This window comes from Rhincodon typus, chromosome 4, assembly GCF_021869965.1.
Source record: "Rhincodon typus isolate 14 chromosome 4, sRhiTyp1.1, whole genome shotgun sequence".
Classification (NCBI taxonomy): Eukaryota; Metazoa; Chordata; class Chondrichthyes; order Orectolobiformes; family Rhincodontidae; genus Rhincodon; species Rhincodon typus.
The window spans coordinates 50,172,128-50,244,216 of NC_063335.1; the positions used below are offsets into that span (position 1 = coordinate 50,172,128).

A 72,089-nucleotide genomic window follows, 5' to 3' on the forward strand; every position below is an offset into this window, starting at 1 on the left:
GAATGCCTTACTGAAGTCCATATAGACAACATCCACCACTTTGCCTTCATCAATCTTCATCGTCACTTCTTCAAAAAAACTATTAAGTTAGGGAGACATGTTTGTCACGCACAAGGCCAAGTTGACCATCCCTAATCAGTCCTTGCCTTTACAAATACATGTAAATCCTGTCCCTCAGAATCCTCTCCCAAAATTACCCACCACTGACGTCAGGCTCACCAGTCTATAGTTCCCTGGCTTTTCCTTATCACCTTTCTTAAATAATGGCACCACGTTAGCCAACCTCCAGTCCTCTGGCATCTCACCTGTGGCTATCGATGAAAGAAATATCTCAGCAAGGGGCCCAGTAATCACTTCCCTAGCTTCCCACAAAGTTCTAGGTTACATCAGATTAGGTGCAGGGCGTTGATAACATTCACTGCTTCTGCCATAATGGATGCGAGACCATCCTTCCCCAGCCCTTGCTGTTAGCTTCAGTTCTCAGCATTGAGGAGATTAAGCCAGCGTGGCAACGAGAGAGCTCCCTCAGCATCTGTGGCAACGTTGAATGTGGGAGATCTAGCCCTTGAGGATTATGAGACCAGCATGGCTAAGCACTTAAGGAGGACTAGAATCTTACCCAGTATCTGTATGGAGACCACAAGTCTGGCTGTGAAAATCTGTGACATGCATCTGCATGTCAGACAGCGCCAGCCAGAGGAGCAGAGAGGGTGAAGTCTACAGAGAGTGAAAGATGAACTTTTGAACCTGTTTCAGTTTTAGTAATGTCAATTCAATACTAATTTATTCTGTATTATTCTGTACAATTTATTTAGTAATTTATTTTGTAATCCAAAATGATGCCAGAATGTGGCGACATTATGTACTTTTCACAGTACCTAGGTGACAATGTAATAAATGATTCAATAGTTAATCAGATGAACCTAGGTTTTCTTTTTTATTTTAGAGTCATTTAAACTTTCTTCGTTTCTGTCTTTCACCCCGATTTTGCTGTCATCTGAAAACTTATTAACCATGCTACCTATATTTTCATCCATATTTATATATAAATGACACACAACAGTGGACCCAGCACCAATCCTTTTGGCACATCACTGGTTACATGCCTCCAGTCTGAACAGCAACTCTCTGTCTCCTACCATCAAACCAATTTTGTATTCAATTGGCTAGCTGTCCCTGGATCCCATGTGATTTAACCTTACTAACCAGTCTGCCATGCGGAACCTCGTCAAAGGCCTTGCTAAAGTCCATACAGACAACATCGACTGCTCTGCCTTCATCTATCTTCTTGGTTACCTCTTGAAAAAACTCAACTAAGTTTGTGAAACATGATTTCCCACACACAATCCCTAAGCAGTTCTTGCCTTTCCAAATGCATGTAGATCCTGTCTCTCACAAACCCTTCCAACAACTTACCCATCATTGATGTTAAGCTCACCGGTCTGTAGTTCCCTGGATTTTTCTTCCAGCCTTTCTTAAATAATGACACAATATTAGCCATCCTCCAGTCTTTTGCCACCTCACCCATGGCTGTCAATGAAACAAATATCTCAGCTAGGGGCCCCACAATTTCTTCCCTAGCTTCCCACAATGTCTTGGGATACACTTGATCAGGTCCTGGGGATATACCTGCTTTTATGCATTTTAAAACTTCCAGCACCTTCTCTTCTGTAATGTGGACTCTTCAAGATATCACTCTATATTTCCTCAAGTTCCATACCTTACATGTCTTTCTCCACAGTGAATACTGACGTGAAATATTCATCCCACAGGGATTGGTGCTGGGACCCCAACTATTCATAATATATATTAATGATTTGGATGAGAGAACAAAATGTCACATCTCAAAATTTGAAGATGATAACAAGTTGGGTGAGAGGTGAACTGTGACAAGAATGCAGAGATCCTTCAGCATGACCTGGACAGGTTGGGGTGAGTGGGCAAATCAATGGCAGATGCAGTATAACAAATGTGAGGTTATTTGGAAGCAAAAACAAGAAGGCAGATTACGAGCTAAGTGGCTGTAAATTGGGAGAGGGAGTGTGCAGCGGGATCTGGGTGTCCTTGTGCACCAGTTGTTGAAGGTAAGCATGCAGGTACAGCAGGCGGTAAAGAAGGCAAATGGTATGTTGGATTTCATTGCGAAAGGTTTCGAGTACAGGAGCAGTGATATATTGTTGCAGTTACACAGGGCCTTGGACCTGGAATAATGCGCGCAGTTTTCACCACTCTTTGGTGAGCCTGTGGAATTCATTACCACAGGAAGTAGTTGATGCCAAAACATTGAATGTATTCAAGAGGCAGCTAGATATAGCACTTGAGGTGAATGGGATCAAAGGTTACGGGGAGAAAACAAGATTAGGCTATTGAGTGGACGATCAGCCACTGGAATCTACTATGTTATGAATCCTTTTTGCCCTCCTCATTTTCCTCTTTACTGTACTCCTACATCCCTATATTCCTCAAGGGATTCACTTAATCCCGGCTGCCTATGCCTCCTTTATTTTCTTGACCCGAGCCCCAATAGCTCTAGTCATCCAATGTTTCCTATTACTCTAGCCTTGCCCTTCATACTAACAGGAACGTGCTGTCCCTGAGCTCTCGTTATTTGTTTTTGAAAGCCTCCCACTTGCCAAATGTCCCTTTACCTGCGAACAGCCTCCTCTAACCAACTTCTGGAAGATGGTCTTGCTCCAGTTTAGAACTTTAACTTGTTGCCCAGGCCTATGCTTTTCTATAACTATTTTAAAACTAACAGAATTATGGTCACTGATCCAAAGTGCTCCCCCACTAACACCTCAGTCACTTGCACTGCCTTAGTTCCAAGAGAAGATCAAGTTTGACCCCTTCTCTAGAAATGCCATTTACATTTTGATTCAGAAAATTTTCTCAAACACACTTAAATTCCTTCCCATCCAGGCCTTTAATACTATGGCAGTTCCAGTCTATGTTTGAAAAGGTAAAATCCCTTTCCAAACATATTGTTTAGAACCCTATTGTATTTACAGTCATCTGTGATCTCCCTACATTTTTTGATCCTCAATAACCTGCTGACCACTGGGGGGGGAGCCTACAGTACAATCCCATCAAAATGATCATCCCATTCTTATTTCACAGTTCTACCCATAGAGCTTCACTGGACAATCCCACAAGAATATCTTCTCTAAGTACTGCTGTGATATTTTCCCTACTCAAAAACATTACTTCGCCCTCCTCTGTCACCTCCCCTTCTATCTTTCCTATAGCATCTGTACTCCTGAACTTTGAGCTGCCAGTCATTTCCCTCCCTCACCTATGTTTTTGTAATAGCAATGATATCCCAGTCCCATGTTTCCATCCATGCCCTGAGTTTATATGCCTTATCTGTCAGGCCTCTTGCATTGAAATAAACACAGTTCAATTCATCAGTCTTCCATTGTTCTCTCCCATACACTTACCTGCCTTGTCTATTTAACTTGGTCTCTTTAACTTCTGTACCAGTCTCAACCTTCCCTCTTGTCTCAGTACTGCTTAAGGTCCCACCCCTCCACAGACTGGTTTAAACCCTCCTCAGTAACTCTAGCAAAATCTCCCTTCCAGGATATTGGTCCCCCTCCAGTTCAGGTGGAACCTCTCCCTCTTGTACAGGTCAACTTCTCCTCCAGAAGAAATCCCAATGATCCAAAAATCTGAATTCCGGCCCCCTGCACCAACTCTATCGCCACACATTCATCCACCCTATCCTCCTATTCCTACTCTCACTAGCACGTGGCCCCAGGTGCAATTGACAAATTAATTCCCTTAAGATCCTGCTTTTTAACCTCCTGTCTAACTCCCTATATTCACTCTGCAGGACCTCATTCCTTTTCCTACCTATGTCACTGGTACCAACGTGGACGACAGCCACTGGCTGCTCATGCTCCCTGTTTCAAGAAGCATCATTGCACAGCTCAAATAACATGCAGCAGTTGATCATTAAGTTGCAAAGCTCTTTTTCTTTTTATATAGTTACAGCAGTCCAACTTCCATTTCAGTTTATAATTCCAATAAGGAAAATATGGTCTCTTACAACTCACATCCCTGCCTTCATTCAACCCCACCTTCCCCTTCCCTCCCACTGCAAAGAATAATTAGTTAAATTTGACCTGTTTTAACTCAATGGGCCAAAGGACCTTCTTTTGTACTGTAGACATCTATGACACATCCATGTCCCCCCCTCCCCTTACACTGCCCTCATCTCTGCCCTCCCACTGTCCGTCATCTCTCCATCCAACCCTCACAACCTCTTTCCCAAAGTCTGACAGTTGTCAAGCATATAAAAGAATGAAATAGTATGGGAATCAAGGTTTATGGGGATATAGCAATAAAGTGCAGTTGAGATCTAATTGAATGGTGGAGCAAACTTGAGGGGTTGAATAACAGACTTATGGTCTAATCATCTCATCCCAGATTTGTGCAGGCGTTCTTCAGGGTAATGTCCTAGGCCCGACCATCAACTATTCAATTATAGATTTCCCTCCATCATAAGAATGAAATGGAAAGTCTGTTGACAATTAGTCTACAGGTGTTAATCTGCAACTCATCAGAAAATGAAACAGTCTACTCCCATATTTAGTGGTGATAAATAATATTCAAGTTTGAGTGATAAGAGGGAAGTTCTATTTGTGCCAGAAAGGGCAACTACCATCTCCAATGAGAGAATATCACTACATGCAAAGGTAATACTAACTGTTTGATTGATTGTACCAAGATACAGTGAAAAGTGTTGTTCTGCATGCTATACAGGCAGATCGTACCATACAAAGTGCATCAGGGTAGCAGAACAGAGTGCAGAATACAGTGTTACAGTCACAAAGAAGGTGCGGAAAGAGAAATATTGTAGCAACAAAAGTAGGGTATTCTGCAGTAAATAATTCACTAGCTACACACCAAAACCATCTACAAGAAACAATGTGATACTGCCTTCTCTTTTTAAAAGTTGTGGGATGTGGACATCAATAACTTTGCCAGCACTTACTGACCATCCTTTATTACCTAGTGGTGGTGAGCTGTCTTCTTAAACCACCGCAGTACATGTGGTGTAGGCACATCCACATTGCTGTCAGGAAAGGAGTTACAAGACTTTGATCCAGCAACAGTGAAGGAACAGTGAGATAATTCCAAGTCAGGATGGTGTCTTGGACAGGAATTTGCAGGTAGTATCTTTCCATGCATCTGACACCTTGTCCAATGTAGTGGTAGGAGTCATTGGTTTGGAAGATGATGTTGGGGAGCCTTGGTGACTAACTATAGTGCATGTAATAGATTGTACACATTGCTGACAGAGTGTCAGCAAAACGAGTAGCACAACTTCAACAACACATGAAACTCAACACCATATAATAAGCACTGTTAGTAGATACCCATCTAAAACCTTGAATGTCACCAGCAACCTCACACTTCACTACCCCCAGAGGCGCACTAGATGCAGTAAATATTGTCTAAACATTGCACACAAGTTCTCAACAGCACCACACAACTGCTCTGGTACCTAAAAGAACAAGAACAACAGACACAAGATCATGAGCTCCTCTCCTTTCTGAATTGGCAATATATTGCTACTTCTGCCTCATTACTGGATTATAATTCTGGAACTACCTAAATAACAGCAATGTGGGGAGACCTACACCACATGGACTGCAGTGCTCCAAAGAGGATCTCACCGTTATCTTAAGGGCAATTAGAATGGACATTAAATGCTGGCCTTGCTCATGACATACATAGAAGATAAAATGAAAGAGAACCACCAGGCCATCAGTAGTAATTTCCCTTCTTTTGTTATCAAGTTATCCAATTTAGGAGAGATGGTAGTATAGTGGTAATGTCACTGGATTAGTAATCCAGAATTCCATTCTAATGTTCTGGACACAGGAGTTCGAATTCCACTATGGTAAACCAATCTGCCAATTGGCAGATCTTGTAACTGCTGAATTATTGTAAAATCCCATCCAGTTCAGAAATGTCGGTTAGGAATGGAAATCTATCAATCTTATCTGGTTTGGCTTACATGTGACTCCAGGCCCACAACAATGTACTTGACTTTTAACTGCCATGTAGGCAATTAGAGATTGGGGAAATGCTGGCTTAGTCAGCAAAACCTACAAGTAATAAAAATAAAACTTCTATGCTGGAAAAAAAGACAAATCAATCTTGCTTCATCTGGTCTTGAACAACTCGTCCTCTGGTGGTGCCACATCATACTTGGCATTTGCAGGTTTGTCATACCTGAATACTGTTATGATAAAATATTTTCTTTTATGCAGTTAATCCTCAGTGCAGTGAGAGGATTATTTTTATATTTTATATTGCGAGCAATCAGAAAGAAAATGTAACAAAGTGGTGTAACAAGCTTGAAAGGTATCAATTTTATGAAGCAATTTATTTCCATCAAATAAGACAAAACAAGTCTTGTAAATACTTCGTTTTGAAGAATGCAAGAAATATTCTAACTAAAATAGTTACAAAAAATATTAGTCTTCCAATCTGAGGAAATTTACATGTGAGACAAGACTAAACAGAAACACTTGCAATTCTTTTCAGTGCAAGTTTAAGAAAAATGTTGAATTTCATCGGGCATCAAAAACAACCACTGTGAAGATTCAAGTTAAGGAAGAAAATATGGATTGTAAAACTAGAGCTACTTAAAATCAAGCACAAAACCCTCCATTGTTACAGACATTAACGGTGGTAAATTCATCAAGCAGTACATAAACTACAATGTAATACATTTAAGTCCCCACTCAGAGTTAACTCTCATAACATTACTTAATCAGTGGAATTAAAGCAATGTCAATATATTCACCTAACACTGAGTTTTGCTTTAACATCATTCATGACCTTTAAAGTTTTGGTAAAGATCTGTAGCGCGGGTTGTGGGTGAGGTTGTTGACTTGCTTACTGAGCTGGCTTGTTTTTTGTCCAGATGTTTCATCACCATGCTAGATGACATCATCAGTGAAGCCTCTGATGAAGGCAATGATGAGATTATGGTATCCTTTGATGTCGCAGCTTTATTCACATCAATTGACATCCCACTAGCCAAAGAAACAGTGGCCACATTACTAGAGGAAGCAGCAACGCAGACCAGTAGCTCCATCAGCAATGACAACATACTTAAACTCCTAAACCTGTGCCTCACCTCGCACTTTGTCTTTAATGGTCAAGTATACAAACAGACCAACAGTACACCAATAGAGTCACCCATCTCAGGACTCATTGCAGAAGCCTCCCCTGCATTAAACCTAAACTGCGGATCTGGTATGTAGACGACACATTTGTCATTATTAAACGCAACAAATTAGAAGAGGCCCACCACCTCATCAACAACGAATTCACAAGGATTAAATTCACAAGGGAAGAAGAAAACAATAATCAACTTCCATTTCTGGATGTTAAAAGTTGAGCATATGACCAACAGGGAGTTCCAAACCTCAGTATACAGAAAAGCAACCCACACTGATCAAATCCTCAACTTCCACAGCATCCACCCCAACGTCCACAAACAAAGCTGCATTAGGACACTATTTAAATGGGCCAGAACACACTGCAACACTCCGGAACTAGGAAGGCAAGAGAAAAAGCACCTACACAAAATCTTTGCTGCGAACGGATATTCCCGCAACTTCATTTGTAGATGCCTATTAAACAGACAACAACAGGAGGACACAGTATGCCCTAACACACTGGCCACACTGCCCTACATCAAGAACATAGCAGAACTGACAGCAAGACTCCTAATATCACTAGGAATCATGGTGGCACACAAGCCCACAGCCACTCTACGACAAACACTCAAGGATTAAAGACCCCATTAAAGACAACATGCAGAACCACGTGGTTTACAAAATATCACGCAATGACTGACACAAACATTACATTGGACAGACGGAAAGGAAACTAACCATCAGAATATGTGAACATCAGCTAGCAGCAAAACGGCACGACAAGCTCTCCTTAATATCAGTACACTCAGACTATGAAGGCCATCAGTTTAACTGCGACAAAGTAACCATAGTAGCCCAAGCCAAACATAGACATGCATGAGAATTCCTACAGGCATGGTTCTCTACCCGTAATTCAATCAACAAACACATAGAATTGGACCCCATATACAAACCCATACAGATCAAAACCGGAAATGCCACTAGTCACCATAACGGACCAAACAGTATAAATTCCAAACTGAGGAGAATAACACTGATTCATTGGAGACTCCACTGATGATGTCACCTAGCATGGTGGCGAAAAGTCTGAATGAGAACAAGCCAGCTCGGTGAGCAAGTCAACAACCTGTTCATTCATGACCTCCGCAGTGCTCATGGTCCTTCCCTCAGGTCTTCAAGACCCTCTTCCCAGCTCCTGACACCACCCTCAACTCTTAAGTTCCGAGTGTCCGTTGTAAGCACTGGGCACTTCAGCTGCTCCTCCCACTCTGCTTGGTTTTCTGCCTGAGTTCCTTCCATTACTCTCTTTCTGACATTGGCCCTGGGTTTGTTCGACAGTTGTTCTCTGCTTGTGGCCGCTACCTCCCATTCAGCTCATAAGTCCTGTGTTCTATCTACTGACAAAAGTTGTTTGATGCAGGTAGTTAGGCCTGGCCAGCAGATACCTGAACTGACTAACTCTGCCACTCATTGAAACCTGGCCAGTCTAAAAGTACAATACTTCAGAAAGTTGTTTTAAAACACTATAATGTATTCCACTCAATATTTGATATTTAGTGACTTATTTTAGATTGCAAATAATTTTGACTACAAATATTCTTACAGTTTAGTATTTCAACCTGGACATTGTCTTTTCCTGAGCAAAAATTATTCCACAGAAACACAACTCTGGCATTAACATTGACTTGGGAAATCATGCCTCACTTAAAGCAAGTAGTATGGATGCTGGAGATCTGAAACGAAAATAGTATGTGGAGAAACTCAGCAGGCTGGCAGCATCTGCAGACAGAGACACAGAATTAATGACTTGAATCCAGTATGACTTTTCTTCTGACCAGAAACCAGACCACTGTGTTTCTGCACTTTGTTTTTATGTTTCACTTAGAGACGTGATTTCAAGAATGCAACTAAGTGAGGACTTGCTGTAGTTTTCAACAGTTAATAGCATTACTACACTCAATTCAGCAATCCAAGAAGCCCAAACTTGGATATTATTAATAAAAATCAGCATAACGAAAAGTGTTTAATAATGGTCACATTTCAGCTTAGATCCCCACATACACTGTATATGTTACAGGCAAAACATCAAGGCATTAAACCATTGTAATGCTATATTGCTTAAGGATACATCTCTTTGTTCTCTTCTTGTACATTATTCTGTAACCACATTCTCGGCATCGGATTGGATCTCTCGCTTTAATTTCATTTTCGGTATGACATTCTGCAACAAATAAATAATTAAACAGCCCAGTGTTCAACATCTGTCATAATTATATTCATGTCAGATTCATTTTTAAAAAGGGTGCATAAATATATGTCTGTTGAATGTTGCTTGTATACAGACCTGTGTGCACATAGGGAAAAAAAACTAGTTTTCTGAGCAGTTTCTCAGCAAGAGGAATGAGTTCTGCATATGTCAGTGAGACCAGTTGCCAATTTATAGTGACAAATCAATTCACTGCCACTGGTATCAATTAAAAACTCAGATGTTAAGAAAGATTACTAGACACAAGTATAGGTCTTTAATGCACAATGATGAAGCTTCATTAGAAAATGGCATGAGACTCATGCAGCAAATGTAGCTTTAAAAAAAGGGAAAAGTTCTGATTGCAAACAATTTACCAAACAAAGCATCAACTTGGCCACCATAACTAGCTAAATGAGAACTCAACAATTTATTGACCTCAAATTGGGAGACACCTTTGAAGGTGGTACATTCAAGGTGATCTCTTGTAATTTAGATCATACAGAAAATTTACACAGTGCAAAATCATCAAGAACTCATGAGTAGTCAGAAGCTCCGGAACAAATGAAACACTGGCACAATGATTGAATTAATAAAAATAGAATCAATAAAATATTTTCTTGCGTGAAACATGTATGACAAGTTTTATTTAAGATAATATATTTTATATGATATCTAACTTTAAATTTTCATAACTGGTTATATTGTGGGTGTGTGGCAGAATCAACTCAGATGGTGTTAAATCTTCTTTGAAGAAACATCAAGAAAATTAACAAATATGTTAATTATTGTGATGTTAAAAGTGATATTTATCCTTTATCATACATTTGTGTTTGAGTTATTAATTTGAGGGTCTTCTGTGTGTCTGAGGTTAATTATTAACTTTTAAGTACTTCTGTAGCCATGGTGATTTCTTTACTGAAATTGAATTGAATTAGCTCTATTGTCATATTTAGGCAAATGAGTACAATGAAAAGTTGCTACTTTAAGGCCTGGCTTTAGAGTGAATAGGTTTTCGTGCACCATTAATGAACTTCTGTTCATTTTAGTTTGTTTAGAGTTCTAGCAACGTATATAATGGGATCTTAAGGTTTGATAGATATTTCGGGAACTTGGTTTTGTTTAAGCTTAAGGAAGATACTGATAACTTAGACAGAGACTTTTGGTTTTAGTTTTACTTTGAGTGGGGCAGTCCTGTGAAGGCCCTGGATGAAGATTGTTGTTTGGATCAGTGTTCCCAGGAACAGAACAATATAAAGTGAACTAAGCTGCATTACTGTGAAAAGTTAGTATTATCCCCAGGCCAGAAATGAAACCCTGAAGAAATTAGTTAAAGTGAAGTACATTTAAGCTCAAGTATGTAACAGCTCCAGGAAGAGGCTATCTGCAACTCCAGTCTATATGCAACCTACTGAGGTGCCAGATACAGGGTCACTGGTGTGAGTTTTATACAAGTGGTAGGTTTTGGGTACTGTACAGAAGTTTGTTTTTTATTTTTTTAATTTTAGAAGAATGTTTCAGGATTAGTGAGATCATATTTTTATTGTGCTTGAAAATATGTATGTTGTTTAGTTTCTGTCTAATTTATCTTTTCTAAAATAAAGAACTTATGTTTTATGAGTTTTATATACTTATATTTTAGTAAAAGACCACTTTGTTAAAACCAGAACAGATCAAAATATGATCCATCAAGCCAGGTTTCAGTCTAGAAAATATGGTTTGTCCAGTAATAACATCAGCTGAGGTAAGAAGACTGTTGCAAATACTGAAGCTTTTTCTTTTCGATGTCAAAACTAAATGTTTGAAAAACAAGAATTCACTCTCATACAACATTGTAAAGTAGTTTTAAATATCTGAGGCAGCACATGCTTACGATTCCAAGGTGGATTACACAGCTCTGGAAGCATTCTACAGCTCCTGCCACCATACCCACCCCAACGGATGAACAAGGTTGTACAAGGCAGTGATCAGGAAATAGACAGTGGTTTACTTTGTTGAGTTTCAATTGCACTGGAACGACTGCATTTTTCTTTGTCACTTCTTCATCAAAAATCAGGGTTGTCTTCAGCAACAACACAACAAAATAAATCCAACTTCAATTTATACAAAGTTTGATCACTGAAAGTTAAGGCAACTGGCTTCTCCTACTCCACCCAATTTTACTAACCTCTGAAATCACAATGTAAATCAATCTTTTCCTATCTTTATAGCAAGCATATGAACTATAACAATCCATTCTCCAGCTGATGTGTATGGTGTTATGTTAATTGCTAAAAAGTGCAACAGACCAACATGACAGCAAGTTTCCTCCTCTTTCTGTACCATTAATCCCCTTCTAAAAGGAAACAAGGGAAAGAAGTGAGGATGTTTTGGACTGTACACACATGACCAGAGGGCAGGTCTATGCAGCCTTAGATCGCATTAAGGTGCATGAATCCCCTGGGCCTGATTAAGTCCATCCTCGGATATTGTGGGAGGCTAGGGAAGAAACTGCAGTGATTTTTGCTTCATCTTTAGCGACTGGTGAAGTTCTGGAAGACTGGAGGGTGGCTAATGTTGTTCCATTGTTTAAGAAAGGTAACAAAGACCAGCCAGTGAGCCTGACATCAGTGGTAGGCAAGTTATCAGAGAGTATGCTGAGGGACAGGGTCAACCAACATTTGGATGGTCAAGGTCTGATTTGGGATAGTCAGCATTGATTTGTGTGCAGGAAGTCATGTCTAACAAGTCTTTTAGAGTTTTTCAAAGAGGCAACCAAGAGGATTGATGAGGGTAAGAGCAGTGGATGTTGTCTGTATGGACTTTAGTAAGGCCTTTGACAATGTCCCACACGGCAGGCTAATCATGAAGGTTAGGTCGCATGGGATTCAGGGAGAGCTAGCTAATTGGATTCAAAACTGGTTCGATGGTAGGAAGCTGGGGGTGATGGCTGAACGTTGCTTCTCGGACTGGAGTGGTGTGCCACAGGGGTCAGTGTTGGGACCTTTGTTATTTGCATAAATGTAAATGTAAATGATCTGATGGGAATGTACAAGGGCATGATTAGTAGGTTTGCGGATGATGTAAAATTAGAAAGTGTAGTTGATAGTGAAGAAGTTTATCAAAAATTATACAGGGATCTTGATCAGATGGGGAAATGAGCTGAGGATTCGCAAATGCAATTCAATACAGATAACTGTGAGGAGTTGCACTTTGGAAAGTCAAACCAAGGTAGGTCTTATATAGTAAATGGTAAGGTCCTGAGGAGTGTTGTAGAACAGAGGGACCTAGGAGTACATATACATAGTTTGCTGAAAGTGGCATTATAAGTTGACAGGGTTGTGAAGAAGGCATTTGGTATGCTGGCCTTCATCAGTCGAGGCAATAAGTATTGGAGTTGGGATGTCATGTTAGTTGTATAAGTTGTTGGTGAGGCTGCATTTGGAGTATTGTGTACAGTTTTGGTCACAGGAAAGAGATAGTTAAACTGTAAAGTGTGCAAAGAAGATTTATGAGGTTGTTGCCAGGGCTAGTAGGCCTGAGTTATAGGGAGAGGTTGGCCAAGATAGGATTTTATTCCTTGGAATGTAGGAAATTGAGGGGTGACCTTATTGAGGTGTATAAAATCATGAGGGGCGTACAGAGGATGAATGCATTTAATCTTTTTCTCTAGGGATGGGGAATTGAAAACTAGAGGGCATAGGTTTAAGGTGAGAAGGGGAAGATTTAAGAAGGAACTAAGAGGCAACTTCTTCACGCAGAGAGTGGTGCATATATGGAATGTGCTGCCAGAGAAAGTGGTTGAAGCAGGTACAATAGAAACATTTTTTAAAAATTTGCATAGGTATATGGATAGGAAGAGTTTAGAGGGATAGGGACCAAATGCAGGCAATTGGAACTAGCTGAGTGGGCACAATTGTCAGCATGGACCAGTTTGGGCCAAAGGGCCTGCTTCCATGCTGCACTCTACTATTACTCTACTCTATGAAGATACTCTGTGACTCAATGAAGATAAAAACAGCAGAGTCAGTATTAAGGATGAAATATCCTTATATTAAATACATGTTGCTTTGAAGTGGAGAGTTTCACATAATGTACATGACAGGTTTTCAAAGCTTCTGGATTTTGTAAGAACTCAACTGGTGACTAAATTAACTAAAAAATTTCACCACGTTATCCTGATCATAAAATTGACTAAATATCTGGATCCGCAAGCCTCGAAGAAACCTATTGGCTTCCCGCAGGCCCGACCTCCCTGACTGCAAGGAAACCCAGAACCGACGCCCAACCAGCCCAGGAACAATAACTAACCCGGCAGCGACCCAACTATGAGGAAGCCTGCCCTACCCTGCACTGCCTTGCCCAGGAATGACAACCAGACAAGTTCCCCCCTCCCCAGCGTACTTCTGGCAAACATCCAAGCCATTGAGAATAAAATGGATGAACTTAAAGCTAGACCTACATTCCAGAGGGAACTGAGAGGCTGTTGTGTGCTCTGTTTTACAGAGAAATGGCTCACTCCTGCTACACCCGACAGTGCCTTACAGCCTGCAGGTTTCTCTATACATCGCATGGACTGCACGACGTCCTTGAGTAAGGCAAGGGCAGTAGGGTCTGCCTCCTAATCAACATCTCCTGGAGTTCAGATGTAGTGACCCTGGTGAGTTACTGCTCCCTGACCTAGAATATCTAACACTGAAGTGCCATCCCTCCTACATGCCGCACGAATTCACCTCAGCTATCCTGACAGCAGTCTACACACCACCCCATGCAAAAGTGAAGAGTGCTGTTGATGAAATATACACTGCTACAAATGGACTTGGGACAGATTACCAAGGCGTTATTCATCATAAGTGGTGACTTCAACCACGCCAACCTTAAGAGTGTGCTACCAAAATACCATCAACACGTCTCCTGTGCCATCAAAGGGCCGAATATCCTTGACCGTTGCTACATCAAAGATGCCTAATGCTCCACACCCCGTACACACTTTGGAAAATTAAATCACAATGCTATGTTCCTCCTCCTGGCTTACGAGCAGAACTTGAAAAGTGCGGACCAAGTACAGAAAGTAGTACAGTGCTGGCCTGAGGCAGTGGAAGGGCTTCCAGGGGCTGCTTAGAATTGGTGGACTGGTCCATATTCAAGAGCTGAGAGGCCAACCTGGATGAGTATGCCCCGTTACAGACTTCATTAGGAAATGTGTACAGGAAAACCAAAGAAGTCAGTTTGAATGTTCCCAATTAGAAACCATGGATGAACTGGGAGATGGATTATCAACTGAAGTCCAGGTGTGTGGCATTCAAATCAGATGACCCTGACCTTTACAGGAAATTCAGATACAACCTCTATTAGGCCATTACAGATGCCAAGAGGCAATACTGAACTAAGCTGGAGATCCAAACTAACCACACAGGCACACATGGTTTGCGGCACAGCCTGCATGTCATAATGGGCTATAAAGTAAAGAAAACGGTCAAAAATACATCCTTCCACGATACACTCAATGCATTTTATGCTCAGATTGGCCTTTTTGAGAGTGAACCTATGGAAAGCACTCAGATCCTGCCCATACCAGCTGGTAAGAGTATTCACTGACATTTTTGACCTCTCCTTACTACGATCTTAAATCCCAACTTGTTTCAACAAGATCACCATTGTCCTAGTAACAAAGAAAAAACATGCAGCTTGCCTCAATGTTACCACCTGGTGGCTCTGACCTCCATAATTATGAAGTGCTTCAAGAGGTTAGTCATGGCTTACATCAAATGTAGCCTCCCAGCCTGCCTTGAGCCCTTGCAATTCACCGACCGCTGCAACAGCTCCACGACAGATGCCATCTCCCTGGCCCTATACTCATCCCTGGAACATCTGGATAACGTGGATACTTATTGAATACAGTTCGGCCTTCAACACTATAATTTCAACCAAACTAATCTCCAAACTCCGAGACCTAGGTCTCTGCTCCAATCTCTGCAACTGGATCCTCGACATCTACAAGTTCGGTGACGACACCACAGTTGTAAGCCAGAACTCATACAATGATGAGACAGAATACAGGAAAGAGACAGTTTGCTTGGTGGCGTAGAGTAAAGATAAAAATCTCTCCCTCAACATCAGCAAAATGAAAGAACTGGTCACTGACTTCAGGAAGCAAGGCAGAGGGCACGCCCTTATCTACATCAGTGGAAATGGTTAAGAGTGTCAAGTTCCTAGGAGAGATGGTTGCCAACAGTCTGTCCTGGTCCACCCACATTGATGCAACAATCAAGAAAGTACAAAACACCTCTATTTCCTCAGGAGACTAAGGAAATTCAGCATGTCCACGAAGACTGAACATTTTTATGGATGCACCATAAAAAGCATTCTGTACGGGTGCATCACGGCTAGGCACGGCAACTGCTCTGCCCAGGACCCTAAGAAACTACAGAGAGTTGTGAACAAAGCTCAGTCCATCTTGCAAGCCAACCTTCCTTTCATTGACTCCATTTTTACTTCCTGCTGCCTTGGAATGGCAGCCAAAAACATAGAACAGTATAGCATAGTACAGGCCCTTTGGCCCACGATGTTGTGCTGACCTATTATCCTACTGTAAGATCAAACTAGCCTGCATACCCTTCATTTTACTATCATCTATGTGCCTATCCAAGAGTCGCTAAAATGTCCCTACTGTATCTGACTCTACTACCAATGCTGGTAGTGCATTCCATGCACCCACCGCTCTCTGTGTAAAGAACCTACTTCTGACATCTCCCCTATACCTTCCTTCAATCACCTTAAAATTATGCCCCCTCATGAGTCATTTCTGCTCTGGGAAAAAGTCTCTGGCTATCCACTCTATCTATGCCATTCATCATCTTGTACACCTCTATCAAATCACCTCGCATCCTTCTTTGCTCCAATGAGATACGCCCTAGCTCCCTCAACCTTTCCTCATAAGACCTGCCCTCCAGTCCAGGCCGCATCTTAGTAGATCTCCTCTGCACCCTTTCTAAAGCTTCCACATTCTTCCAAAATGAGGCGACCAGAACTGAACACAATATTCCAAGTGTGGTCTAACCACAGTTTTATAGAGCTGCAGCAAAACCTTGCAGCCCTTAAAATCAATCCGCCTGCCATTGAAAGCCAACACACTATACGCCTTCTTAACAACCCTATCAACTTGGGTAGCAACTTTGAGGGATCTATGGACGTGGACCCCAAGATTTCTCTGTTCCTCCAAACTGCCGAGAATCCTGCCATTAACCCTGTATTCTGCATTCAAATTCGACCTTCCAAAATGAATCACTTCATACTTTACTGGGTTGAATTCCATCTATCACTTCTTTGCCCAGCTCTGCATCCTGTCAATGTCCTGTTGCAACCTATAACAGCCCTCCATACTATCCACAACTCCACCAACCTTCGTGTCATCAGCAAACTTACTAACCCACCCTTCCACTTCCTCATCCAAGTCATTTATAAAGATCACAAAGGGCAGAGGTCCCAGAACAGATTCTTGCGGAACACCACTGGTCACCGAGCTCCAGGCTGAATACTTTCCATCTACTACCACCCTCTGTCTTCTATTGGACAGCCAATTCTATATCCAGACAGCTAAATTTCCCTGAGTCCCTTGCCTCCTTACTTTCTGAATGAGCCTACAATGGGGAACCTTATCAAATGCCTTGCTAAAATCCATATACACCATATCCACTGCTCTACCTTCATCAATGTGTACTGTCACATCCTCAAAGAATTCAATAAGGCTTGTGAGGCATGACCCGCCCCTCACAAAGCCATGCTGACTATTTCTAATCAAACTATGCTTTTCCAAATAATCATAAATACTATCTCTCAGGATCCTCTCCAATAATATGCCCAGCACAGAAGACAGACTGACTGGTCCGTAATTCCAACGATTATCCCTATTCCCTTTCTTGAACAAGGGAACAACATTTGCCATCGTCCAGTCATCTGGTACCACTCCAGTGGACAGTGAGGACGCAAAAATCATCGCCAAAGGCGAACCTATCTTTTCCCTCGCTTCCCATAGTAACGTTGGGTATGTCCCGTCCGGCTCAGGAGACTTATCTATTCACATGTTTTTCAAAATTTCTAGCACATCCTCCTTCCTAACATCAACCTGTTCGACCATATCAGCCTGTTTCACACTGTCCTCACAAACTACAAGGTCCTTCTCACTGGAGAATACTGAAGCAAAGTATTTATTAAGGACCTCCCCTACCTCCTCCAACTCCAGGTACAAGTTCCCTCCACCATCCCTGATCGGCCCTACCCTCATTCTGGCCATCCTCTTGTTGCTCACATAAGTATAGAATGCCTTGGGGTTTTCCTTAATCCTGCCCGCCAAGGCTTTTTCATGTCCCCTTCTAGTTTTCCTAAGTCCATTCTTCAGTTCCTTCTTGGCTACATTGTAACCCTGTAAAGCCCTGTCTGATCCTTGCTTCCTCAACCATAAGTAAGCTTCCTTCTTCCTCTTGACTAGATGTTCCACATGTCTTGTCGTCCAAGATTCCTTCACCTTACCATCTCTTCCTTGCCTCAGTGGGACAAACCTATCCACTACTCGTAGCAAGTGTTCCCTAACAACCTCCACATTTCTGTCGTCAACATAATCAAAGACCCCTCGCACCCCGGTTATAATCTCTCTCAAACTCTTCCGTTGGACAGAAGACAAATACGTGTACCAACAGATTCGAGAACAGCTTCTTCCCCATTGTTATTAGACTTCTGAATGGACCTCTCAAATTTAATGTTGACCGCGGCTCTTTGTGCACCTTCTCTGCAGCTGTAACATTGTATTCCTTGCCCTGTTCTATTACTGTTATGCACTTTGTATGGTATGATCTGCCTCTACTGCATGCAAACCAAACTTTTTACTGTACCTACGTACATGTGACAATAACAAGTCAAATCAAAAATGTAACAACACAATCCATTTTGTTATTCAAAATAAGAAATGTCAAAAGTGGTCCAGGTTTGTTAACATTACCTCCACAAATATAGACCATGGGCTGTTGCTTTGGAGGCTGCAAGTCCTTCTGGATATCCATTTCTATCCAATTTTCAGTTTAAACTGAAAGACAGTCAAATGTGAATAATAATATAGTCATCAAGTTTTGACTTAGACAGTTCTACTTGGGTTTTCTAAATATCAATTGTAACAGACTAGTCAGATGTTAAAATACTAGCTTTGATATTTGTCAGTGAATCTGTTAAATTCAAAAACAAAATATATGTTTGGTAAACCTAACCTCCAATTCCATTTCCAACGACAGTGATGTAAAAGTTTCATGTCTTACTTTATACTGGCAAACTTCAAAAAGTATAGTTCTTTTAGCTAGTGTTCCACTTGTCTGGATGACTACAGCTCTTAGAGCATTCAATAATCTTGATGCTACAAAGTACAAAGCAGCCCACTTGACTAGCACTGTACCTACAACCTTAAATATTCATTTCCTCTATCATAAATAGGTCCCACACGAGATTAACAAACAAGGCAAGGGAATGTGGCAGAATGGATTACACATTGGCTTCAAGACAAAACAGAGAATATGAGTAGAGGGTAATTATTAAGAATGGCAAGAAATGAGAAGTGGTTTTCCACAAGGATCAATGATGGAAACATTGCTTTTCACAATTTACATTACAGTTTCTAAATTTTCAAATGAAAACAAATGGTGGTGATGCTGGTCAAGGGAGGGTTAATATCAAGGGCTTCAAAAAAAAACCCACGGGGAGGACATTTATAAAATTATGCACAATGGGGAAAAAATTAGCAAATGAAGTTCACCACAGGTAAAGGTGACGGAGTGCATTTTGATAAGACTAAGCAAGTCAGTTGTTACCTGGAAGTGTCAATTGGGTACAAATACAGAAATAATTAGAACTTCAGCCAAAGGTTACAGCCCACAAGTAAAGCAAACTAAGCACCAAGCTTTATTTCTAGAGGGATAGAACTTGAAAAGCAGGGATGTTACGCTAAATCTGAATTGGAACTTGGTTACAGCATAGAGTACTGTGTGCAGTCTAGCCACCATATTATAAATAGGATATGGAGACATTGGAGAGGATGCAGAAGATTTACAAGAACGATAACTGAAATTACATAACAAGAAAGGATTGACTGACTGGATTTCTCTCCTTTGAAAAAGTGCTGATGGGGTGCCCAGTAGAAATATTTAAAATTATTATTTCTTTTTGGAAATAGAGTGGGCACAACATTTCCTTTTGTTGAGGGAATGGCCATTTATATAAAATTATCACCAAGAAACCCAACAGAAATTTCAGAAGAATCTTCTATACCCAAAGGGTGGTGAGAATGCAGAACTTCCTACCACAAGAGAGTGACTGAAGCAAACAGTATAGATGTAAGAGAAACCAGGCAAAGGTATCAGGGAGAAACAGATTTACAGTGCTGAACTCGTATGAGACAATAGTCCCACTTCTGTTGGACAAGTGCATCCATTTTTGGGCTCCAGATAGAACGTGAAGGCATTGGAGAGAGTGCAGAAAAATTTCATGAGAATGGTTCAGGAATGCGGAACATCAAAATAGAGATATACTGTAGAACATGGGACCATGTCCCTGGAGAAGAGAAGTCTGAGAGGAGATTTGTCAGAGGTTTTCAAAATGATGAGGTGTTTGGTGGACAGAGTAGATAGGAAGAAACTGGTCTCACTGGTGTAAGGATTGAGAAAGAGAGGGCACAACTTTAAAGTAACAGTCAAAACATGTAAAAACAACATGAAGAAAAACATTTCCACAACATAATTAGTTAGGGTCTAACAGTGTGGTAGAGACAGGCTCAATTGAGAAATTCTAAAGGGAATTAGACTGTTATTTGAAAAGGAAAATAATGTACGGCTACAGGGAAAAGGCTGTGGAAAGGTAGCACAAGGCGAATTGCTCAATTGGAGAGCCACTGTGCATACAATGAGTTGAATGGTCTCCATCCACAGTGCGATAGATTTAGGTGAGGCAAAAGTGGACTATAAACCAACAGACGTGTATCAAAGCAGCCTATGTCTGTGCCACATGCAAGCAATTTACAAGATGCACTACAGACTCTGGTCAAGCTCCTTCAACAGCAGATTTTAAAGCTGCAACTTCTTCCCACCTTTGACAAGGGCAGATGTACAGTATTACCAAATTCAAACTCCACTCCTAAGTTACACCACCTTGACTTGGAACTAAATTTTTATTTCTTCAATGTTCCTCGTTTAAAATCCTGGAATCGCCTTCCTAACAGCACTGAATTGACAACATTGACTGCAGCAGCTCAACTAAGGAGTTAACCAGCACCTTCACAAGAGCAATTACCGCTGCCACCATTGCTCCTATCCATTAACAATTTTTTAAAATGTGACCAGATCACATCTTTTAAGCATCCATTAAGGAATAGCGCAGAGATTCTTGAACTGCAAAATACTGAAAGATCACAGTAGAATAAGCAGTACGAGAGGCAGAGAGCACAGTCAGTCAAAGGTTTCAAAAGCAACAGAAAAAAAAATTAAGCTGTGACATCACAGAGCAGCAGGTAAGTAGTTGTTTAGTGAGCGTTACAGATTGAGTTTTGATCCCCAAGCTAGGGAATTTGGTTCAGCTCATCTAATAATGAAGTAATAGCAAGTTATAAATTAATAACTAGATTTAGACAGCAAAGGTAAAGTAGGCAATTAGAATTCAAAGTGTTACATTATTTTCTGATAAGGGTAGGTAATAGCACAATAACAGAGTAGCAGGGATACCTCAGCCCCACACAGTGCCTGTCAGACTTCAGTACCCCTTCTCATATTAAAGAGACAGTTATAGACATAACATCAGATGGTACGCCAGAAGGGTGATCAAATGAGACCAAACAAGTTAACTAAGGAACATAAAAGGGATAATCATAATCACCATTGACAGTATACTGTACACTTTCAAAGAGTTAGAGATAAATCAAAGAATAAATACACAAGTGCAGAGCAATAACAGTAGCTAGGAATTCAATTACCTTAATACTAACTGGGATAAAATTACTGTTTAAGGTACAATTTTCTGAAAAGTAAAGCTAAGCAGATCAGTGGGATAGCATTTTGTTAGCGATTGTAATGCAGTGAGTTTTACTGCAGTAATGGAAAATGATACACAAGAAAGATTAACTTTTTTTTGAATGTCCCACTTTACAAAGCTGAGATGTGATTAAGCCAACATGGTACCTGTGGATATCAAGGAGCACATGGAGTAGGAGATGGCAAAAAAAAATCTTGTGGCAAAGGCTGAAAACTCAAAACTGAAGGAGTCTAAAGGAGTATAGAAAGTGCAGGCTGAAATTATAAAAGCCAAAACATAGTATGAAGAAATTTTGGCATCTAAAATTAAAGTAAACCAAACATGCTCTATAAAAAGAGCAAGAGGACAACTAAGGAAATTTAAGGGTCCATAAGTCATGAACGGAGGTGGAAGACCCAGGCATGACTCTTAATGAAGACTTTGCAACTGTGCTCATGAAAGAGGCTGACAGTGTAGAAAGAAATATTGCATAGAATTAATATATATATTTGTATACCAATTTAGCAAGGCAGCATTAAGAGGTTTTAAGTTGCCAGGGCCTTTCCAGGATGAAATGTATTGCAGGCTAACAGAATATAAGCAAGGAAATAGTGAAGTTTTCCGAGGAAGGGTCCCAACTCGAAACGTCAACTTTCTTGTTCCTCTAATGCTGCCTGGCCTGCTGTGTTCCTCCAGCTCCACACTGTGTTATCTCTGACTCCAGTATTTGCAGTTCTTATTATTTCTAATAGTAAAGTTGTGTCATTTTCCAATCCTCTGGCTTCAGGTTTCAGCATTGTCATTCATTGTTTAAGAATGGAGAAAGGATAGCCCAAGTTCCTTACAGGTCAAAGGAATGCTACCCTATTTGGAGGACAAATTACTAGAAAAAATTTGAGACAGTATAAAGCATATAGAAAGATGCAAATTAAGCAAGATCGTCAGCATGGATTGAAAGGTAGGTCATGTGTGACAATGTGTTTTTTACAAGGTCATACAAGCACAGGTCAATGTGGGTAACTCATTTGGGGCGTAATTAAGCTTACAGATACAAAAATTAATCATAGTTCCTAGTGAGGGAGGAATGTGCACGAGAAAAATCAATGCAGTTGTCAGCCAAATAAGGCAAGGAAATACACACTAAATGGTATGACAATAAGAAGTGTAGATGATGAGGAACATTGGATAGAGATCCACAGATCCCTGATGTAACAGAGAGGTAGTTAAAGTGATCAGGGAGGCATACAGGATATAGTCTCTGCCTGAACTAATGAAAGAAAGTAAGATCAGGGAGATACGAGAGAACTATGCAGAACACTAGTTAAACTCGAATTGCCTACAGTTCTGGGCACTATATTGCAAGAAATCCATTTAAGATCTTTAGACACACCTTCCAAAACCGTGACCACTTTCAGCTAGGACAAGGGCAGCAGATACATGGGCACACCACCATCTGCAAGTTCCCCTCCATGCCACTCACCATCCTGACGTGGAAGTATTATGCCATTCTTTCACTGTCATTGGGTCAAAATCCTGGAAGTTCCTCCCTAATAGCATTGTTAGGTCTGTCAACAGTATTGGACTGCATGTTCAAGAAGTCAGCTCACCACCACCTTCTCAAGGGGAACTAGGGACGGACAATAAATGCTGGCCCAGGCAAAGACGCCCCCGTCCCACGTGTAAATAAAAGAAAACGTCAGCGGAGTTCTGAGCAAGGGTCACCGGACCCGAAACGTTAACTCCGTTTTCTCCTTCACAGATGCTGCCAGACCTGCTGTGCTTTTCCAGCAACTTTGTTTTTGTTCTTGATTTACAGCATCTGCAGTTCTTTTGGTTTTTAAAAGGTCAACGGAGATTGACAAGTTTGTTGGGAATAATAATACTGAATTCAAGACATGAACGAATGGTTAATAGCATTCTATTCCACTCACCACGCTGCTGCCCCCACTCCCCAAATTTGATACAGAATATGCAAAAGTGAGATTTTGAAGGGTAGTTTAAAAAGTGGTTAAGCGTGGGAAAGTCAGAAAAATTTTATTTTTTAAAAAAAGTGACACATCCAACTCATTTTTCAATCTGACATAACGGGCTGAATGGCACCTGGCTATGCCTCCACAGTAGTTCCCTGCCACTAGAATCCCAGCAACGAAACAAGACGGAAAGACTCAAAACAGAAGCAAGTTACACTTCCACCGATTTGCTCCGATGCTTTCCAACGACTCCTATCCCACACTAAGCCCGAGGCCCCTACCATTACCAATAACCTCTCTTTCTCTTCCCCCAAAGAATTTTTTTTATCGATCCGGAGGCCAATTACTTCGAGATTATTCGCGGGATATCGATCTGTTTGTACCCATTCCCTCCCTCCTTTCTTCCTACCTACCTTGGCAGCATCTACCATCTCCCAGTGGAACCGTCTGGAAAAATGTGCCTCCGCAGCACAAACGCGCAACAGGCCGACCACTTCCGGTTGGCGAGAACAGTAACGCGGCCGCTGACAGGTCGTCCGGCTAACCAATCAGAGTTTTGGATACGAAATTCGAACGGCAGCGGCGGCACTGGATCATGAGGAGGGGTGTGGGGTGACAGCTGAAGAAATAAACTTTAGGAAGGTAGCCTGTTAAAATACAAATGTAAGTGCCGTTTAACCAGAGGTTGCTCGCCCGGTTCTTGGTGGATTGAAAGCTTCTGCCGTATCAGCTACGTAAGTATGAGACAAAAACCGAAATAACTGCGGATGCTGTAAATCAGGAAAAAAAGACCCGAAGTTGTTGGAAAAGCTCGGCAGGTCTGGCAGCATCTGTGAAGAAAAAAAAAAATCAGAGTTCACGTTTCGGGTCCGGTACCCTTCCTCAGAACCGGTTCTGCTGCCGAGCTTTTCCTGCAACTTCTGTTTTTGTACGTAAGTACGAGGCGGTGCTTCGTGGTTTAAATAGAGCCTCGTCTGTCTCCCTCAGTGTTTCTGCTCTATTGAACTGCTCGCTGGGCCTCGAGGCGTCTCCACAAACTCGAAAGAACTTTGAGTCTGCCTTCGCTTCAGTAAGTTGTACGTTTGCGTGCTCGAGGGAATGCTTTCTTGCATGTCGTAGAGACGAGCGGAGTGAGTGGTGGAGGGGGAAGGGGAAGGGGAGGGAGTGGTGGGGGGTGGTGAACGAAAGGGGAGTAGAATCCATTGTCTCTTTCCCAAACCCCTCTAAATGTCAACATTTGATTCTATTGTACATTGCTTGGCATCATTTAGATCATGTTAATTCAGCATGTTCTGGTAAATATTTTTCTGTATAATCTCTTCTTATTTGAATAACTTGAGAAAATCTCTGATCACAATTCCAAGCCTTTTCAATCTGGATCTCAAAAGAAAGTTTCCTTTTGCCTGGCATAGATTTATGCTGAATGATTTGTGGTTTGATCATTGAAGGAATCTTTTGCATAAGGCTGTTATAACCTCTGACTTTAGGTTATATATGTCTTTTTCCTGAAAAATAAAAAATATTTCTGTCTTTCTTTGTATCTATCTATAAACAGCTCTTTTGATTCAATGAAATTTTATAAGATACTAATGAGGTCTGCAATTGAAGATGTTGGATTACATGTTTCACTGTCTGTCTATATGATCTTGGCTAGTTAGCTATTGTACAGAGATAGTAAGAATTGCAGATGCTGGAGAATCTGAGATAACAAGGTGTAGAGCTGGATGAACACAGCAGGCTAAGCAGCATCAGAGGAGCAGGAAAGCCGACGTTTTGGGCCTAGACCCTTCCTCAGAAATGGGGAAGGGGGTTCTGAAATAAATAGGGAGAGAGGGGGAGGCGGATAGAAGATGGATAAAGGAGAAGATAGGTGGAGAGGAGACAGATAGGTCAAAGAGGCAGGGATGGAGCCAGTAAAGGTGAGTGTAGGTGGGGAGTTAGGGAGGGGATAGGTCAGTCCAGGGAGGATGGACAGGTCAAGGGGGCGGGATGAGGCTAGTTTGTAGGAAATGGGGGTGGGGCTTGAGGTGAGAGGAGGGGATAGAATCTGTGTTTTGGCAAATGAGTGAAAATGGAATATTTGCAGGGGTGCAAGTGCCTATAAATTGTATTCCAGCAAGCCTCCATCACGTTTAGAAAAGGAGAATGCAGAAACCTTGCCGGTACCAGCTGGAAACCTTCATTGGGTGCATAGTTTTAAATATAAGGAAAAGTCTAGGAATGACCTTTTTTGTTCAAAATACTGAACCCCACCAAAGAGAGAGATTTAATTTTATCTATATTCACGTTGTCTTGAGCATCTTAATTAAATGTGGTTTTACTGCTTGCTAAACTGAACCTTTACATGGAGTGTTCCAAAGCAGTTCCATTGGAGGCCTCAAAGATGCATGTTCAAACCAGCTGTAGGATTGATCCAAAAATGCTCTTTTGACATACAGGATAGGGGCAATGCAAACTCTTCGGAATATGTTTCTGGGGTTATAAGCAGATTTACTTTCTGCATTTTTATTCCATGGCAGTTATCAGAGGAGTTTCCCTGGGATGTGTGAGCATTTTCCTCATTTGTTTGAGCAGTTTGGATTCAAAAGGGGCACTTACAAAATTCCAATGGTGACAGTTACAGCATCTTTAAAGTCAGGAAATACGTTGAACAAAAATGTTTTAATTTGTTTTTAATCTTATGGGTTTTCAATATTTATATGTATTTACATGGAATTCCACTGATTCACTAATTGTATTGACAATTTATTTTTGACTTAAATATGGAAGTTTTGTACAAGGGGATATAGAGATCCAAGCATGTTTATGCATACCAAAATACCCAGAAAACAGCATTGGATGAAAACTATGAATATATTCTCCCAATAAAAAACTGAAAGAACTGCAGATTCAGAAACAAAAACAAATTGCTGGAAAAGCTTAGTAGGTCTGGCAGCATCTGTGGAGAGAAATCAGTGTTAATTTTTCAATCCTGTGGCCCCTTCTCAGAATATTTTCTCTCACTTCCAAAACTGTAGGCTCTTTAAGCTTAATGTAAGGATCACCATAGATGAGGATATTAAAAGCTCTGGATTTTAAAGTTGAAGCAAAGTAACTTAATTAGCACAAATTAATTTGTAATGGTTTCTAGAAATGGATTGGTAGATGGCAACCGCAATTCAAAGTGATGTGGGGCCAGAAAATCAAAACATGAAGTTTTCATAGAACTATGTCATCTTGTTAGCAAGGGAATTCAAGTTGCCATCCAGCAATTGAAGGAAAAATGTATTTCATGCATTAGGAAAATGGTAGACAATGGACAGCAGCAACCAAAAGATAGATTTTTATTGGCATTTTCAGATTGCAATGATGTGATGACAGATTGCACATTGATCAATGTTACTGCTGTCACTCTTTATTTTATATGCAAATGTTTCATGTTGGATTGAAAGACTGGGATTGAGAGAGTCTGCTGGAAGATTTGTTTGGAAAAATAGATGGCAGATGCAGTTCAGCACAATCGAGAGAGCTAATATACAAGAAAAAAGAAATAGGAGCAGTAAGAGGGTGCATGTGTCAAGCCTGCTCTGCCATTCAGTAAAGTCATAGCTAATCTTCAAATTTAACTCCCATTTTCTGACTAATTTTCCCTATTTTGCCTTGATTGGCTTATGTCCAAAAAATCTATCAATTTCAGCCTTGAATTTATCTACAAACCGTCCACAGCTTGCTGGAGTAGAGAAGTCTTTTTGTCCTCCAACCTTTCCATTTAGCTTTGTATCTTCAACAAACTTGGATATCTTATACATGGTTCCCTTCTTCCAAGTTATTACTATATGTTGAAATTAGTTGATACTAGACCATTATTACAGCACCCAACTAGTAACAACCTGACTATATCCGTCCCGACCGAAACGTCAGCTTTCCTGCTCCTCTGATACTGCCTGGCCTGCTATGTTCCTCCAGCTCCACACTCTGTTATCTCTGACTCCAGGATCGGCAGTTCTTACTATCTTCAATTTTATTCCTGTTGTTTTCTCTCTAGCCAATTTTTCCATCCATGTTTATGTATTACCCCAACCACACAAACCTTTTATTATGTACGACAACCTTTCATGTTGCAGTCTCTTTAAAATAAACTACATTGAGAGATGAAAGGTCATAGAACCAAAGTGCTAAGGGTTTCCTCTCCACAAGTTCTCTCAGGTCTGCTGAGTATCTTCAATGTTCTGTTTTTACATTGCTTACTTTTTATACGGTAAATGGAGTGGGGCAAATTGAAATGTTTATTCCTGCAAATAGGTTGATTTCAGCGTAGAAGTGGAAACCAATGATAGATTACTTAAAAATGAGAATTCAACTAAATAAAAATCCATGTGAAATCGACAGTCAAGAATGTGACAAAATTAACTGCAGAAAGGTACCATGACCAGGACACATTTAGAAAATAAAATGTACTCCTATGAAGTGATAGTCCCATTGCAATTAATGGGACTGCAATTAATATAAGAAAACAAGACAATTAACCTGGGGTAATACCCGAAATGTTGACTGCTCCTTTCCCCCAGATGCTGCCTGGCCTGCTGTGTTCTTCCAGCCTCCTGTTTGTCTGCAATTAACCATAAGTGGATCAGAGAAGTAACGAAAATGGTCAAAATCAACTTGATAGAGATGGGACTAGTATTGTATTCGAGTCTTTATTTCCACAAAAGCAAATGCAGTGTAGAAGAAAACTTTAAAGGCTAGATTTGCTCAGTAATTTTCTCAAGGGGGCAAAATTTTATAGTGGTCATGTCACCGGACCAGTTATCCAGAAGCCACTAATGCTCTGTGTATGTGGGCTGAAATTGGAATCCAAGTTCAATCAATACAAAACTGGAATTAAAATCTAGTCTTTGTAGTTGTGACTATAAACCTTATTTCAGTTTGCTGTAATAACCCATCTGCTTCTGTAATGTCACTTACGGAAATAAATCTGCTTTCCTTACCCAGTCTGGCCTACGTGTGACCCCAGATCCGTGATAATGTGGCTGATTTTTAACTACCTTCTGAAGTGAACCACCAAGTCACTCAGTTCCAGAATAGTTAAGGACCAGCAACAAATTCCACAACAACTAAAAACAAAAAATTTGGAGGAGGAATCTAGAGTGGAGGGCAAAGTATCTGCGCGAAATAAATCTGCATTGGCATTTTAAGAATGATGGTGGAATTGAGAATATTCAATCTGTGCTGTAGCTAGAACCTGATAACGAAGGCAATTATTATTGGAAGAGGTTGAAGCCATTTACATCAGAACAGGGATTTTAAAATCTATTGGAAAAGCATAGTGAGGAAAGGGATGGTGTGGGACTTGAAATAAGTTGCAGGAGTTCTAAAATTTTGGATGATTTTGGAGCTTGGGAGGACCATGTTTATTGTGTATCTGGTTGCAAATACCACCATTGTTCAGAGAGCTGTTCCTAGTGATTCTGAGCCTTGTGATAGTTTGCTTGCGATCCATCCCTCATACTATGACCATGAAACAGAACTTTCAGTGGCTCATGTGTGATCATTCTGCCCATGCTGAGTGGATATTTTTCTCCTGGTGATTTTTCAAACTTTGTATAAATTTGATTTTGATATGCAAAATATATTTTTTCCTGCTCCAGTATCTTGTTTGTTTTCATTCTGCATATTTAGCCATATTCACTTGTTCAATATAAAGTTGCACCCTGGTGGAATCTCAGAATTACATAGCAAGAAAGGAAGCCATGGTTTTCAAAGGATGAAATGCTGAACTCTTTCCTGTATAACTTGTAGCCAGGGATAAAAGTTCTCAATCCTCCCCTTGTTTTGACCTAGATGTCCATTGTTGATGTTATCACTTAATTCCATGTACCTCCAGCTCACCAGTCTTATTTATAATATTGTGGATTTACACACATGCCTCTTTGCCTATTTTGCATTTCTCCCTATTTGATCCCTTTTTTTTTCTAATACTGTCTTTTTATTGTAACGTTATTTGTCTCTCCTAATTCAGTCAGCACTTTTATCCCTCCAATCCTGGTGCCAACTGAACTACTTTAAGCCCTTTCAACACCAGTGAGAACATTGGTTCCAACCCTGCCATCTTGAACAGGTCCTTAATGTATCCGAATTGATCCCAATGCCCCAGAAATCTGAAACATTCCATGCTAAACATGTATTTCAGCCGCATATTAATTTGCTCTATCATGCTGCTCCTAAACAAACTAGCACTCGATCTTGAGAGAGATTGTCTTATTCTGGGATAACAAGGTGTAGAGCTGGATGAACCCAGCAGGCCAAGCAACATCAGAGGAGCAGGAAAGCTGACGTTTCGGGTCTAGACCCTTCTTCAGAAATGGGGGAGGGGAAGGGTATTCTGAAATAAATAGAGAGAGGAGGGGAGGCGGATGGAAGATGGATAAAGGAGAAGATAGGTGGAGAGGAGACAGACAGGTCAAAGAGGTGGGGATGGAGCCAGTAAAGGTGAGTGTAGGTGGGGAGGTAGGGAGGAGATAGGTCAGTCCAGGGAGGACGGACAGGTCAAGGAGGCGGGAATGAGGCTGGTAGGTAGGCGTGGAGGTAGGGGTTGAGGTGGGAGAAAGGACGGACAAGTTAGGGAGGCGGGGACGAGCTAGGCTGGTTTTGGGATGCGGTCAGGGTGGGGAGATTTTGAAGCTTGTGAAGTCCACATTGATACCATTGGGCTGCAGTGTTCCCAAGTGAAATACAAGATGCTGTTCCTGCAACCTTTGGGTGGCATTGTTGTGGCACTGGAGGAGGCCCAGGATGGACATGTCGTCCAAGGAGTGGGAGGGGGAGTTGAAGTGATTCGCAACTGGGAGGTGCGGTTGTTTGTCGCGAATCGAGCGCAGGTGTTCCACAAAGCAGTCTCCAAGCCTCTGCTTGGTTTCCCCGATGTAGAGGAGGCCACGTCGGGAACAGCGGATACAGTATACCACATTAGCAGATGTGTAGGTGAACATCTATTTGATGTGGAAGGTCTTCTTAGGGCCTGGGATGGAAGTGACGGGGGAGGTGTAGGGGCAGGTGTCGCACTTCCTGCAGTTGCAAGGAAAAGTGCCGGGAGTGGTGGGGCTGGTGGGAAGTGTGGAGCGGACAAGGGAGTCATGGAGAGAGTGGTCTCTCCGGAAGGCAGATAAGGGTGGGGAGGGAAAAATGTCCTTGGTATTGGGGTCAGATTGCAGGTGGCGGAAGTGCCAGAGGATGATGTGTTGGATCCAGAGGTTGGTGGGGCGGTACGTGAGGACGAGGGGATTCTGTTTTGGTTGTTATTGCAGGGACGGGGTGTGAGGGATGAGTTGCGGGAAATGCGAGAGACGAGGCCGAGGGCGTTTTCAACCACTGTGGAGGGGAAGTTGCAGTCCTTGAAAAATGAGGACATCTGGGATGTCCGGAGTGGAATGCCTTGTCTCGGGAGCAGATGCGGTGGAGGCGAAGGAATTGGGAATAGGGGATGGCATTTTTGCAGGAAGGTGGGTGAGAGGAGGTGTATTCTAGGTAGCTGTGGAGTCGGAAGGCTTGAAATGGATATCTGTTTCCACGTGGTTGCCAGAGATGGAAACGGAGGTCTAGGAAGGAGAGAGAGGTATCGGAGCCGGTCCAGGTGAACTTAAGGTTGGGGTGGAAGGTATTAGTGAAGTGGATGAACTGTTCGAACCCCTCGTGGGAGCATGAGGTGCCGCCGATGCAGTCATCGATGTAATGGAGGAAGAGGTGGGGGATAGGGCCAGTGTAGCTTCGGAAGAGGGATTGTTCCACGTATCCTTATTATTCTGGGGCCTTTTATACTCTACAACAGTTTGCTTTGCTCCACTTTAACTGGGACCTCAACAATTTTCGATACCAATTCTGATCTCAAAATGGACCATAACATATGACACCTTCCTCTACTGTCTAGAAAGTTCTACATCTGTTTATTTATGGAGGGGAAGATCACTTTTTGATTCTTGTAATGCTGCCTTGTACAATATAACTGGGTATTTTGGTCCTGTGACATGCCATTTGACTCTGTAGTGCAGCCATGAATGTGTCCCCTGCCCCAGCCCAGGAATATTACACATATAATTCATTTCCTTGCTTTTTATAAATGCTTTTTACATATTGCTGGACTTCCTTTCTACTTTTAAATATATAAGTACACAAAAGTACACAGCATGCAGATTCCAGTGTGCTTTTAGAATCTCCCTGACTATTTCTTGAGCACTACAGTGCTCAAAGGAATCCTGCACATGTTGCCTCTTCCCCTGCTATCAGATATGTTACCTGTGGCTATTGGCAACAACCTTGCTGTGTTTACCAACTCTACTGAAGTTCTTAGAGTGGAAGTTTAACTTTCACAAAGGATAACTTCAACGTGGAATCAGTTACAGTAAGCAAAGATGAGTGGCAGAATTGGGCTCCTGCCGATAAAGTCGTTTCTGCCAGTACAGAATATGAGAAAAGTTAGGGGTGAGAGCCCAAGTAAAGATCTAGGCTTGTGAGACAAACTTTCTTATGGTAACTTTTGTACGTTATCCCCGTGTCTGTGTGGGTTTCCTCCGGGTGCTCCGGTTTCCTCCCACAGTCCAGAGATGTGCAGGCGAGGTGGATTAGCCGTGCTAAATTGCCCATAGTCTTCAGGGATGTCTAGATTAGGTGGGTTATTGGGGCGATGGATCTGGGTGGGATGCGTTGAGGGTCGGTGTGAACTTGTTGCACCAATGGGCCTGTTTCCACACTGTAGGGATTCTATGATCTAATTCACATCACTCGAGACTGGTGGTGGTGGCGAGACAGGACGGATGAGAGAAAGTTCTGCGCGCTCGCTGTCGGCTGTTCTCACTACTACAAACATTTGTCTGGGCATTTCAAGCAAGGAGCTGCCGACATTGTAGTAGCACTTTTCAGGTGCGCTAGCCATCTGCACCAAACGGTTGTTTCCTACAAACTTTGCACATTTGGTGTCAATCCGGTGCAACAAGGTAACACTCCTTTAACCCAAAACAAAATATGTAGTCGAACAAATTGGCTTCTTGTGAACAATGTAACACGAAACAGCAATCGGATCAGTGGCAAACTTCGTGAGCGCGTTCAAATAATGGTATTTCTAAAATTCAACAGTGATACGCCAAATGTAGTAAACTCGGTTGCTAGTCAGGACTTTGCGCATCAATAAAATATATGGAGCGTAAATGACGTTTTGCCGGTTTTGTTTTTTGTCTTTATGAAGCAGTATCAAAATTCCCGTCATGTTGTCGACGGATTTTAACGCCAAGCCTCTTTAAGTTTTAAACTGTATACTGCACTTGAAAGCGGTTGCTTGCTTTTTTGCGTGAGAAACTGGCAACAACTCTACCTATCGCGTAATAAAATACACTAATAAACTATACATGGAGCCGACGCCGCTAATTAAGCAGGACATTTTAAATGACCGAATCTCGGAGCTGTGTAAGCTTAGCTGTCCTACAGACGGCAATTTGTGTGTGTGAGTTTGTGTACGCTTTATTTGGCGGTCACTTAAACAGATTTAGCGGGCATTTGCAAACGGCCCAATTAGATCGCAGTGGCGCAAAATTCAAATCCAAACGAGGGAACCTGCAAAGAGGGCTTCGCGTGGAGGCAGCATCTGGTTCCCAAGACGATGAGAAAGAGGGATTGGAGCTCTCGGCGCGTTGCTATAGCAAAAGCACCTCTTGCAGCAACCTCCTCCTCGGCTGGGCACCCGCAGTGTTACCAACTTAATCTGCAGCGTTCGTCAGAACCAACTGTGTGTTTGTATACGGTGTTAATGGCCACGGCCGTCAAACGGTGGAACGACTGTATAATGTCCACGGATGGGAAAAGGTGGAGCGGCTGTACAATTCTGAAAGGTGACCCTGTTTTAAATAGAATTAAAAAGTAATTTCAAAATATGGCCAGAAGATATAAGAGCAGGCATTAGTCATTCGGCCCATCCAATCTGCTGCTCCGTTGGACCATGGCTGATATGTTTGTCAACCCCTTTCTTCTACCTTCTTCCTGTGACCCTTCATCCCTTACTAATCAAGAAGTTATCTATCTTTGACATAAATGCATTCAGTGACTTGACCTTCGTCTTCCACGGTGATGAGCTCCACAGACGAACCACCCTCTGGCTGAAGAAACTCCTCGTCATCTCAGTTCTAAAGCGTCGTGCCATCAATGGCCTGCGCTCTTGGGCCCTATTCTCTCTCACTAGCCAAAACATCATCTTTACTGGATACTAGGAGGTGACCTTGCAGGTGTTTATAAAATTGAGGGTCTTGGATAAGGTGAATAGCCAAGGTATTTTCCTTAGGGTGGGGGAGCCCAAAACTAGAGGTCATAGGTCTAAGGTGAGACGGGAAGATTTAGAAGGGACCGGAGGGTCAACTTTTTCACACAGGATGGTGTGTACGTGGAATGAACTGGCAGACGTGGATCCGGTTACAACATTTAAAAGACATTTGCTCAGGTACTCGAATAGGAAAGGTTTAGAGGGATATGGACCAAATGCAGGCAAGTGGGAGTAATTTAGTTTGCGAAACTTGGCATGGGTGAGTTGGACTGAAGGGTGGGTTTCCCTGCTGTATGATTGTATGGCTCTATCAGGCTTCTAAGTTTCTAAACTCCATTGAGTATCAACCCAGAGTCCTGAACCCCTCCTTGTGACAAGCCCTTAATCTCCCGGATCATTCTTGTAAACTTAATCTGGATCCCTCTATGGCCAGCACATCTTTCCTTAGGTATGCGGTCCAAAACTACTCTCAATATTCCAAAGTGGTTTGACCAGAGCTTTATACAGTCTCAGCAGTACATTTCTGCTCTTTTATTCTAGCCTTGTTGAAATGAATGCAAACATTGCATTTGCTTTCCTAACTGCCAACTGAAGCTGCATGTTAACCTTGGGAATCCTGAACGAGGATTCCCAAGTCCTTTTGTGCTTCAGATTTCTGGATCCTTTCCCTGTTTAAAAATAATCAATGCCTCTCCTCTTCCTATCACAGTGCATACCACACACTTTCTCACATTGTAATCCAACTGCCATTTCTTTGCCCACTCTCCTAGCCTGTCAAAGTCCTTCTGCAGCCTCCTGCGTCCTCAATGCTACCTGTCCCTTCACCCATTTTTCAGTTATCTGCAAACTTGGCAAGAATGCCCTCAGTTCCTTCGTCCAGATTGTTAATATATAATGTGAATAGTTGTGGTCCCAACATTGACCCCCGCAGAACTCCACTTGTCAACAGCTGCTGTTCTGAAAATGAACCCCTTATCCCCGTTCTCTGCCTTCTGCCAGTCAGCCAATCCTCTATGCATGCCAGTACCTCGCCCCTAACACCAGAGGCTTATATTTTAATTAAGCAGCCTCCTGCACAGTACCTTGTCAAAGACCTTCTGGAAATCCAAATAAATCACGTCCATTGGCTCTTCTTTGTCTAACCTACTCAAACAAATCTGTTAGAATTCTCAGACATGACCGCCCCTTGACAAAACCTCGCTGACTCAGCCCTATTTTACTATGCCCTTCCAAGTACTCTGCAATCTCATCCCTAATAATGGACTCTTAAAATCTTACCAATGACGGAGGTCAGGTTAACTAGCCTATAGTTTCCTGTCTTCTCCCTCCCTACCTGCCTTTTAACAGGGGTGTTACATCATCCATTTTCCAATCCTTTAAGATTCCTCCCTGATTCCTGAAAGATCACCATCAATGCAATGCCTCTACAATATCCTCAACCATCTCCTTCAGAACTCTGGGGTGTGGCCTATCTGGCCCAGGCGATTTATCCACCTTCAGACCTTCCAGCTTCCCCAGCCGCCTTTTCCTTTGTGATGCTCTTGTACATTCACCTCTGTCTCCTGACTCTCTTAAAGCTCCAGTTTAGTTTTAATCTTTGTTGGAGTTTGTCACAGTATTTCTTTTTTTTTGTTTTTTTTTTGCTTGTTTTTGCTTGTAGGTGGTGGCTGCTCGTGCCGTCCTATCCTGAATAAGAGTGTTATTGCACTCCCACAGGGAAGTCGAACTGGTGCTGTTATGGAGGCATATTCTGTACTTGCTACACTTTCACTAGAAGTCTGTAAGGAATGCTTAAAACTTTTCAAGGAGTAGTCTAAACATCCATGTATGTTTTTCCTCTTTAGAGTTTGGGGTGTACCAAAACAAGTCAACACCTTCGCAATTTTGTCTTGTTTTGCTTAATATTAAGCAAAGACTAGGAGGATGATCTTGGATTTTAATCCTGTCTGTGTAATTAATTGAGTTATGACTATTAACATAATATGTTGTCTTGCACTGGTTGGGAGCTGAAGTATCTTACGATATGGATTGGCCCTTGGTATGGAACCTATTTGGCCTGTTATGATATATATAAAGAAAATGTAATGATGGGTAGGAAAGCTACCATATTGTTGATTAGACTCTGGATTCTATTTTGTAAGCGCATGAAGAATCCTTAATTGATTGTGGAGGTGCTGGTATCTTGAACACTTTGTTCATTGTGAATACAACAGGGAGTCTGAGATGAAAATATTTATTTGAATGTATAAGCTATGAAAGGGGAAGGGGTATGCTGTCAATGCTAGACTTAATATTTGGCGTTATGAAAACTTTTTCGGTCACTACCATATAAAATAATGTTTGGTTGATTAATAAAGTTCATTAAATTTGTAAAATGTGACTTGATATGAAGAAAGCGTATTTTTTTTAAATTGTAAAGTGGTACTATTCACATTTCCACCACTTGAATATGGTTGAGTAGACAGTTTACCTGACATTTCTATCTGTTCTCTCCTCTTCCCCATTAAGGCTTCAACACACGTTGCGCACACGCAGCAATTATCTGCAAAAACCAATGGTATATGTTCTGATTTCTTTTTCTTTTTAAATAGATGCAATGCACATTGGGTATATGTTATACCATTGTAGAAAATAAATGCTGAGTTTACAAAAGACATGGCTGATATGACTTCCAGTGAAAAGACTGTTTCCATGTGGATTCATGCAGATGATTAATCTTGCTCGGGTTTTTAACCTATAAAAGTTATTTATTAACAGAGAATAAAGCACATTTGTTTGGGGCATAGTTTATAATGCAAATAATCAACACAAGTGAGCACTCCTGTATATAATATCAGAACAGGAATAGGCCAATTCAACCCCTTGAGTTGCTGCTGCCAACAATTGGATGACCTGTACCTTGACTGTTACCTGTCTTTGCTCCTTGTCTGTTGCACAGCAAAAATCTGCCATTCTGAATCCTGAACACTTCAGTTGACTCTGTTTGGGCTTGAGTTCCACATTTCCACTACCTCTGTTTGTGTGATGGTGGGTGATGTGTGCTGTTTTTTTTCATATACTTCATAGATAAAATTGAGACATCAACCAAACATGGATGATTGGTTAACACAAAAATACGCAGGTTGTTTTATTAAGTTGGTAGCAGTATTAAACAATTGGAGAACTTGTTGAGTTGGTAGCTTCTTCAGAGCGAGTGAAGTTTAAATTATGATATGTCATATTTCAGTGTAATGAATACAGAAAGCTTAATCACTAACTCCAGAGTATCACAAAAACTGTTTCATGAATTTGCTCCCAAAATGGTGTAGCTCCAATTTTTTTTTTAGATGATCCTGAACCCCTCCAAATTTAGTAGTTCATTTTTCCAATTGGGAAATAGTTACTCTCTTTAGCCTATTAAATGTGTTTTCATGTTTAAACATTCGTTTTCTATCTCTCAAATACAGTAACAAACTTGTATCACCAAGGTTGCTTTCAATTCAATGCAAATAGCAAAGTTATGATTTACTTATACTTTCTATATTACAATCTTGATTTGAAACATGACTCTAATCAGAGTTTACATTCAGTCTGCTACTCAATCAAATCTGAATTTTGGTATATTACAGCAGTGAACAATAATGATTTTCTATTATAATTGAGGTATTCAGATATTGAGCTGTAGGGCATTTACAGTACACACAGGTCTACTTATGGGAGGAGCTATTGACATTGAACCCGAGGAAAAGTAGCTAATATTTTAAAAACCCCAAAAAAGTGACTCAACTTTAAGGAGATGCTCTCTAGCTCTTTTGCTGACACTCATCATCACCGTAATGCGCATTCTTCAGTCATAGCCAACCATTACGTATATGACAGTTCTGGGTATTGTACAAAGCACCCAAAAATTTATCTGTATGCTTGTAAACAATGCTTCAAGTACTTAATGAGCTGAGAGACTGTTTAGAAGCAAGGAAGCCTTGAGGGTGCTATGGAGATCATTGTTGGACATGTACAGAGGCTCAGAAGAAAAAGCTAGATTTTGTTTTTTTTTAAAAGCAGAGTTCCAGATAATTGAGAATGGCCAAATAGCTGTGTAAAGAGAGAATTCCATCTATGGGATAGATAATGAGGGAGTGTGCGTGTGTGTGTGCACGTGCGCGTGTCAGCGATGCATGTACGTGAATGAGCAAGTTGCATTGCTAGGGATATACCACAGACCTGAGCTGTGACCTGTGCAGTCAGAGATGCGGAGTGAAGAACTGCCTGCCAAGCACCAGTTGTGAGTCCACATAAATCTGAGCTAAGTCTGTTACATTCTAATTAAAGGTAGAAATGTATATTGTTTTGAATCATTATCTTCTTAATTGTATTTATTTAATCATTACTGCTCGTATTTACTTTAGTAAAGTAGTTGTGTAATAGTGATTCATTACATGATGTGGTCTATTGACCCATCCTAACAAATATTTGGCTTGTCCAATAATCATATAACTGGGATCATAACAATGTACAGAATTAAAAAGAACTGTTTCCTTTTGTTTTTGTTTCCTTCTTTCCATGCAGTTTCTGTTTTCATCTGTTTCTGATAGTGATACAGCTTGGAAACAGACCCTTCGGTCCAAGCAGTCCGTGCTGAACATAATCCCAAACTAAACTAGTCGCACCTGCCTGCTCCTGACCCATATCCCTCCAAATGTTTCTTTTTTCATATTCATCTAAATGTCTTTTAAACGTTGTAAATGTACTTGCATCAACTACTGCTTCTGGAAGTTCATTCCACACACAAACCACTATTTTTTTTCAAACAATGCCTCTTGTGTCTTCTCTAAATCATTCTACTCTCCCCTTAAAAAATATGCTTGCTAGCCTTGATTTCCCCCAACTAGGGGAAAGACACTTGCCATTTACCTTATCTATATCCCTCATGATTTTATAAACCTCTATAAAGTCACCCCTCAACCTCCTGTTTTCCAGTGGAAAAAGGTCACAGCCTATTTAGCCTCTCCTTATAAACTCAAACGGTCCATTCCCAGCACCATCCTGGAAAATCTTTTCTGAACCCTCTCCAGCTTATTAATATCCTTCCTATAACAGGCAACCAGAACTGGGCACTACTCCAGAAAAGGCCTCATCAAAGTTTTGTACATCCTCAACTTAAGGTCACAACTCCCATATTCAAAGGTCTGAGCAATGAAGGCAAGCATGCTAAATACCGCCTTAACCACCCTATCTATATGTGATGCAAACTTCAAAGAATTATGTATCAGAACCTTAGGTCTGGCTATTCTACAACACTACCCAAGGCCCTACTTTTAATTGTATAAGTCCTGCCCTTTACCAATGTGCAATACCTCATATTTATACATTTAAACTCCATCTGTTGCTCTTCAGCCCATTGACCCAATTGATCAAGATTTCTTTGTAATCTTAGGAAACTTCACTGCCCACTATACCACCAATTTTGGTGTCATCTGCTTACTAGCTATGCCTTCTATATTCTCATTTAAATGATTACATTAATGACAAACAAAAGTGGATCCTGCACCAATCCCCTGTGGAACACCACTGTTCACAGGTCTCCAGTCTGAAAAACAACCCTCAACCATCACACTCTGACTCCTACAGTTAAGCTAATTTAGTATCCAATTGACAAGCTCACCCTGAATCCCGTGCAATCTAACTTTACCGACTGGTCTACTACGCACAACCTTGTCAAAGGCTTTACTAAAGTCCGAGTAAACAATGTCTACTGCTGTGCCCTCATCAATCCTCTTGGTTACTTCCTCAAAAAGCTCAATCAAGTTTCTGAGACAGTAGTTAAGCACAGCATAAGTTTCAAAATGTGGAACTGGTGTATGCCATAAATCCAAAGCCACAAAGCAGATTTGAGTTTTTAAATGCGGAATATATAAAAATGAATTGTACGTATATAGGTGTCAGATTTTCTTTCTTCTTTCACTTTCTTAAATATCAGCAAGTGTTTTTTGTAAATCAGGTACTTTTCCTTTCTTACTTTTTGTAAATGAACCAAACTTTCTGGTGGAGTCAAGGAGGAAAGGGGTGTCCCCTGGTAAATAATCCTGCAATTAACTGCAAGAATGAGTGATTTGAACATGATTTTGAACTCCAAGCTAGCCTAGAAATTTGTGTCTTTGGCATTCCACTCATTCCTATCCATATTTACGTGATGCAAAAAGAGAATACTATGGATGCTAGAAAACTGAAACAACAGATCAATGACGTTTCATCAGAACCTGGTCATGTCAATGACCTGAAGTGTCCAGATTTTCTCCACAGATGCTGCCTGAGTTTTTCCAGCTTTCTTTGTTTGTTTCTTTCACATTTGTATGATAGTGTATTTAGGCTGAGCAGAGCAGGAAGAATCAAGTCCAAGAAAATGTTCTCCACTGTTTGTTCCTTTAGGAACTTGGTGTTTTTAATCGCTTGCCTGGTAATCATGAACCTCAGAATCATGTGTCATGTTGCAGGTAGCAGCCATTTGATCAATCATGTCTGCACCAGGTCAACAAATGAGCATTTTGACTTAGTGCCATCTTGTATTTTCCTCATGCCCTTGTGTATTATTTCAATTTAAATTATCCATCCAATTCCCACTGATTTGAAACTGCCCAAACCAAGCTTCCAGACAGTACATTCCAGACCTTAACCACATTGCTTTAAAAATCTTTTTTGCGCATCACATTCTCCATATCAATGATTTTCAAAGCTATCATATCTCCTCTTAGTCGCCTTGTCTCTAAAAGAGAGCAGCCCCAAGCTCTCCAACCTATGTTCATAATTGAAGTTTCTCATCCATAGAGACATTTTTGTAAATGATTTCTGCAGTCTTTAATGCGTTCACATCCTTCCTCCAGTACTATATAACAAGTGTCATGTCCAAGTTCAGCATCAACTCCTTGGTCTTGTACTCTATGCCCCTATTAATAAAGCCCAGGACACTGTATGCTGTCTGCACCTATACTTTCTCTGATCAGTGCACATCTATACCCTAGTCGTTGTCCTGTATATTGTATGAAGTTTAATTCCTGTGTGAAAACATATCAAATAACTGATTAAATTTAATTTTTAAATCACATTTTTAATTTTAGTTGCTCCAAACTACATCGTCAGATATGAGGGAATGACTGGGATCAAATTTTGAGAAAAGTGCAAAATATAGGATAACCATATTGCTGAATGGTAAATTTCTACATTTGCTGAAGATCAATGTTGTTCCATTAAAGTTGCATGAAATTCTAGATTTGTTTTTAAATTTCTTGCAAAATTTCAATTAATTTATTTAATAATTAATGTTTTAACACAAGTCATTTCTTTTTTGTAGGACTGGAAGTTGTGTGGTCCTTTGTGCCAAGATGTTGCGATCACTGAAGCATTCATGTGATCTGGCAACTGGCCCTGAGCAACAAGTGGCTAATCATACAGAAAGTTTTAAATCTGATGGGTGCCTATCATTAGGACAGGACAGTAACTGTGGTGAAATAGAAAGCACAACTCACTCGGTTAATTACTCCAGTGGAACTGTAGAAGAGCTTGAATCACTTATGGCTAACTTGTCTCCTGTAGAGTGCAATGAAAATCGATTGTATGCTGGTAGATCATCATCCTTTTCAGTTGAAAGAAAATGGTGTGATCAGAAAAGAACTGATTCTACTTTACCAGCTCAGTTTGAAACCCCCAGGAGAACTTACAAGACAATCACATTACGGCGGCGACTTCTTGAGTCACATTCCACCTCCAGTGGAAGCGTAGAATTATATAGAACTCTTAGCCAATTGAATGAAGCTGGTGTGGTAGAATTGTCTTTTACCAGAATAGGTTGTAAAGATTCTTTTTGTTCAGACAGTTCACTGGACTCTCCTGAGGACTTGAATTCTAAAGCTTTGGCAACAAGCACTTTAAACAGCGTGGAAAGTGGCACTTCATGTAGAACTAAAAGATATTTATTTGCACAGCAGCGTACCTCTACAATAGACGACTTAAAGGGTAAAAATGAGTTAGTATCTGCTGAATGTATAACCCTTGAGCAATCTACAATAAGTAGTAAGCTTGATTTCAGCAGTTTCTCTTTTTCTGAAGGCTATGATGAATGCACTTCAACTGAGCCCTTTGAAACACCATCTAACCATGGACAATCTGAAATAAATGAAGACCACCAGTTCCTTACTCCTGTGAACAACTTTGTAATGAATCTTAGTGAAAACTTGGCAGACAGGGCAGCATCCAGGACTGCATCAGATGGCAAATTAAATAACTCAACAACTGAGGACAGTGGCTACACTTCTGTTGGCTTTGAAAAATCTGATTCCTTTTCAAACCATGAACATTCCTTCCAAGAGTTGGTGCAAAACCAAAAGAGAACACCCAGGATGCTAGATTGCAAAAATTCCCAAAGAAGCTTCGAAAGATCCAAGCGGTTATCCACTCTTAGTGAGCGAGGTTCCCAGTCGGAGGCAGATGATGAAGACAGAGAAGCTTTTCTTCTAAGATCAGATTGCAACTTAGAATCTTGCACTAGAGAAAATGAATTGGTGTTTGAGGAAAAAGCCTGTGTGGAGCCTCTAAAGTCTAAGGATTTGTCTTGTACCCCTGCTTTACAGTTAGTACAGGAAATATGCATGAGAAAAAGAAAAAGGCTTGGGGATGCCACTATGCACGATCCCGGTCAGTCAGAGGAAAAGACATTGAGTGAATCTATGCCATCACTATCCAGACTCATTGGCAGAAAAATGGGTTTGGACAAAGTGGATATCCTAAAAGAACTATTGAGCAGAAATCTGACCCACGTTCTTGCTACAATTTTGTTCCACTTAACCATAGATGATCTCGGCAGGTAAGATGTGTTCCATTCCAGAAAACCAGTTGGTGACAGACAGAACTGAAGAACTCTTTTTACACTTTTAAAGCATTTTATTTACATTTGTACATTACAGTTAAATGATTAACAACATGCACAGTGTTCTTTAATTCTTTCACTGTATATTCCTAACCAGATATGCAGCAGTTTTTTCTATTACCCTCCAAAAAATTATGAACTTAGGTGTGTAGTAAACTTACTGATGTATGATTTTTGCAAATTGTTGGAACCTTGAAATAATAGGGAGTCTTTTTGAGTCTCTTCTCAATAACTTCACCATCTACACAAACAAGATTAAAACATTTCAAAGGCTGTAACTACATTTTGACAGTTTTGCTCCCTTTTTTCTCTCTCTCTCTCTCTCTCTCTCTCTCTCTTTTCCCCCACTCCAAACAAATCATATCTCAACTCAATTTTCATTTGTTCATGGGATGTGAATGTCAGCAACAAGCTTTATCACCTTTTCAGAATCTAAAATCTGGGCTGAAATTAACTAAAGTACCTATCTCTTGTCTGAGAAGCACTGAATATTTACTTTAAATGTCATTTGCCCATACTATGTGATGCAATTTAAATCTGATGTGTATTTTGCTTGATGCCTTTTTGTTTTGCGAATGAAATGCTTGTATGTTCATGCCAGAACAAGAATGGTGAGCAAAATCTGGAAGAAAATTGTCAAGCAAGATCAGGCAACATATCTCAGGAGGAAGCACTATTTGGATGAAATTCGAATTCAAAGAATGGTATGTGCTTTTTCTGGTCCTCAGCCTTTTTATAAAGCTAGTCTCTAGGAAAAAAAAACTGTTCGTGCATCACTGTACTAACACATACAACAATGTGGTGTAAATATGACCTTCAATTTTTTCAGAAACCGTAGCAATTTCTGTCAACGATCCATGTTTTAGTAAATTTTATAAATATGCCTTAGAAGCATTGAGTTTTGCAACAAATGTGAAGCTCTTCTGGACCATTCAATGGTTTGACACTAAATATGTGTTAGTGACTGTTTGTTTGATTTTATATTTAAGAATAAATAAGACTTGGCATTTAAGCAGTAGTTTTCAAAGACTGAATGCATGTTATTTCTTCTGTAATTGTCGTTTTTGGTTAGAAGTGATGTTCTCTACAAACAGCATAGCAGCCTGTAAGTTTCCCCATACATGTCAACCCTCTTAAGCTACAGTGCAAAAAGTAGTTAAAGGGCCCCATGCACTTAAACAAAGTGGCCTTACATGACAGGGGGAGAAAAAAAATAAGTTGTTTAGAAGGTGCTGCCAGTTCCTACTCCTCCACCTCACATAATTGTCTACAAACAGCTGGTATCTCTTTCAGTGCGTCAAAAGTGGATGACTTAACTTATACACAAAAAGTCCGATCAAGGAAGAAGTCTGTTCACTCATGTATACAGCAGGTCCTATGGTCAGGCAAAGACCTCCCTTATCTGATTTTATTTTTTTTTTTAAAAGCCTTTATGTTAAGCTTTTTCTATTCTTGATTTCAGCTAATACGATTGACACAACTAGAACCTTGAGGACAAGGGTTCAAAATGAAAAAAATATATTCTAATGTACTTTAGTCTCATTTTCTCATCAAGTGTCTTCCAACTAACTCAATTAATATTAACAGGAGTTTCAATCGTTGGACAGGATATAAATTAATCTTTGAGATGTGCTGATCTCAGAGTTTTCTTCTGTATCTGCTGTAGTTACTAAGATTCTTAAGATTCTAAGATTTTCCTATATTCTTAGACACAATTATAACCAAACTAAAATAGTTTATGGATTATTATTAAACTGTAACACAAAGATATGCATGGTTATATTAAGGAAAAAGATTTCACCTAGATGCAGAATAACACTGGAATCAAAAGAAATAAAACGAGCCAAATAATTTTCTTATCTGGATAACTAATCTAATAACTTATTGTAATAATGAAAAAAGGTGATTAAGGCATCAGGAAGTGCAGTTCACTTGCAAACTAAACCTTCACAAGAATGTCAGACTGCTTTAGAAATAAGAATGCTTTTTATGGAAAGCAGATTGCGATTAGTGAAATGCTACTTCTGGCAAGTAATGTTATATGGATGAGAGAGTTGGAATATAAGACAATGGAAGCAAAACTGAAGGCAACATAGTAATGAAACATGAATAGGAAAGATTTAGAAGGATATGGGACTAGTTCAGTTTGGGAAACCCAAACGGTATAAACGAGTTAGACCGAAGAGATGTACAGCTCGGTAACAGACTCTGACTCTATGATGAGCATTAGTTGGACAAAACACACAGATAATGAAGTTTTAAGAAAAGCCAACACAAGAACATTTGCAAATGATCACCAAGAGACATTTCCTTTGGCAAGAGAAAAACTAAACATTTGGTAGTGACTAGTAAAATTTGAAGGGGTAGAGCAAGAGAGAGACAAAGGAAGCAATATACTAATAGCTTTAGCAGAATGGGGACAAGGTTTAAGACTATAACCCAAGATGTTAGTTGTTTTCAAGGACGATAATAGTTGGAGAACCATCTTGTAAAACAAGATACCTGAAGCAGTTAGGGTTAAATAATAAACCTACAGAGGATCAGACCTGGATATGCAATCTAATTTTGAAGAATAGTATAAGAGAACTAATCTTTGATTATAATTCAGCAATTTATGCATCCCTACACAAGAGAATTCTGCAAACAGCTCTGAATTTTACCTGTACTTTTACACTCTTCTAACATGTCCTTGCTATTGCAATAAAAATTATAATATGTTAACTGGAGATAGTTGAAAAGTCATACATTTTGTGCAACCGCCTGTGACAAAATGTTTAGGGTCACAGAGTCATAGAGATGAATAGCATTTAAACCCTTCAGCCCAACTCGTCCAAGCTGACCAGATATCTTGAATTAATCTAGTCCCATTTGCCAGCATTTGGCCCTTCCTATTCATATACCTAACCAGATGCCTTTTAAACGTTGTTATCATACCAGTCTTCTCAACGTCTTCTGGCAGTTCATTCCATACATGCACCACCCTCTGCATGAAAAAGTTGCCCCTTACGTCCCTTATAAATCTTTTCCTTCTCACCTAAACCTCCAGTTTTGAGCTCCCATACCTTGGGGGAAAAAGGCATTGATTATTCACCCTATCCATGTCCCTCGTGATTTTATAAACCTCTGTTAGGTCACCTCTTGGCCTCTGACGTTCCAGGGAAAATAGCCTCGGCCTATTTAGCCTTTCCCTATAGCTCAACCCCTCCAATCCAGGCAACATGCTTGTAAATCTTTTCTGAACCCGTTCAAGTTTCACAACATCTTTCCTATAGCAGGGAGACCAGATTGATTAAGCCACTTTTGGAATATTGCGTTCAATGTCCCGTACAGCCTTAACATGACCTCCCAACCTCTCTACTCAAGACACTGACCAATAAAGGCAAGCACACCAAACACCGCCTTCACTACCCTATCTACGTGTGACTCTGCGTTCAAGGATCTATGAACCTGCACCCCAAGGTCTCTTCATTTGGCAACACTCCCCAGCACCTTACCATTAACTGTATACATCCTGCCCTGATTTGCCTTACCAAAATGCAGCACTTCTCATTTGTTTAAATTAAACTCCATCTGCTGCTCCTTAGCCCATTTGCCCATCTGATCAAGGTCCTGCTGTACTACATATCCTTGAAAAGCTCATGTTCATAGTTTCTTGCTGGTATCTATAATGTGATAGCTTCATCTTCATCTTCTGTCAGGGCTGCAATTCAACATCCAATTGAGGTTTGCTAAATTTTACATAACAGTAACATTAATAAGTAAAACCTGAGTGGGCCATCATCCTTCTGCAATGTGATTTTAAAATTTAACTTTATTCAGTCTCCTGACAGCCGCCCACTGAGGTAGTGAATTCCACATATTTGTGGTCCTTTGAGAAATGTAGTTCCTCTTTATCCCTGTTTTAACTGCCACTCTTTAGTCTAAACCTATGATCTCTCTTTCTAGATTGCCCCAAGGGGGGAAATATTCACTCTGCATATTAAAATAGGCTAATCTTAAGTCATACAAATCTAATTATTGTAGAGGAAGGCAGACTGAGGTAGTTTTCTCTTAATTTTGGAGTTGTGGAACTGAATTGGGAGTACAGTCTGAATTAGTCTTTTCTTTTCAACATTATATAAACAAAAGGTAGAAGAAACCAGAAACAGTTGAGAAACATTTGATGTAGTTACCATGGAATGTGCCAAAGAAACCTCCAATTGGGAGCAGTGGGAGAGGAGCTCGGCATCAAAATGGGTTAATTGGCTAAAAACTGGCATTTTCTTACAGCCTATTGGAGTGAGAGAGTTGCCTGAGCTGCTGCTTGCCATAGTAGGCAACTTCTCCATTCTGGTTGCTTGATCTAACAAGTAATTCATGCTCTTGTATATTTTGAACACAGCAGATACAAAGCTAATGAAGAATGAAGTTTGTTTATAGAAACATCACAGTGTTATAGGCATTTAATGCAAATTTTATTTTTACACTTAAATCTGAATGAACAGAATCTTATTTTTATATCGGATCGTGTTTCTTTTATTTGAATCCATATTCCACTTGGGTTGTATTATAAAGATTTAAATTTTGAGTAATTTCTTGTCATATCCAATAATTCAGATTTTGGCACTGCCTAACAAACCATAACAGCAATTAATTCCTGATTGTGTTTGTAAAATTATTTAATCTAAACCTGCAGAATTTAGAATATGGCTGTCTTGATCTTATGAGACCTTCCAATAAAAATAGTTTGAGTACAGATAGGCATCTTCCTACAAGAATGAAAACACAGGCATCCAAAACTAGAACTCCTAACTGATTAAAAATAAAGGGAAAACTAGGTTTATGACACTGAATTTGAGTACCACATTGTAGAGAACCAAACTGATTATCAAAAGTACAGAAGTAATATTCAAGTTGATAAGAGGGGTAAAACAATGCATTAACATAGATTAGCAACTTCTGTAGAAAGGGATCCAAGAGTTTTTTGTGTAGTATCTACATAACTGAGTAGTCAAGGGCGGTGTGGTTCATTAACAGAGGTCTTGTAGAGGCACAGGACAGAAGTGGGGTAAGCATTTTTCTTTGCTGGACGTGTCCTCTTATCTAATACAGCAGTCAAAGAGGAGGCACTAATAATATTAGATAAGCACTTCTCCTTTTAAAAACTTAAAAGATGGCAGTCCTCCATGTAAAACAATTCCAGGCCTTGATCGGGCATAATTCTATAAAATGAGGGAAATGGTGGAAATTGCAGAGGCTAGTTTCATAACTTGCAATCCTCCTTTTAAGATGGGGTGATGCCAAAATACAATAGAACTTCAAAGATTACACCTAGAAAGAAAAGATAAAAGCCAATCAGTTTATCACAGGGAGAGGGAGGCCTGAGACTATAAGGGAAAGTTAGTTTGTGAGGAAAAGAATTCGATAATAACCAGCAGCCAGTTTGGAACTTTTAATGACAAAAGTTTGGTTTGTCTAACTTGATCAAGCTCTTTGAACAAATGAAATGGTTTGATGTGTATGGTGACTTTGAATGCTTGTTTGGCAAAGTGCAACACAATGATCGTCTTAACAAAATTAAAGATCATCCAAAATTGGCTGAAGGGCAGAAAACTATGGTAAATATGTATTTTCAGACAGGAGGGACATGTATCCCTACTGTCCAGAAATCATCATCTACTGTGACATTGTCCTTACCTCTGAGCTAGAAGGTTGGGTTCACCCACCTGCCATGGTGGTGTGTTGTAACATGTCGAAACAAGTTTAAAAGTATTTGTCTGGTCTCAGTGGTAGTAACGCTGCTTCTAGACCAGAAGACATGGGTTCAAGTCCCATCTGCCCCAGAGATATGTCGGAACAGATAAATAATTTGCACTTTTGTTATGCAGTGGTAGCAGGTCCAGGGTCAAGCCCATGTGCTATGAAGATGTCACATCCTGAAAAGGTTGATTTATAAATAAATGCACCAGTGCTCCCCTAAAGGCTGGTGTTAGAATCACTAGCTTTTGTAGATTAGTAGATTGAGCTCTAGCATATAGAGCACAGTATTAAAGTTTGCAGGCGTTTTGAAATATAGTAAACAAAAAGGACAGGCACGGGTGAAACACACATGGCTGATGGAGAGTAATGACAGAACATGTCAAATGATACACTTAAAAGAATATGAAGGGTGCTGTAAACTAACAGTGGTATAATTTTAAAAGGGTTTAAAAGCAGACTACATGTTTATACATTGCAGATATTTGAAGGTACAAGTCAAGTTGAGAAGGCTGCGTTTTAAAAAGACATTTAGGAACACGAATAGGCCATTCAGCCAATTGAGACTATACTGCCTTTCAATACATTTGTGGTTGATTGAACACTTCAATCCCCTTTTACTTGCATTATCCCCATAATGCTTTATGTTGTTGGTGATCAAAAAATTGTCAACTTCTACTTTAAATGCACTCAACTGAGCTTCCACAGTCCCTCTGGCAGAGAATTCCAAAGCTCCACAGCCCTCTGAGCTTTCTTTTTAAAAAAAAAAGTTCTCATCTCAGTACTTAATGGTATTTCCATTATTTTTAAATTGTGCCTCCTAATTCTACACTCCCAAACCAGGGGAAACATATCTGCATCTAAACTGTCTATCCCTGTAAGTATTTTGTTGGTTGCAATAAGATCACCTCTCATTCTTCAAGACTCTAGAGAATGCAGGTCCAGAAAGCCCAATCCCTCTTCATGGAACAGTCTTGCAATTCTGAGAACAACTCTGGTGAACCTTTGCACTCCCTGAGATAAGGAAATGAAAATCTCTCATAGTACTCCAGGTGCAGTCTGACTAAACTCCTATAAAACTGAAGCAAGACCTTCCTACTCCTGTACTGCTGCAGTCATGGCTAACATTCTATTGGCTTTCCTAATAACTTGCTGCTTGTTAGCTTTCAGTGACTATTGGCGAGAGCACCTGGGTCCTTTTGCATATCTACACTTTTTCTAAACTCTCACCATTTCAGAAATATTCTGTCCATCTGTTCTTCCTACTAAAATGGATAATCTCCCATTTTTGTTTTCACATTGTAGTTCATCTGCCATATTCTTGACAAATCACTGTTCATCTAAATTCTTGTGAAAGTATTTTGCATCATCTTGATGACACACATTGGGGAGGCAATGGCCTAGTGGTATTATTTCTAGACTACTAATCCACAAAGTCCACTAATATTGTGGGGACACGGGTTCTAATCCTGTCATTGCAGATAATGGAATTAGAATTCAATTTTTAAAAAAATTAAGCATCTAATGATGACTAAAACCACTGTCAATTATTGGAAAAACCCATTTGTTCACTAATGCTCAAATGCAATGATCTGGACAATATTACTACAGATAAGTGGCAAGAAACATTTGCACTACACAAATGCCAGGTAATGACACTCTCCATTAAGAGACAATCCAACCACGGCCCCCCAACATTCAATAATATTACCATCACTGAATCCCCCACTGCCAAGATCCTCGGGGTTACCATTAACCAGAAATGCAACTGACTTGCCACATAAGCACAGGGCTACAACAGCAGGTCGGAGGCTAGGAATTTTGTGTAGAGTAACTCATTTCATGACTCCTCTAATGCCTGTCCACCATCTACAAAGCACATGTCAGGATTGTGATCGACTACTCACCACTTGTCTGGATGGGTGCAGCTCCAACAACACTAAAGAAACTTTACACCATCCAAGACAAAGCTGCCTGCTTGATTGGCACTGCATCCACAGGCATCTGCTCCATCCACCACTGATGGTTGGTAGCAGCAGCAGCACGTACTAACTACAAGATTCACTGCAGCAATTCACCAATTCACCAAAGATCCTTAGACAGTACCTCCCAAAACCATGACCACTTCCATCTAGAAGGACACAGGCAGCAGATGCATGAGGACGCTACTGCATGCATGTTCCTTTCTAAGCCACTCACCATCCTGACTTGGAAATGTAGCACTGTTCCTTCACTGCTAGGTCAAAATCCCTGGAATTTCCTCCCTAAAAGCTTTTTGGGTTAACCTACAGCACATGGACTGCACTAGTTCAAGAAGGCAATTCACCACCACCTTCTCGAGGGCAGCTAGGGAGAGGCAATAAAATGCTGACCAGCTAATGACACCCATGTCCCGTTAATGAATATAAAAGACACATTTCCTGCTTAGCTTCGTATCAGCTATAAATGTGGAAATATTAGATTTGGTACCCATGTCCAATTCTTTGTATATTAGGAACTGCTGAGGCCCAATTTCTGATCTTTACAAATGCCACTAGTTACACCCTGCCAATGTGAGGATACCCATTTACCCCTGTTTTCTGTTTTGGAGGACCTTGGCCAGAAGTAGTGGAAATTTACTAGAATGATATCAGATTCTGCCATAACTTCAGTTATTTGGGGAAGGTGGGGTTGCACCCCTTGGAGCATGGGAGAATGAGGACATTTGCTGGGTGTAAATAGTAATGCTTTTGATAGGGTATGTAAGGAGAAACTGTTTCCAGTGACAACTCAACCAGAGAACCATCATGAGATGACTGGCTAAAGAGCATAGGACATTATTTTAAAAAAAACTCTAACAATGAGATTTTTGAGCTCTGGAGTGCATTGCGTAAAGGAACTCAGAAGGGAATTAAATAACATTCACATAAGAGTGAGTAAGTATTTGGAAGGAGATGTGAAAATTAAAATTGTATGGGAAATAGTAAAGGAGTGGGATTAATTGGACATCTATACCAAACAGCTAGTGTAAACATGAACAGATAACCTATGCTGTATTGTTTTATGATGTTAGTGAATAGCAACTGAATATTTATTCCTTTTTAAAGACTAGGTCAGTCCCAGTTGACAAAATATAGTGTAAAACTGATCTAATTGGGATCAGTTTTTTTGCAAGAGTTATGGTTTGATATTTCCCACTCTTGCAACTCCAGCTGTCAAATTATTCAACAAATCCCTGTGAAATTTTATAATGAATGCAAATTACACTGAATCTAAAAATGTCCCATAGGGTTTCATTTAACGGTAGGAACTTGCATGATTTGAAAAAAACATTTTATCACCAATAAGCTGGGATACACAACTGAATACTTTTGTTCAACAGAATAGCATTCCTCGGGCTGCAGATGCTGAAACCAGATGTAATCATCCAAGTCGTTCTGCTTTGAGATCTGTTCAGGCCCAAGCAAAATCTGCCTTCACTCCAACTCCATCCCCTCAACAAGATGTCACCCCTGGTGGATGCAGCACTGTTTCTAAGTCAACTAGCAAACGTGAGGAGTTTTTAAAGGTTAGTTGAAACAAACCTCTTGGTGCCTTCTGTAAGCTATCAATTTCTAGGTAAGATTGTAAAAATTCATTTACCAAGCAAGTAGAATTGTAATACCATGTGTATTTGGTACTGTCCATGTGTGCACTCAGCATTGGTAGGCCAGATGCTTTGGACCACCTGTAATTAGGAATTATAACACAGAAAATAAACCCAAATATTTGGTGATGCAAGTTTTTAGTTCCTGTAACCTACTGATCCCGTTGCGGGTCTATTACATAAATTACAATATATTTTATTTTTATTCTTTCAAGAGAAGTTTTGAGAACTTTTACGTTTTGGAATCAATCCTGATATTTAGCATTTCTTTCAATTTGCGGTTACAAACACATGAATTAGGAGCAGAAGTTGGGCTTTTGGCCCCTTGCCTTCTCTGTCAATCAATAACATCAAGGCTAATCCTTTTGTGCTTCAAATTCCACATTCTCATAGTCCCCCAATTTCCTTTGTCTAACAAGAATCCAAGGTTATCAATCTACCTCCATCTTAAAAACAAATTCCAAGATTCCACCTGAACTACCTTCTGAGACATTGTTCCAAAGTGGTCTCAACTCAAATAAAAAATCTCATCTATCATAAAATGGTGACCCCTAATTATAAAACAGTGCCCCTTAGTTCTGGCCTCAGCCACAAAAGTAAGCAGCTTTTCCACATCCACCTTAAGACTGATCAGGATCTTATATACTTAAAAGCTCCAGTGGAAACAAGTCCAGGCTATCAGGCTTATCATATGTCAACCAACCCATTCTAGGTATCAATCTAGCAAACCAACTCTGAACTGTCACCAAAACCTTTGCATTCTTCCTTAAATAAAGAAATCAAAACTGCATCGAGTGTTCAAGATGTACCTTGTATAATGAGACTTAACATCTTACTTTTATGTTCAACTCTTGTGATAAAGGATTGCTGCTTCTGCTTTGTATATCTGAGTTAAAGGAGAAAAGAAGATCAGGCATTGTTTGTATCATTCTATTTATCACTTCTAGTAGGAAGCTAACAGTATTATATTGGATGTGAATGCTTTCTGATGCTAATTCTCCAAAGCAGTATGGTAGACTATTTTTGCTCTGAAATTGTATCTTAAGAAAAGGAGTACATTTTTGAGTACGATTAATAGTATAAGATCAAGTGTCTTAAATATTTATTTTTACCATCAGGTTGCAAAAACGCTCTTTAACGATGAAGCTCTAAAACCATGCCCACGATGTCAGTCGCCTGCTCGGTACAATCCAATGAAGAAACGAGGCCTCTGCAGTCGAGAAGGGTGTGCGTTTGACTTCTGCACTCAGTGTTTTTGTGGTTTCCATGGTTCTAAAGAATGTGGCAGCAGGTCTGCAAAACGTTTGGTCAATAAAGGAGGACCACCGGGAAGTGCTCAAAGCAAGCGGAATTTGAAGAGATTGTAGTCTTGTGTATATGTGAAAGCACATGAACCTTCCCCACCTGTCCTCAACCTCTTGGGTGTTATAAGCTGCTTGTGCACCTGTATACAAACATTTCAGAAAGAACTACTTGATGTTTACCTAGATAAGAGTTTGTATATGATGAATAGTGAGTGGGGGGAACTTTGTAATGCTGAGATTACAACATTTCCCCTTTCTCTTAATTGTAAATGCATATCCAATTTTAGCCATTTTTTTTCCTGTTTTCCAAATAACTCTGTATCCTTTGATAACATGCAGTACATTTGATAGAAACAATTTGCTCCAAAGTCACTGAATTGTTATGAATTTCTTGAGGGCAATAATTAAACAAGACAATCCAAGATCAATGAATATAGGATCAAAGTATAATCATAAATCCCTGGACCAATGCTACGAATGTAGGCTGTTTTAGATTAAATGAATGGTGATATAAACTTATAGTTTATTTCTCCTCTTACTCTCTCCTCCTCATCGCCTTTTTCTTTAAGTTAAAAGAAAATGTTGTTGGACATTGAGAAAATGAAGACCACAGAGTTTGAAATCTAACTTTCATCCGTTGTTTCAGATGTTTGTGAAGAACTGTTAATTGTTGGCTCTGCCCAATTCCGAGACAACAGGTATGTGTAAATATACGGTAGCTTTTTGAATGTATATAGTTTTTATGCATGTTAATAGAAATTGTCTTTTAAGTTGTTTTAATCTGTATGCTTAATAAAGTTATTTTAATAAAATTTTTAATGTTGTGAATGCATTTTCTTCAAATTTGTTTTCGAAAACTTCCAGCTTTTGCAAAATCTCATTGCTTTAAGGTATTTCAAGCTTATTTATTGCAGATGCAATTTGCTATTGTTAAAGACAGAACTAGCTTTACATTTATAACTCTATATAAAGGTGATGCTAAAAACACCAGAGTTTGGTCAGGTCTGGCTTCCCTTTCTGAAGATATCTATTGTCTTCTTTTATTGCAGTAACTTTAATATGGATGGTGTTTTATAGCCTATTGTTTAAAAACTGGGCTTTGCACTAATACAAAGAACATAGCCAGCTTGTGTAAAATGATGTATCACTTTAATTTCTGTAAACTATTCTGCATATTGGTTATCTTCTGGATAGTGGCTTGAAAAGACAGTGCGATGGTCTCAAATTATCTAGGATTGAGAGACCTATGGAGAATATTCTGCAAGCAGCTTGTAGTTTGTAAGGGATGCAATATTTATGGGAAGTAAAGCAATAATTTATTCAAAATTTCTAGATTCTGAGGTATGTCTTTACTACCCGCTCTTGGGGAAAAAAACTGTAGTTTCCCTGTTCTCATAATTAAGTTCATTTTTGAGTATCAGGTTCTTCTAGTTCACTACTGGGAAGACACCCATTTTTTGCTTTAACCATCAGTGGAAGAATTCTTTTGTGTTTCTGTTTCCCTACACTAAAGTTAAAGTACCTGTGGCTTTCCTTCTACCCATTTCCTGCTTGACACTTCGCCATTTTCCCTTTCTGACCCAAGATTAAAACTCCAGACCCACTTCAGATGGAACCCCTACTTTTGACATTTCGTCAACAATATCCCTGCTATCTTCACATCACTATTCCCATTTCAGGATCACTTTCTCAGTGTTTCTATCTGTCTGAATATTTTTCTGATTTCTTTAACTGCATAAATACCCAGTGCTTGCTGTCATGTCCTAGCATGGCTGCTTCTTAGAACTCTCGACCTCCATTCTCATTTCTATGATGTTACTTCTCATGCTGCAGAATTTCAAATTCTAATGCCCTTCTACATCTGCCTCATATAGCTATTGCCCGAACACCATCAAACTACTGAGTATAGGTAGTCCCTAGTTTGCGAATGGATTCAGTTCTTGAGTATGTTTGCAAGTTGGAACATAATAAAAAGCAATTTAAAATAGCCATTCGTAAGTAACAGGGAATATTTGTGTCAGATCTTTAAAATGAATATTAATGTACACTCATATGGGATTTGTTCGTAAGTAGGATGTTCATAAATCGGGGACCGCCGGTGTATGTACTAGTCTTTTCTCATTCTTTTGCTTTGTAAAGTAAATATTCTATGACTGGATTCCCTATCTTAGGTTTTCTTTTTTTTTTAGAAAAAACACAATGCACGAGTAAATATTAATTTAGTGTTCTGTCAAGAAGTCATTGACCTAAGTATTGAGCCTCTATTTCTCTTCTTGCCGCCCCCACCATCTAAGATATTCCCTGATTTTTTTTTTTTTTTTCCAGTATTTTCTTTTCTCATGGATATAATTAAGGTCAGTGGTTACATGCACATACTTATCCTTTATGAAACTTGAATTCTCTATCTTGAGTGAAAGCTTATACTGTATGGAATTAGAATGCATATTCTGTTTTGAATAGCAGCTTAACTGCTGTGTTTTAGTTTCTTACGTGGGAATGAAATCTATCAAAAACCATTTAAGAAAAGACAAAATGATTGTTCACCCTGTAACTATTACAATGGCTCAATGTCCAGTTTTAAACATTGCAATCTCAATCATAAACAGAAATTGCTGGAGAAACTCAACAGCCTGGCAGCATCTGTGGTCAGAAAGCAGAGGTAACGTCTTGGGTCCAGTAACCCTTCTTCAGAACTCTTAGTAGCTACGAAAAGGTAGAATATATGCTGAAGATGGGGTGGGGAAGGAGCAAGAAAATAGAGGGAGTTGTTGTCCAAAGAGAGTGAATGACAGTTAGACGGACAAAGGGATGGATAAGGGTACCCAAGAGAAATTTTAGCTGATAATGGTGGCCATGGGTAGGTAAAAATGGGTTCGAAATGCTGAAAGCAGCTCATTTCATGACAAGATCTGCACTGTGGGTTGAGTAAAGTACATAAAGGAAGGTGTTTAGGTTCTAAAATTATTGAACTTAATATCAAGTCCTGAAGACTGTAGGGTGTCCAAGCAGAAGATGAGATGCTGCTGTTCCAGCTTGTGCTGAGCTTCACTGGAGCACTGCAGAAGGCCTGAGACAGATGTTAACCAATCACAATCACACCTGTTGAATGTACTTCTGGGTGTGCTGACTCCAAGCAATGGAATGCAGACAAGTGCAAGTTACAATACTTGATATCAAGTTCACTAATTTTAGAACCTAAACACCTTCCTTTATGTACTTTACCCAACCCACAGTTGGAGGAAAATGGAAGACCAAATATGATTTCTTCATCCAACTTGACCTGTATACTATTTTAGCAAGTTGATCAGAATTGAATAATTGTATTCATTTACAATGGTACAGCGGAGCTTTTTGGTTGTATGGTAGGATTATAAAATGGTACTGATATTTGATGTCTCACTTTAAAACAAATGTGTATGATTAGTCAGAAGTAGCGTTTAGACTAATACATTTTACAATGTTGTATCAATAAGGAAAGCCCAAAGTCTATATACATTTAATATATGCCAATCAATTAACTTCTGATCTTCCACTGATGGTCAAGGCAAAAATAACATCTTCCCCAGCAGTGAATTAGAAAAACCTGACATTCAAAAATGAACCAAATTGTGCTCCTGGGGAAATGACCCATTTTCCTTCAAGTGCTGGTAGATACCTTGCTGCTGCCTTGAACTACAGCATTTGATGTAAGTGCTCCCATAGTGATATTAGGAAGAATTTCCAGGATATTAACCCTGCAACTGTGAAGGAATTATGCATTTCCAAGTCTGAATACTGCATGATTTGGAATGGGTCTGCAGCCATTGGTAATGTTTTCCATATACTGCTACGCTGGTCATTTTACTTAACAATTAAATTGATGTTCAATATTTGCTAGAGCATTGCCAACCACATCTAATGTAAATCTTATTTAAATTGATAGCTGCTTTGTTTAAAAACAATTTCTCCAAATATTACAAAGCACAACACTGCACAGGAGCAAGGCCTTTGGCCTTACAAACCTGCACCAATCCATGTTGCCCTTCCATTTTAAAACTGTCTTCACTTTACAGGATCTGTATCCCTCTTTTCCCTTGCTATTCATGTATTTGTCCAGATGTTTCTTGAATGTTGCTATTGTGTCTGCTTCCACCAACACCTTTTGGCAGCCCATTCCAGGCACTCACCACCCTTTGTGTGATAAACCTGCCTCGCACATCTCTTTTTAAAGTACCCCCCCCTTGCACTTTGGACCTGTGTCCCCTAGTAATTGACCCCTCCACCCTGGGAAAAAGTCTCATAATTTCCACTGTATCCATGCCATTCACAATCTTATTAAATTCTGTCAGAATACCCCTCAATTTCCTGCATTCCAGTGAAAACAAACCCAGTTTATCCAACCCGTATTCTAAGATTATCAAATGCTATACCAAGGCCCATGTATAGCCACTTAATTATCTTTTAATTTTGTTTGGTGTCAGACACACAACATTTTGTCTGCTGTAGCCCAGTAGTAATGGTGCCAGGACAGATCACAAAGTTCAAAATCTTGTCTTGGGTTTGTCTTTGGTCCTGTATGTTATTGCATTGTCTGTGAATTTCATTGTTCTGAAGATATTTCCCTTACCTCAAATCCCAAAGTGAATAAGACATCCAGACATACTTAAGCTGTGCTTTTATGCTAACTGTGCTGGAATATTCTGGGTTTTCAATTGAAAATCAAGTGAACCTGCCTGAACTGACTTTTTAAAAATATTTTCTTGGTGGGTGGGGGAGGAACATGCATCAGGTGTTTTTGTTGTATGTTTCTAGGTTGGGCAGCAAACATGCTGACCAGACCTGGCAGCGTTGGATCACTGTTCATTTAACACACAAAAGGGCAGCTCAATAGGTCCAGTTAACATTTAAGCTCCACGCGAGCCTCTTTCCACTCTTCTCCATCTAGCCCCATCAATCCATTTTCTTTATGATATGGTTATCTATCTTCATCCTGAAATGTATTTGCGCTTGTCACCTTACCTGCTCCTTTTGTGTTGATTTCCATATTGTAGATGCTATCGAGTAACTTTTATTTTCCTGAATTGCTCCTTGGATTTATTGATATTTCATGTTTGTATGCCTGTCATGAACTTGATGTGTGATATTATAGATTTTTAAAGAATATGTTAAATGACGTTATTTTCTTTTTTTAAAAAAACAAAATCAATACACTGGAAAATAAATTGAGAAAAGTAAAGGCCACCATGGGCCCTATCTATTACAATGAATAGTTTCAAAGCCTTAACTCAATTGGCTGGACGGCTGGTTTGCAATGCAGGGTGATGTTCTCAGCATGGGTTCAATTCCTGCACTGGCTGAGATTACCATGAAGGTCCCATCGCCTAAATCTCACCTGAGACATGGTGGCCCTCGGCTTAAACCACCAGGAATCATCTTTCTCCAGCGACAAGAGTGAATTGATGGAGACGCAAAACCACACGGTCACGTCAGCTGGCGCTACCTACAACTCATCTATCTGTCCCTTCTTCGTAACGTATTTCACAAGCTTTGTTACTCTATTTGCGTGGGATATTTGGTTTAAACTTGTTTCAGAATGCCACTAAGAAAATTCAAAGCTGCACGCGAAAAGTCGAAATGCGATTCGCTGGAAAACATGTCGATTGCATGCTTCTTTTTTCGTAACTCCCTTCCTCTTTCAAAGCACGTTCGGCTGGTTTGTCATATCTCGTTGCTTTATGACGCTTGGCTAATGCTCTCACTTAGCGCTCAGAACAAGACACTGATTGTTCCTAGCAGTTTAGTCAGAGGTCCTTGGATATTAAGAAACAACAGCGTTTCAGATCGACAATTTTCACCGGGGACACTCCTAATAACTGGGTGACAATATCCATCACTAATTCGGTTTCACTGGCTTGAGGCGAACATTTTATTGCTTGTCCGGTCAAATATAGGTTGGTCACACTCAAAACCGAGAGGAAAGAAAGCTTTGTATCTAAGTGCTAGAACACGGATTGTGGGAGCATTGTTTGTTCAGTTCATGCCTACAGCTTTTGTGTGTAGCTCCATAGCAACCCAGACTAGCACAAAAGCATTAGTTATTGTTTGTTTTCGCACGTCCACCAGAACGCACTGACCCCTTCCTGAAAGTTATACAGCAAGTAAATTGCTCGCTGTGCGTCTCAGCTGCAGCACAACATCACCGACTTTAGAAAAGGCTCAGGGTAGGCGGAAACTGAAGGTGATATCGTCCGCAATCCTGAATTCCCGCAGGAAAATCTCCAGCCAGGCACAAGGTCACGGGCATCGAATTCTCATAAATCCTCCGCTTTCTGCCTGATCTCGGTTCTGAAATTGCACCGTGTTAATGGAGCAACGAAACACATCGCCAGACAAATTTACCACTGGTAGGTGGGCATTTGATCCGGAGTTCTGCGAGAGTTGCACAGCGGTCTGTTTCAATGTAAAGCGAAGTCTGGCACGCTATATGAAAATCTAAAATGACAGGTTTTATCGTGCACAAACCTACTTTTGCATTTTATCTCTCGGCGACGGAGCGGGGGTGTAATATCTGCAATTAAAGCAAACACTGGTCAAGTAAAATACAGTCTTTTAGTATTTGAAACGATTGGTGTGAAGTTTCAGGAACTCTGGCAATTGGTTGTAAGGAGCTGGTTACGCAAGAATAGGGCCGGTGGTTTGTTTTCTGTGTTTTAGTCGGCATTTCCAATATTTATGACTTGTTTATGAAGGTAATTTTAGTGGGCTGAAGGTTCCGAGCACGGCGTTCTAAACATCTTACTTCAGGTTTCTTTTTGTTTTTCAGAACCTCCTGATATAACAGTGAATGAATTTGTAAGTGCACGTAATTGAACGTGAAATTACATGGTGAAACAATTTACTGCGGATGTCGGAGATCTTAAATAAAAGCAGAAAATGCTGGAGAAACTCAGAACATTTCGAATCCAGTATGCGTTCTTCAGAACTGAAAATTACACATAGGAGCAAATTACTGCAGATACTGGAATCTGTACTAAAAACAAAAGATGCTAGGTATCACACCGGATCAGACAGCAAGCTAACTTTCGACTCTAGATGACTCTTCATCAGAGCTCTGTCTGACAAAGAGTCATCTAGAGTCAAACGTGGCTTGCTTTCTCTCCATGGATGCTGCCCGACTGGCTGGGATCTCCAGCAATTTTTAGTTTTCAGAGAAAATTACGTGTCGGGTGAATGTATTCTCTCCTTTCGATTTGGGGGCATCTTTAGAAAGGCTTTCCGCGAAGTCCCGTATAAGAGATTAATGAGTAAAATTAAAGCACATGGGATTGGAGTAGTGTATATTAAAATGGATAGAAATTTGGTTAGCGAATAGGAATAAATGGGTTTTTTTCTGAATGGCAGGGATAGGTACTGGGATGAAATAAAACAATATACAGAAAGTGTTTCCTTATAAAATTCACACTTTTTAAATAGAATAGTTTAACTTTGTAAAGTAAGAATTATCTGAGTATGCCTGTAACTAGATGAAAAAAATCTAAAATTGTTTATTCAAAGCTATTTGTTGATATTGAAAGAATATTAAAGAAATTAAGACGCAGCCAGCTGACTAAACACCTGGTTTAAAGGTAGGGTTTAATGAGGATCTTAAAGTAGGAGATGGATGTGGAGAGATAGAAGGGTTTAGGGTGATAATGAGGAATAGATTATGTGATTGAAACTTCAGTTACCAATGGTAGAGCAAAATGAAGTTGAAAGGACAATTTCTGGATTGGATCCTTCAACAGGTCACAGATCACAAATGTAAAGATCTTCATAACTGTTTTGGGCATCCACCAATTTAACAATGGGACTAATATCTTTTAAATTGACATGCATTCTGGCTATTACATGTTACAAAAATGGACACATTGCAACAATTTTTCATCCTACTATATATGTTATCTGCATTCATCATTATCCAGTCTTGTCCTCACACAATTTCCAGACACACACATGCATGCACACTCTCTCACGCACGCACACTTCAGTCAATGAATTACAGCCAGAAGCTAAAACCCTGATTGTTTGATTTGCTTAGGCCAGGAAATTTCAGACACCTGTACTGTTACTAATGATGCAGTTGTAACACGATTAACATTATTGCTGTAAACTTATACACCTTTTGGATCAGGTGAACTATTGTGCTTACCAAGAATAGTCTTTTTCTATTTCAAGCTTTGAGGAGAAGCTTCCAGCAGTCTTCCACAACAATGTAATGAAGACTCACATTCACAAGGAGCCACATTTAGACTATCACAACTCATTTTACATGGGGCGTCAAACTGGGCTGGTTTGAATCTATATCTCAAAACTGAAAGGATATTTCTGACCTATTGTACCACTGTGATTCTCTGAAATATAAACATAAAACCTTCTGCTTGTAGTCTATATTTCCTTATATAGTTCTTTAATGCTGACTATTTTAACTGCTTTGTTTATAGCCCCTATTTGTTTTATTCTTTACACTTTATTATTTTAAAAAGCACACCTTGCCCTTTTAATGTGCCTCAAATATTCTGTCATTTATTTTATAATTAGGTTACACAAAACTAAACATTAACCTTTTACTAATGGAAAAATCAGTCCCAAAGACCAATGTTTTAGTCTAAATGAAATACTAACCAGACAAAAACTAAAATACCTAAAATCGCTAAGTGCATAATACAATAATTCTCCAGTAGCCCAGGTGAATGGGCAAGTGAATACTCTAAGGATCAATAACTCTAAGTGAGAATGTCATTTATAAAAGGACAAAATATGTAATTGAGAGGGGAAATCCTTGCAAGCAAATTTAGCAGCACCTTCTGTTTCTGAAGCTAGCAGAAGTTATTTTTATCTTTACCAACTGGCTAGTAATTTGGCAGGAACAAAAACAGAAGTTGATGGAAAAGCTCAGCAGGTCTGGCAGCATCTGCGAAGAGAAAATCAGAGTTAATGTTTTGGGTCCAGTGACCCTTCGTCAGAATAAATTACTTTATTAATTTGGCAGGTTGGGTTGTAATTGTTGGTACGAAAATCAGCAGGTTCCATCAAGGGCAAAAGGATTTGCCTCACCACATCACTGATCTATCTGTGAAGATAAAAATCTGCCTTGGGTTAAGATATCGAACATGGCACAAAATACTGAAGGAGGGAGATTCAATAATAATTCCCAAAAGAGAATTAAATATAGACTTGAAAATGAAACGTTTAGAGACTACAATAAACAGATAGGAAACTGGTTCAATTTTACAGCCCTTTCAAAGAACTGACTCAAACAAAGGACTAAATGGCCTTCTGCGATGTGGTATGATTCTAAGACCCTATGATTTACTAAGTCTACCAAAAACATTGGTAACAATAAAATGATACCAAAACAGCTGTAGAAATACTTAAAATTCAGTTTGAATGTTGCACTTTTCTGATGTGAGTGAAATATGGTTGTGGCCTAACTGACCAGCTTTTGAGGTCTGATCCTTGTTCCACAAAAAGCCAATCAAAATGTAAGTGATTTATATTTATAACACTGCAGCTTAAACAGTCGTTTCCGCACCCCCACCCGACCACCCCACCACCACCATTGTCACAGCTCACAAACCCCTCACTCGAAACCACTGCACGTTAGGTGGTGATGGCAACTATCAAACATCAACCTAGCATCACAGGAGAAAAATATCTGGGAAGCACTAGCTTAGATCAATCCTAATTTGCTGTATAAAATGCTACACAAATTTGTCAGCGAACATTCTTCTGAGGTTGGGATCAATTATTAAATTCTAAGGCAGTACCTAACTCATATTACATCTGACGGTTCTTGATATTCACGCTAATTTTCTCTACATTATTTGTGTCATCAATATTTGAGAAGTGGGAGACAGATCAATTTTTCAGTACCAAGAGCCTACATCTAATTGCACAAAAACGACTGGCTCATGAGGGAGATTACATTCTAAAAGCAACATGTAGCCCATCATAGCTTTCCATGCAATTTTTTAACTTTGAAAAATGTATGTGAAGGATCATGGTACCAGACATGACCATAGTTGGAAAGAGTAGAAAATAAGATGAATCACATGCCTTAATTGTTTTACTAATATCTATTTATCACCCTAATTCTAGGAAGATTACTTACTAACAGATAGCCTACTGGTGGACTATTTCAACATGTTTCTCAGTCTATTGGTAAGTGTTTTCTTGATTAAATGCAGTGAAATCTGCATAAACAAAAACTCATAGAAAACAGACACCTGAGCATAAAAGACATTTGTTGACATGAGTAAATAACTCACATGGTGAAATATACAAATGGCACTCTGAAACCACAGACTATTGCAAATTCTGAATTACGGACAACCTTTGAAACAGTAAGTTCCTTCACAATTTAAAAACATGTGACACCCAGGACAGCACAAAACTACAGTGAACTACAATTTCAAAGGAATTAGTTGCTGTACAATGGGGAACACTTTAATCAACCTCAGTTGGTGTTGTAACTGAACCCACTGTGTTAACCTTCCTCTGCTTTGCTAAGATAACCAGCTGGCCAACTGAGCTAACTAACCTCCTAACTTTCTGCAAGAATAATCTCCTGTAAGGCTTTTTGATGCAAATTTGGTTCAACACCATCAAGTGTAAATCCAGTATGCTATCAAACCAGGTTTGCAAAGTGCAACATTTAGAAAACCTACTTTTGTTTAATATAGAGAGTTGAGGTACTACATAAATCGTTTCATATATGTTTGACTTTCTAACCTTTGTGAGATGTATTTGAATGAGTTATTTAGTAAACAGGACAGTCAACTTTTCAGCTAAATGGAATTCAAGCAATATAAATAGGACTCTTCTCCACTGAACTCAGAACCAGGAGTAAATCAGGAAATAAATGTATTAAATACATCCCTAACTTAGCATTTCATTGCTAATTATAAAAGAATAAAGTGATTGATATTGAATGGAGCAATCATGGAAAGCTCTATGTCAGAAATTATCTTCCTGTAACTCCTACTAGTCTCAACATTTAAAACATTACAGGGTTCCATGATATTCTTACAAAGTTTTAATCAACCTGTTCAGACAGCTTATGACAAATCTCTGTGGCAAGTGAGACTTAAACCAATACCTTCTGGACCAGAGGTAGGAACACGACAAGGCTCTTTAAACATGGCAGTCTATGATAATATCTAATTTTATAATATCTGATGGGAAGGCAATGGCCTAGTGGTATTATTGCTGGACTGTTAGTCCAGAGAACCAGATAATGTTCTGGGCAGAGGTTTGAATCCCACCAGGGCAGATGGTGGAAGCTGAATTCAATAAAATACCTGGAATCTAATGATGACCATGAACCTGTTGTCAATTGTCCTAAAAACCCATCTGGTTCACTAATGTCTTTTAGGGATGGAAACTGCAATCCTACTGGTCTGGCCTACATGTGACTCCAGACCCACAGCAATGTGGTTGACTCTAAAAACTGCCCTCTGGGCAATTAGGGATCGGCAATAAATGCTGCCGAGCCAGTGACGTGTCATCCAGTGAATGAATAAAAAAAAGCTTCTGTAGAAGGGTGTTAAATATCTAGTAGCTGAAGGCAACAAGGTAAACAGATGTTGGGATTTTTATTAGTTAATCGTACCGAGATGTGTCATAGAGGGCTCTTGTGGTACAGCAGTTGCATCTCTACCTTTGGGTCAGAAGACACAGGACCAAGTCCCATCTGCTTATATGTCATTACACCTCTTAACATTGATTTTTTAAAAAACCAATTGGCCTATATATACGAATGGACACTTATAGGGAATGACAATTTCCATTATCAATGACACTTTAGTTTAATTCCTCGATTTTTTTTTTTTGAGTTACAGGGCCATGAATGGACTGTTTTATTTTTATTGATTTGGTTAATTTTTTTTGGCTTTGCAAAGGTCTACTGGATGTGTACAGAAAGAAGAGTCAGCCAGCAGTAGGAGGGTTTGTTTAGAGTGAACATGTAACTGTGGCAAGTAATAAATAGTCTCCATCAAAACATTCTAGTTTCTATCTATGTTTCACGAATAGGCTTGGAGCTCCTCCAATTTTATCAGCAGAGAATGAAAGTGAAGGTTGGAGATGAAGCCTGGAGACAAAGATTTACTTTCAGACAGAAGGTTTGAAGTGGAGATAATGATTTCTTTTGACATAGGCTACATCTCAATCGAGGAGACACCAATAAATAGCCTGGCACTTTTACTTCCTGCCTCAAGCAAGATCAGGTGTATAGTGTCTTTAGTACTAGAAGCTGACCAACTGAACAGGGAAGAGGGTTGGCCATTGTCTCAAAGATGATTATTGAGTGCCTATGAGTCTTGACTGGACTTTGATAAATTCAGAAGTCTGGATGTTTCCTCCATAGAATAATTCATACATCATGGAGTATTTTACCTGGTCATATGTAATATTTTAGTGTTTCTACTTGGAAATTCCTACACCCGTACTTCCCTTCAAGTTATTCATTTGTGTCAGGATATCAAATATACAAACATGGACAGGCTCTTGATCTTAACCAGAATTAGATTCAAAAAGAGAGGCATGCTTCTAGATTAGATGTTAGGAGCTTTAAAAGATCTTTTGAAAAATGATTCCTTTCTGCCCACTTTAATGGCACAAATGGAGCATTCGATACTGAAATAGAGATGGTAGGAACTGCTGATGCTGGAGAATCTGAGATAACAAGGTGTAGAGCTGGATGAACACAGCAGGCCAAGCAGCATCAGAGGAGCAGGAAAGCTGACATTTCGGGCCTAGACCCTTCTTCAGAAATGGGGGAGGGCAAGGGGGTTCTGAAATAAATAGGGAGAGAGGGGGAGGCGGATAGAAGGTGGATAAAGGAGAAGATAAGTGGAGATGAGACAGACAGGTCAAGGAGGTGGGGTTGGAGCCAGTAAAAGTGAGTGTAGGTGGGGAGATAGGGAGGGGATAGGTCGGTACAGGGAGGACAGACAGATCAAGAGACAGGGTGAGGATAGTAGGTAGGAGATGGTAGTGGGGCTTGAGGTGGGAGGAGTGGATAGGTGGGAGGACAGGTTAGGAAGGCGGGGATGAGGTGGGCTGGTTTTGGGATATGATCAGGGGAGGGGAGATTTTGAAGCTTGTGAAGTCCACATTGATACCATTGGGCTGCAGGGTTCCCGAGCTAAATATGAGATGCTGTTCCTGCAACCTTCGGGCGGCATCGTTGTGGCACCAGAGGAGGCCCAGGATGGACATGTCGTCCAAGGAGTGGGAGGGGGAGTTGAAATGGTTCGTGACTGGGAGGTGCAGTTGTTTGTTGCGAACCGAGCGTAGGTGTTCCACAAAGCGGTCCCCAAGCCTCCGCTTGGTTTCCCCGATGTGGAGGAGGCCACAACGGGAACAGCGGATACAGTATACCACATTAGCAGATGTGCAGGTGAACATCTGTTTGATGTGGAAGGTCTTCTTAGGGCCTGGGATGGGGGTGAGGGTCAGGGTGGAGGTATAGGGGCAGATGTAGCACTTCCTGCGGTTGCAGGGAAAAGTGCCGGGTGTGATGGGGCTGGTGGGGAGTGTGGAGCGGACAAGGGAGTCACGGAGAGAATGATCCCTCCGGAAAGCGGATAAGGGTGGGGAGGGAAAAATGTCTTTGGTAGTGGGGTCAGATTGCAGATGGCGGAAGTGTCGGAGGATGATGCGTTGGATCCGGAGGTTGGTGGGGTGGTACGGGAGGATGAGGGGGATTCTGTTTTGGTTGTTATTGCGGGGAGGGGGTGTGAGGGATGAGTTGCGGGAAATGCGAGAGACACGTTCGAGGGCGTTTTCGATCACTGTGGAGGGGAAGTTGTGGTCCTTGAAAAACAAGGACATCTGGGATGTCCGGGAGTGGAATGCCTCATCTTGGGAGCAGATGCGGCAGAGGCAAAGGAATTGGTAATACGGGATGGTCTTTTTGCAGGAAGGTGGGTGGGAGGAGGTGTATTCTAGGTAGCTGTGGGAGTCGGAAGGTTTGAACTGGATATCGGTTTCCAGGTGGTTGTCAGAGATGGAAACAGAGAGGCCCAGGAAGGAGAGAGAGGTAACGCAGATGGTCCAGGTGAACTTAAGGTTGAGGTGGAAGGTGTTAGTGAAGTGGATGAACTGTTCAAGCTCCGACATAACGGAGGAAGAGGTGGGGGATAGGGCCAGTGTAGCTTCGGAAGAGGGATTGTTCCACGTATCCTACAAAGAGGCAGGCATAGCTTGGGCCCATGCAGGTACCCATGGCCACCCCCTTTGTCTGTAGTAAGTGGGAGGAATTGAAGGAGAAGTTGTTGAGGGTGAGGATGAGTTCAGCTAAGCGGATGAGGGTGTCAGTGGAAGGGGACTGGTCGGGCCTGCAGGACAGGAAGAAGCGGAGGGCCTTTAGACCATCTGCATGGGGAATGCAAGTGTATAGGAATTGGACATCCATGGTAAAGATGAGGTGTTGGGGACCAGGGAATGGGAAGTTTTGGAGGAGGTGGAGGGCGTGGGTGGTGTCACGGACGTAGGTGGGGAGTTCCTGGACCTAGGGGGAGAAAATGGAGTCGAGATGTGGAAATGAGTTCGGTGACATCTCCCAAAGCACCCACAATCTCATCACTTCAGGTGACCTCCCACCCACAGCCTCCAACCTCATCATTCCCCAACCCTGCACCACCTGTTTCTATCTCCTTCCCAAAATCCACCAATCTGACTGCCCTGGTCGACCCATTGTCTCTGCCTGCTTCTGCCCCACCGAACTTATCTTGACTCCGTTTTCTGCCTCTTGGTCCAGGAACTCCCCACCTATGTCCGTGACACCAGCCATGCCCTCCACCTCCTCCAAAACTTCCGATTCCCTGGTCCCCAACACCTCATCTTTACCATGGATGTCCAGTCCCTATACACTTGCGTTCCCCATGCAGATGGCCTAAAAGCCCTCTGCTTCTTCCTGTCCCACAGGCCGACCAGTCCCCTTCCACTGACACCCTCATCCGCTTAGCTGAACTCGTCCTCACCCTTAACAACTTCTCCTTCAATTCCTCCCAATTCCTACAGACAAAGGGGGTGGCCATGAGTACCCGCATGGGCCCAAGCTATGCCTGCCTCTTTGTAGGATACGTGGAACAATCTCTCTTCCGAAGCTACACTGGCCCTATCCCCCACCTCTTCCACCGATGACACTATTGGCTCCGCCTCGTGCTCCCACGAGGAGTTCGAACAGTTCATCCACTTCACTAACACCTTCCACCCCAACCTTAAGTTCATCTGGACCATCTCTGATACCTCTCTCTCCTTCCTGGACCTTTCTGTTTCCATCTCTGACAACCACCTGGAAACCGATATCCATTTCAAGCCTTCCAACTCCCACAGCTACCTGGAATACACCTCCTCTCACCCACCTTCCTGCAAAAAGGCCAACCCCTATTCCCAATTCCTTCACCTCCGCCGCATCTGCTCCCGAGATGAGGCATTCCACTCCCGGACATCCCAGACGTCCTTGTTTTTCAAGGACCGCAACTTCCCCTCCACAGTGATCGAAAATGCCCTTGACCGTGTCTCTCGCATGTTCCGCAACTCATCCCTCACACCCCATCCCCGCAATAACAACCAAAACAGAATCCCCCTGTCCTCACGTACCACCCTACCAACCTCCGGATCCAACGCATCATCCTCCGACACTTCCACCATCTGCAATCTGACCCCACTACCAAAGACATTTTTCCCTCCCCACCCTTATCTGCTTTCTGGAGGGATCACTCTCTCCGTGACTCCCTTGTCCACTCCACACTGCCCACCAGCCCCACCACACCTGGCACTTTTCCCTGCAACCGCAGGAAGTGCTACACCTGCCCCTACACCTCCACCCTCACCCCCATCTCAGGCCCTAAGAAGACCTTCCACATCAAACAGATGTTCACCTGCACATCTGCTAATGTGGTATACTGTATCCGCTGTTCCCGTTGTGGCCTCCTCCACATCGCGGAAACCAAGCGGAGTCTTGGGGAATGCTTTGTGGAATACCTATGCTCGGTTCGCAACAAACAACTGCACCTCCCAGTCGCGAACCATTTCAACTCCCCCTCCCACTCCTTGGACGACATGTCCACCCTGGGCCTCCTCTAGTGCCACAACGATGCCACCCGAAGGTTGCAGGAACAGCATCTCGTATTTAGCTCGGGAACCCTGCAGCCCAATGGTATCAATGTGGACTTCACAAGCTTCAAAATCTCCCCTCCCCCGATCGTATCCCAAAACCAGCCCACCTCGTACCCACCTCCCTAACCTGTCCTCCCACCTATCCATTCCTCCCACCTCAAGCCCCACCCCCATCTCCTCCCTACTATCCTCACCCCGCCTCCTTGACCTGTCCGTCCTCCCTGGACCAACCTATCTCCTTCCTAACTCCGCACCTACACTCACCTTTACTGGATCCAACCTTGCCTCCTTGACCTGTCTGTATCCTCTCCACCTATCTTCTCCTTTATCCATCTTCTATCCGCCTCCTCGTCTCTCCCTATTTATTTCAGAAACCCCTTCCCCTCCCCCATTTCTGGAGAAGGGTCTAGACCCAAAATGTCAGCCTTCCTGCTCCTCTGATGCTGCCTGGCCTGCTGTGTTCCTCCAGCTCTACACCTTGTTATCACATTCAATACCGAAAGCATTTTGAGGCCTTTCGAATATTGGGCCCACATGTTTGTATGAAAGAAAGAGCATAAATAAGAAGAATGAGGATACAATCCTTTTTCACAGCTCTAACAGATCACAGGAGTTGGGCAATTATGGGAGAAGGATGAACCCCAAGAATAACAAAGGAATAGTTAATTGATGCTTCAGATGTTCATAAAAAATCATTATGCGCTGAATTGCCCAACAAAGCAATAAGATTATTTTTGAGATGACACACAAAGGAAGGTAAACTGACTAATCAGAAGAAATCATATTGGTCACCAGAAGCTTCGTCCCAGAAATGAGCATCCAAGTATCATATTCATTCAATTGCGCTGTTCTAGATTTAAAGAAAAATTAATCAATGGGATGTCAGATCACTGGCAATCCCAAATTGACTTTGAGAAAGTGGCGGTGAGCTGCCTTCTTGAAACACTGCAATCCATTTGCTGTAGTAAATCCACAATGTTAGGGAGTGAATTCCAGAATTTTGACCCTCCAGGATTTTGACCCAACGCCAGTAAAGGAACAGCAATATATTTCCAAGTCTGGATAGTGATGGCTTGGTGAGGAACTTGAAAGTCATGGTGTTCCCATGTAGTGATGCCCTTGTCCTTCTAGATGGTAATGTTGTGGGATTGGAACGTGCTGTTGGAAAAACCTTGGTAAGTTTCTGCAGTACGTACAATGATAGCACACACCGCTGCTACTGAACTTCAGTGTTGGATAGACTGAATGTTTGTGGATGTGGTGCTAATCAACTGGGCAGCTTTATCCTGGATAGTGTCAAGCTTCTTGAATGATGTTGGAGCTGCACTAATCCAGGAAAGTAGGGAGTATTCCATTGCACTCCTGACTTGTGCCTTGTAGTTGGTGTACAGATTCTGAGGAGCCGGAGGTGAGTTATGTGTTACGGGATTCCAACCCCCGACTTGCTGTTTAGTCATAGTATTTATATGGCTAGTTCAGTTCAGTTTCTGGTCAATGGTAACTCCCAGGAGTTTGATAGTAGGCAAACCAGCAATGGGAATGCCATTGTATGTCAAAAGATTATGGTTAGATTCTCACTTATTGGAGATGGTCATTCCTGGCATTTGTGTGGCACAAATGTTACTTGCCACTTGTCAGTTAAAACCTGGATATTGTCTTACTACATTTGGACATGGACTGCTTCAGTACTTGGAGAGTCGTGAATGATGTTGAACATTGTACAGTCATCAGCGAACATCCCCACTTCTGACTTTAAGATGGAGAGAAGGTTATTGATGAGGCAGCTGGAGATGACTCGGCCATAGACACTCCCTGAAGTGTCTTTCTAGTTTTATACAAGCAAATATGTAGTAGACAAAAAATGCATCTGGAGCTATTTTCTTTAAAGCACAACTAAGCCTTGGTTTAATGTTAAAATAGTGAACTCAATGATGGGCAGTTTTGTTTTGCCAACAGCAGACAAAAAATTATACTTACTCGATACATTATTTTTCAAAGGGAATTGTTTAGCTCTGAATGGTTCAGGAAGCTGATGGTGTGTCTTAGGAATAGCAGGTATTCACTGCAGTAACCGTACAGGAAAAGTGGGGCTCAGCTGGAATCACAGAGTCATGTATAACCCCATACTAAACTTTATTAGTCATCAAGTCATTTACAGTGTAGTCTCCCAGTCAGACGTTTGTGGCTTTGAGCCCTGCCCTAGACCCCTGAAACCTCAATCAAGACTGAAAATCCTTCTGGTAAAGGGAGTAATGCACTGTTGGAGTGAGTGATATCTTTTCAATGAGACGTTAAACTGAGGCTTCACCTGTCTTTCTGACTGAATATAAAAGGTTCCACGTTGCCATAGAACTTTCTCTTCCCACGTTAGTTTCTAAATTTGACTAAAATGTAACCACAACTATACTTTGTAAAACAGTTTATTGGCTGTAAAAGTGTTTTGTGACATTCAATGGTCAAAAGTGTAATATACAAATTCAAGTTTGATTTTTTAAATTACTTTTTAAATCAAAATGTTAGTTTTTGACCAGCACAGACTCGATACGCTGAATGGTCTTTTTTGCGCTATAAACCTCTGTGACTGTCTGACTGTAAGTCAATGAATGATATCAAAACAATAAAGGTTATTGGAAATGTTCTGCTTTCACAACTTCTCATGCAGCTCTTTACTCACCCTATGGAGTGGTGC

General features: G+C 40.7%; 3 protein-coding genes across 3 annotated transcripts in view; 2 read left to right on the top strand and 1 right to left on the bottom strand.

Annotated features, from left to right (window-relative positions):
* Positions 1-6,378: 6,378 nt before the first annotated feature.
* polr2k (RNA polymerase II, I and III subunit K) lies at positions 6,379-23,955 on the bottom strand. Its single transcript, XM_020528852.2, has 4 exons — positions 23,828-23,955; positions 18,401-18,484; positions 9,310-9,402; positions 6,379-6,607 (listed from the first exon to the last, which is right to left on the bottom strand). Exons 2-4 carry the CDS (start codon positions 18,459-18,461, stop codon positions 6,585-6,587), a joined length of 177 nt encoding a protein of 58 aa, XP_020384441.1. The 5' UTR covers positions 18,462-18,484; positions 23,828-23,955; the 3' UTR covers positions 6,379-6,584.
* Positions 23,956-24,443: 488 nt separating this feature from the next.
* Positions 24,444-54,065, top strand: LOC109928921 (F-box only protein 43). Its single transcript, XM_048595754.1, has 5 exons — positions 24,444-24,483; positions 41,018-42,526; positions 43,191-43,293; positions 51,687-51,872; positions 53,069-54,065. Exons 2-5 carry the CDS (start codon positions 41,049-41,051, stop codon positions 53,315-53,317), a joined length of 2,016 nt encoding a protein of 671 aa, XP_048451711.1. The 5' UTR covers positions 24,444-24,483; positions 41,018-41,048; the 3' UTR covers positions 53,318-54,065.
* A 5,179-nt stretch (positions 54,066-59,244) lies between these two features.
* LOC109928918 (regulator of G protein signaling 22) overlaps positions 59,245-72,089 on the top strand; it is a 112,698-nt gene continuing 99,853 nt past the window's right edge. The window contains exons 1-3 of the mRNA XM_048595749.1: positions 59,245-59,637; positions 60,057-60,085; positions 63,371-63,433. Coding sequence (XP_048451706.1) covers positions 59,598-59,637; positions 60,057-60,085; positions 63,371-63,433 — 132 coding nt within the window. The 5' untranslated portion in view covers positions 59,245-59,597. The remainder of the gene's footprint in view (positions 59,638-60,056; positions 60,086-63,370; positions 63,434-72,089) is intronic.

Bases quoted from the DNA above. Each gene is read 5' to 3' on its own strand.
- polr2k (XM_020528852.2), bottom strand. From the start codon at position 18,461: ATGGATATCCAGAAGGACTTGCAGCCTCCAAAGCAACAGCCCATGGTC. The intron at 9,403-18,400 runs GTAATGTTAACA...TATTTGTTGCAG, and splicing joins CATGGTCTATATTTGTGGAG to AATGTCATACCGAAAATGAA. The intron at 6,608-9,309 runs GTATCCTTAAGC...GAATCTTCACAG, and splicing joins CAAGAAGAGAACAAAGAGAT to TGGTTGTTTTTGATGCCCGA.
- LOC109928921 (XM_048595754.1), top strand. From the start codon at position 41,049: ATGTTGCGATCACTGAAGCATTCATGTGATCTGGCAACTGGCCCTGAG. The intron at 42,527-43,190 runs GTAAGATGTGTT...TGTTCATGCCAG, and splicing joins ACCATAGATGATCTCGGCAG to AACAAGAATGGTGAGCAAAA. The intron at 43,294-51,686 runs GTATGTGCTTTT...TTTGTTCAACAG, and splicing joins AAATTCGAATTCAAAGAATG to AATAGCATTCCTCGGGCTGC.